General features: G+C 34.1%; 1 protein-coding gene across 1 annotated transcript; it reads left to right on the top strand.

Annotated features, from left to right (window-relative positions):
* Window positions 1-26228: 26228 nt before the first annotated feature.
* Window positions 26229-50683, top strand: RGS21 (regulator of G protein signaling 21). Its single transcript, XM_053607322.1, has 4 exons — window positions 26229-26239; window positions 30074-30150; window positions 34234-34400; window positions 50480-50683. The coding sequence occupies exons 1-4, from the start codon at window positions 26229-26231 to the stop codon at window positions 50681-50683; spliced, it is 459 nt and encodes a 152-aa protein (XP_053463297.1).
* The last annotated feature ends 21406 nt before the right edge of the window (window positions 50684-72089 follow it).

Genomic DNA, 72089 nt, shown 5'->3' with positions numbered 1-72089 from the left:
GAATCCATAGAATTTTAGAGCTAGGAAGAATGTAAAAAAATATTTCATCCTTTTCCTATATCTTTGTAGAAAAGCAACTAGAACAGTCATAAGAACACCTTACTCAAAACACACAGTTAGTAGGTGGTCAATTACCATACCCAAAAGTAATGAACTATATACATAAAGAAATTTTGAGAAAGCACACAAAAGCACATTTAATAAAAAATTACTCTTTTTATATATATATACTTGTATATAGTACAAATGACTTAAGCAGAACTTGAAAGAATAGAAGTACTACTTCTACAATGTTGAAACTTTTACAGGTATATTTAATTTTGTACTTTTACTATTCTTCGAATTTTGTTTTACAAATAATTGTTAAAATGCATCTTTATACCACCCTGATATCATTAACTATAAGTCCTATAGAATATTAAGCAATTTAGAAATGGTTTATATATTTTTAATTTGCAACTTAGTGAGATTTTGGTGGTCAGCATGTTCATTCCCTACTCAGGATGAAGTGCTATTATCTTATAAGTGTGTGTATATATATATATATAATATGTATGAATAAAATTACATATTCTGGTTTGTACCATGCCATAAAACTTATGACATCAAATGTTGATAATTCCCTTTCTAATATTTATTTTAGTTTAAAATATCAATAAATATTAATATTTCCATCATATAGTTGCCTTTTTAAGAAACCAATACTTTGTAATTTTTATACAATGTCAAATGATTGCATTATCTAACAAACCTAGTGATTAAACTTAGAAATGTCAAGTATGCCCGTGGGTTTGGAAAGGGGACATTACAATTTTCCATTTGATTTGAAAGTAAGTCAAGCAGCCAGAGCATTCTCAGAGTAGCACCATTAATTACTTCTGCTAATTGCCTCTGAGCAACCGGGAAGGAGCAAAGCAGTCTCTTCTGCCATGATTTGGATGGCACCACAGGATCTCAACCCACCAGCCTGCCTCTAACTTTCACAGGATCTCACCTCACCAGACTGCTTCTAACTTCCCCTTCTTTAAGGCTACACTCTGATGCTCCTAGAACAGCAAAATCTGTCAGAACTCCTACACCAATCTCAACTCTCTGTTCTGGCCTTTCTGCAAGGTGCTCCTCTACCCAGATTTATCTCCTAGCAGAAAAACAGGGAATATGGTGTATCTAAAGGAGATGCTCCTAAGTCAAACATCGTTTACTTCCCAATTTTGGCTTAGTCTGTTTTTATTGATGAGTTTTATTCTTCAGAAGCCATTCTAATACCTAAACTGCAGTAGATTGATCATCATACTTATCACTGCTCAAACTTAGAAGAGAAATTATCTATTGAAAAAATCAAAACATGTTTATTCAACAATTTTTTTAAAAAAGTAACCCTTCCAAAAACTATTGGAATAACAATAATAATAATCCTATGTCATAATCACCAGAACGACCTGCTGGACATTTTTACTGGAAGATAAATGAATGACAGAAATAATTCCATATAGCCATGATGTTTATCTGTAAACCAATAAATAAAAAGAAGGACAAAGTTCAAATTACTTTAAGAGTTACCTAAGCTTTTAGCATTAGAACTTCTTCTAACTTTGTTATCCATTTACTTTCAAAATGTTTGTTTTCTAGGAAAATCAATTCTTCAATTCATATATAATATATAAAACATACATTTTTATACTTTTGGTGCCATAGATTACTCAAAAATAAGCAAGCAAACAAGCATACGGAAATTGGTATTTGGGAAGAATTTTACATGCCCTTTGCTGAGGCTAACTAGGCATATAATTTTCCAACACAAGATAAATGTCTGAATAATCATGCCAGGCAACCTTCCTTTTTATTTTTTCAAAACAATACATTCATTAAAATGAAACATTGTGGTTTTGTAAGAAAAAGATGAGTTTTGAGGGAAGATCAATATTAAGGAAACTTCTGATTCTGCCAGTTAAGTTATGATTATTTAAGTTACTTTTCTGATTTGTTAAAAAGAAGCTATTTTAGCTACTTGATAGGTCACCGAGTGGATAAAGTTAATTATCAAACATAAAACTTCTGCTACAATGGGTGATACACAGTAGATGTTTAATAAGAGATAATTCCCTTTCCTCCATGTCCCTTATGATAAGACTAATAGAGTTTTGATTCCTGTATCAGCCACTGAATTATTCTGTTTAAACAATATACTAAGGTCAAAGTTGAGTCTAGTATGGTTCTGAATAAACCATTTGAAATACAATATAGAAGAGCAGTTGACTTCTCTGTTGCCTACTCCTTCAGAGTAACATACCGAAAGACTTAAGAATGCTGGTGGAATCTGGTAGTAGACAGCCAGGGTTCTAGGATTACTCAATTATTTATGCTTCAGTGTCCCTAACTAAAAATGGTGATAAAGGGAAGCTAATGAAGGACATTCCACTGAGTCATACCTTTGGTTGCAGAAGGTGAAAACATTTGGGTTAAGGGAAAATATGATGGATCCACACCATGAAATCTATCCCAGTAATTAGAACCAAAGAACACATAGCACCAGGAACGGGTCTTTTAAAAGACACAAGGCTGGACAGCGCCTGTGGCTCAGTCGGTGGGGCGCCAGCCCCATATGCCGAGGGTGGCGGGTTCAAACTCAGCCACGGCCAAACTGCAACCAAAAAATAGCCGGGCGCTGTGGCAGGCACCTGTAGTCCCACCTGCTCGGGAGGCTGAGGCAAGAGAATCGCTTAAGCCCAGGAGTTGGAGGTTGCTGTGAGCTGTGTGAAGCCATGGCACTCTACAGAGGGCCATAAAGTGAGACTCTGTCTCTACAAAAAAAAAAAAAAAAAAAAAAAAAGAACAAGGCTGGGTGAAGGACATTAAGAAGTAGAATAGAATATATAACACAATGACATTTATTTGAATTAAAATATAATGCACACACAATAGCAACACATATTTTGCAAGAAGATATGCACACAAGAGATCCCACATTACAAATGTTGGACGGGAGGTTGAGAATCAGAGGAACCCGTATTGCAGAAACTCAATAAACGCTAATTCTCCAGCACAGATGATGTAAAATGTAAAGGAAAATATGTGTGTGCGAGTGTGTGGTAATAAGTTCTCTATGCCTTTCTCATAAGAAAACACACAGTCCAAAGCAGGGCTACTAATAATGAGCTAAAACCTCATTTGAACATGATTTTGTGATTGTCTATGTCATTAATTTAATCTCCTATAGCTGCATCAGCAGTTTCGGGAAAAAAAAATAAGAATAAGAAATAACATAAAAGGAAACAAAGCAAATTTAGAATTAAGTACTAACATTAAAAATGTTGAAAAATTCTTTTTCAGCTTGGCTGACTTTAAATTAATCATTTGTATGCTTTTAAGTCTGGCCAACAAAAAATTCTAAAGGCTAATTATAATACGAAGGGATTTACAAAAATTGGAATCCCTAAGTCATTTATAAATCTTGCAATTAGTGTATTTTCAAAGGAGAGACTGTACTGCAGGTAATACGATCATGGTTTTCTGTCTTTAATTACTCTAATTGAATATCTGTTTTAAAACTGAAGTCTCAGCTTAATGAAGAAACATCCTAATATTTAAATTCTAAGGCTAAGGCTCCTTATCTTTAAAACATATATACATGAAAATTCAGTAATGAAATTAAGTCAACATTCATAACAAAATTATTTCATTCTTTTAGATTTAGATTTCTATTCAACCCCATTTTTCTACAAAGCACCTCTTCAGAAGATGAAAGAACAATACACCTTGATTTTGCAAAAGTAATAAACTCCCTAAAACTGTCCATCAAATAATGAAACTACCAATTTAATTACTTTTCACATTCTCAAGAATATAAAATGATCTAATTTATAATTAATGTTATGACAAGTGCCTAATAAACTCAAAATGATTTGACACAAAGGCTGAATTTTCACTGGAACTAGTGGAAAGTGTTATGACTTGAGGATTTTCTAAACCCCAGGTACATTGATGAAATCTAACTCTAATATAAAATCATCCTGACCCTGGCTGTTGTCTAATTATAACGTTAGGGACTAAACACTACAAAAATAAATAAGCAAAAAAATAAGTTATCAACACTTATAAAAGGAGCAATTTTTAAATGATTTTATTTTTATGCACTTTTTATTTTTATACAAATTATTTTAATATTCATCTACGTGTATAAGGATAAGTTAAAAGACGTATATACGCACAATTAGTAGAAATCAAATAATTTTCTTATGAATCCTAGATACTCAACTCTTTGATATAATAACAAGCACCCTGATCTTAAGATAATATGCTTTTTGAATACTGTTTTTATTTTCAATACTCGAATAAATCCTTCATTTAAAGTAGCTTCTTTTATTAGAATGGAAAATTTGACTAGAAAAAAACAGCCAAAAACACATACCCCCATAAATTCCCCCTACTATATACACACAGAGGGTATATATAGCAAATAAATCTTCCGTAAATCTCATTTTAAAAAAGGAACTTAATGCATGTTTTGCTTATGATGTCCTTGTAACCACACAATATGTTCCCAGGAAATTAAAAATGAATCAGCTAATCCAATATCCTGCCCCTTGCAGGGAACTACAGCTGATACTTTCAGGGAAGTTGACAAATACACAGTCTTTTTTTCCGCAGGTTCCTGTGTACCTGAAATATTTGCTGATTTTACCTGAGATGATTCATTTGAATATAAAAACCTGAAATTTAAATTCCTGAAGTTGATTATGCATTTTTTTTATTTTATTTTTTATTAAATCATAGCTGTGTACATTAATGTGATCATGGGGCACCATACACTGGTTTCATAGACCGTTTGACACATTTTCATCACACTGGTTCATGATAGACTTTTCTTTTGCTGATAAGAAATATATAGTCTAAGAAAATGATTATACATTTCTTATCAGCAAAAGCCTATCATGACAAAGAAGTAATCAAACTAATTGCTCCAAACCTCAGAACGTCTTTTCCTATTTCCAGACTAATACGCCACACAAAGCGTTTCATAGGAAGGACTTTGTAAACTCACAATTCTAGTCAATGGCACATATGCTTTCAATTTTTTTTTCTCCAATTATTTCCTATTCTGAGGTTGGACCCATGACTCAGTCATTTTCTATGTAATCAGGAAACATTATTTTCAAACATACTTATAACTGAAATGTTTGTTTTTAATGACCCATTCTGTGTTCTAATTTCCCTCACATTTTGCATCTCCTGATCAAGTCTCCTCAGGGTCTGACCGAGTTTCACAAGGTCTCCCCCCAATGCCAGATCCCTCCAGCCTAGGATCCTACCCTCAAACCTCACTAAGAAGTCTCTCCACACTTCCTTACCTATTGTCCTATTTGTTCATCCTTCTAAAAGGATGTCTTAGGCTAAATGATTAATAAGTGTAAGCAATTCATTTCTGTAAAAATGCGTTGCATAAATTCACTGTAGTGTCCTGGATTGAATCCTGGAGCAGAAGAAGGAAATCAGTGGAAAACCAAATGAAATCTTAATAAATTTTGAAGTTTAAATATTAGTAAAGTTACAACTGTTGGTTTCTCAGTTTTTACAAACACGATAATATAAAATGGGAAGGGGATCGGGGATGGATGAAGCATCTGTGTGAATTCTGTATTATTTTTGCAACTTGTGTAAAACTAAAACTATTCCCCATTAAATAGCTTATTTTAAAAATGCATTCTATTTTTACAAGCAGCATCCATTTATTAACACAAAATATGAAGAAGATGGAAAGTTCAGATACAAGATGGTGGTGCTGCAGAGAGAGGAAGAAACTGCCTTCACCCCTCACTTTACCTCACAGAGGCATCTGCCTCTTTCCGCCTTTGCAGAAAGGTTGGCTGGGAGGGAAATTGCATTCATTTGCATGGCATCTGGTCAGGCAACAACATAATCTCGGATTTGCTTTTTCAGAAAGATGAATCCTGTTGCATTCTGGAGTGTGGCCTTTAGAAAGGCAAAAGAGGATGCCAGGTGAGCAGTGAGCAAGAGCTATTGCAGGAATGTCAGGCAAAAGCTGAAGGAGGCTAGAGAGAGTAAAAAAAAAAAGGTGAAATGAAATAATCAGGAGATACGAAGACAGATAAAATGTGGTGAAAGAGAGATAAAGAGAGAGCAAAGTCATTTGCTCATATCACTGAATAATCGATAGAAAAACTGATTGGTAAAGAAGTCATAGAAGAAAGAGCCATGTGGAAAGAGGGGAAGACGATAAGCATTTAGATGCTGAGATGTCTGTGACAATTTAAGTAGTAATGTAAAGGACAAGAAGGGACAAATAGGAATCTAAAGGGCATCTGAGCTGCTGATGAAGACTGGACCAGTCATCAGCCTTCAGGTGCACAGGCTGAATTTACTGAGGATTACCCAAATAGTTATGGAGATAATCCAATTAGAATGCATAGTTTTCAGTAAATAAATAAAATTCCAGGTCATAAAAAGGCACAGTGCCTAGATTAGCAATCAGATGATTTACTAGAAAGATTCATTGCATTATGCTGGGGAACTTTTATTTTTAAAAGTTGCTTATAAAGAAAAAGCTAATTGTTAAAAACCAGTTTTGTGGTATGTAAATATTTATATCAAGTTCCATTATTCATCCCTATGAAATACCATAACTGATATAGAAAAGCAAATATATAGCTAAATACAGATAGAAATGGTGCCCATGCCTATAACCTAGCACTGTGGGAGCCAAAAGAGGGTGGATTGCTTGAGCTCATAAGTTCAAGACCAGCCTGAGCAAGAGTGAGACCCCATCTCTACTAAAAATAGAAAAATTAGCTGGGTGTTATGCTGGGTGCCTGTGTTCCCAGCTACCAGGGGGGATGAGGCAAGAGGATCGCTTGAGCCCAGGAATATGAGGTTGCTTGAGCTATGAGGCAGTTTTCATGGTACTCTAACAGAGTGAAATTCTGTCTCAATAAAAGGGGAGGGGGGTAAATGTAATATGTAATAATTACTGTTTCCACAGATATGTGTATTTCTTTATAGTCGTAATGTTCAAAAATAAGCATCGAGAGTCTTCTTAAAAGATGAATGGGCCTAATGAGCAACAATATTTAATTAAATTTGGGTTAAAATGAAGTTAGTAAACTATAGAATGATGACAAATTCTATGGGATGTTTAAATAATTATCTCATTATTGAAGTTTTTACTTCAGTTCGATTACTTGTCTACATTTGAGTATAATAGTTAGGTTTCATGACAGCTACCTATGTCCTATAATCTCAGAGTTTCCAGCAGCTACCTAGGGCCTCAGATTCTTGAGCTCTTGGTTGAAAAATGACCAGATGCTCCAAAGTAACACAAGTTTATCAAGAACCAGAAAGACAGGTTTACAAAGAAAAACCAAATAAGATGTAGGCCTACAGAGCCAGATATGTTTGCCATAGACAGCCATGTCTATGATTTTGCAACCCACCCCGTGATGTTGCAAGAAAGGCAAAGAGGCAAAAGTATGGCCAGTGGTTCTCTTCTATACCACCTGGGTGAGGCCTACCTCATGGTTCAGAGGTCACCTAGGAACCAAAACTACCTGCGGAACTCCCATGAGACTCTCTGAGAGCCCATTAGGGGTGTGGACCACAATGTAGATTTAAGCTAATGACATGTTAATTAGCACTAAGGCTGTTCTAGGTCACCATTAATACTGTATTGTAGAGGGAGGGGAGGGAGGAGGGAACGATTACACCTGCAGTGCATCTTACAAGGGTACATGAAACTTAGTAAATATAGAATATAAATGTCTTAACACAATAACTAAGAAAATGCCAGGAAGGCTATGTTAACCAGTGTGATGAAAATGTGTCAAACGGTCTATAAAACCAGTGTATGGTGCCCCATGATTGCATTAATGTACACAACTATGATTTAATAATAATAAAAAAAAATGAAATGGTAAAAAAAACAAAAACACTGTACTGTACTTGTGCTGGGCTAGAGAGTCTTTTATATACTTTCACAATTGGCATGTTAAGTTCTGATTGGTAGATCGGTAGATTGGTAGGGTGGTTCCTCCTCTCCAAGTGTGAGCATTGGCTTGGGACAAAACCAAAGTGGGAGGTGCCAAGATTGAGACCTACCCCCGCTTCCTTCCCCAGTTGAGCTGGGATTTCTAGCTACCTATCTAACATAATGATCTCCTTATTTAGGTTTCTCTGTGAAAGACATTATTTCATAGAAAGATAAGGTCTTAGTAGTTGCAGTGAGAAGTTTCATGGTGTACTAGTTGTGGAATTAAAGTAAAAGTCAAGAACATGACTTGTATTCCCTTAGGAATAGTATTTCACTCAATTTGACATCCACATTGGGAAAACTGAAATAATCATTACCTTGCACTTGGAAATCTGCATGTAAAAAACTAAAAGTATTCACAAATAAATATGTGTGCTTGTATACACACACACACATATATATATTTGTAAAATTTTGACCTTCAAAAATCTCCATTCATAGAAAAAAATTACACTGGCTTCAGGTATATATATTAAACAACACTTATCTTTTCTAATATTAATGTTAAAAAATGTTACATTGAATCTCACTAAAGGTAAGAGTACAGAATCCATCCCATGCCAACAAATGTCTTAAATAATCAGAAGCTGGAATGAACTAATAGCAAACTTGATGTCTCTGAGAGTACACTGGGAAGGTGAGACTTTCTAAGTATCACTGTTTGATAATAACAGAGACAAATTTTTGCCTCTTCTCTCTGTCTTTAATTTACATTAACCCTAAGAATGAGGGTTATTTGGCTTGACTATGTTATTATTCTAGTTTTAAATTATCTTGTAATACCTAGAGGACTTTTTCTTGATTAACTGGGGATAGATCTGACAGGAAGCATATGGATCTCCATAAGTTACTTTGTGGAAAAGGAATAATATTCAATAGGAAAGATTGTCATAATTATTTATATTATGAAAATAAAATAAGGATTTTTCTAAGAGTAGTAATTGGCACTCAAAAGCTATGCATCTTACAAATATTACAACTTGAATATGGAATGACTTGTCTGTATGGACTGGCAAATCTAGGTTGGTTTTGTGGTACTAAATTTGGAAAAAAAATACTAGACAGGACTTGAAAATAATGATGTTCATTTTTAATTTATATCACATGATGGAAAAAGCTTATCTTACAATACATTAAATAGTACTGTATCCAGCACTTTTCAACTGCATAGAGACAGAAAGAGGCCAAATTAGATTAAAGATTAAAGAAACAATTTTTAAAGAAACAAAGTTACAATTTTAACTCCATAGCTGCTTGTCTTATGACCTAAGAGAGTTGATTTCCACACCCAAAAAACATACTAAAATAAGAATACACCTTTAAGCTAAAGTTATTTTTAATTACTTTGAAATGACACAGAAGAAAAATATTTGTGTGAAAGTTTGTTATGCGTAAGTCATATTGTCAAATCAATATAAAAAGACAAGGTTTTGTTTGATGAGCAAAATCCAGGAAAATAGCAATGTGACTATGCCGTATGCAAAGTATAAAACGACTTTCTCAATTCTAGAAAATAAAAACACAATGATACAGTCCTGTCAAAATTAATGCTAATTTCATCTTCAAGATGTACTTATTTCATTTGTATTTGTAATATGCCCAACGATGTCTTTCAAACACACTATTCCTCCTAAACTTTAGAGTAGCATCCCAATATTTAAGTCAAGAAAATTGTACCAGCCACTTGCTCAAAGCACTTGAACAACATTAAAAAAATTAATGTTGGGGCGGCACCTGTGGCTCAGTCGGTAAGGCACTGGCCCCATATGCCAAGGGTGGTGGGTTCAAGCCCAGCCCAGCTGAACTGCAACCAAAAAATAGCTGGGCATTGTGGTGGGCTCCTGTAGTCCCAGCTACTTGGGAGGCTGAGGCAAGAGAATCGCTTAAGCCCAGGAGTTGGAGGTTGCTGTGAGCTGTGTGATGCCACCGCACTCTACCGAGGGCCATAAAGTGAAACTCTGTCTCTACAAAAAAAAAATTAATGTTTCTCTCTCGATAATTACAACAGGGTAAACCATGAAGTCAAAAGAGCTTTTTAAGAAGTTCTTGCAAACCCAAGTCCCTAGTCCTCTTTGGTCCTGTCACAGAGTACTGTCAAGGATGACTGAAGAACCAGATTTGTCTTCTGATTACATGATTTTACAATGATTTCTTCCAGAAGTCAACTATTTTCTAAAAAAAGGAAGAGAAAGGTCTAGGAACACTTTTCAGTGTGCATCACATAACACCAAAATCATGAAACTTTTAAAATTAACTAGCCTGAGAAGCTGTTAAGAGTCGGCTAGATAGGATGCAGCCTTAATAAGAAGGTGGATTATGGGTGTTTCAAGTGGCAAAGCGTAATGAGTAAAAAGAAAATAAAATGAGCGGAGTTCAGGAAAATGGCAGCATCCTCCTAGAAAAGGTTAAAAAGAGAAGTAGTGACAGCAAAACTAACAAGATAATATAATACACAGATCATATAAAGGCAAGAAAGCAGGAAATTGAAACAAATAAAGCTGAATCCTAAAGATGTATGAAATAAAAAATACTGTATTTTTAAAGGAATGAGAAAAATATTCTGAAAAGGATTTGCTTGTGCTCTGGAAAGCAAAGTCTTATTAAATAATTACCTAAGTCTTTGGCACATATGTTATGTTATCTGCATAAAATCATCATGTGAGGAGAAAGGAAAAGAAAATTTTTACCCGCGGAAAAACTGAGGCACTGACTTCAGCATCTGTAGCAATTAAGCATTTACAATTCTTTATGAGATGCTTCTAGATCAAAACCCATAAATGTATACATGAAAAAAAAAATGGAAACCAGGAACAGGAAGGTTGACCTTATTGAATAAAATTTTAAAAAATGGCAATGGCAACTATACCCCATATGCAAAACAAATAAAATAGTCTCAACTTTATAAAAGAAGGAAGAAACAAGGACCCAAATCTATTGAAAACAGTAATAATTACATAATCAGTACGTATTCACTTAATTTATAGGATCGGAGGTATAAGAATTGAAGATAAAAGTTAAATGCAAATGGTTATTATTTACCTAACATTAGCCAATTTTACTATTTGTAATTTAACTGTTTAGCAGTTGAACTCTCAGTTTTTTGTCTGTGGTTCATTGTGATTTTCTAAATCAAATATGTTTACAAATTTCAGATAAGAGTCTTCAACAAAACAGGCCATTACCTATGCATGTCATTAGGCATTAAAGTCATTTTATCATTTTCTTCAATCAGAATGCCAAAGATTAAAAAACTAATATTAAAGCACTGTTGGAAAAGTGTAAAGAAATGCTATTTGTGCAATAGCAAACTGGTAAAGCATTTCTAAGGGACAACACATATAATTTGATCTAGTAATCTCATTGCTAGTAATTTGCACTGATATAACTAGATACATATAAAATATTTGCACACAAGAATGTTCATCATAGTATTACTTATAATTAGTGGATAAGGGGAAACAACCCAATGTTTGATAGAGGATTGATTAAATAAACCATGTAATAGTTTGAGGATGTTAGCTATTATGCTCAAGAAATGTATTTATTAATATAGAAAGATTAAAGGTTGATATTAAGGCTATCTCATCCTTTCAGTCATAAATATGATTAAATTCAATTAATTTACCCTTGCAAAATGTTGAATAATTTGAAACTATTTTCAATAGATAAACTCACAATTCTGTGAACCATGCTTTTTTTTTTTTTCTTATTAAATGATAAGAAGAGATTCCGGGAAAGATAATCTCATGCAAAATGATATATATTATAAGTTGCTTGACTCAATAAACGACAAATTTAGTATCATAGTGCTTTGCATGGACATTTAGTAGCTTAAGTCTGTCAGATTTAACTGGTAATAAATTGCCAGTATTCATTTATTTCGGTGATCCTCAGTGTCTAAAATACACAGGACTGATCTCACTGTCTGAGCTTAAAAATCCAATTACCTACTCTCTTCATTCCTTGGATATATGTTATCTTCATTATGAGCGTAAGATGTACATCGCTCCATTGTTAATGTTGCTTCTCAAGGCCATTATCTTGAGATTAACTAGATCTCCTGCTTTCCAAAGTTATATTTTGACTATTTCTGAAAAGAGTGAAATGTAAAAGGGCCTTTTAACTTATCAGCTTGTTACTATTAGGAGAGAAAAGGCATCTGTGCAAACTGCAGCTTACATACGAAAAATTAAATTATATAACTACCTGTTATTCTGACTTAAAGGAATATTTGTAACAGAGGAATTAAAGTATTAAGGCAATTTCATAGATTCTGCAAAGGAGAGGGATGTTTCTCAAATGAGGTGTGTCATGCAATTACTGTAAAACTATAGCCAAATCCTGGAGCTATGATTTTATGGCCTGGGGCTGTAAGACAAATGAGAAAAAGAGGTCAGCATAGACAGGAAAGAGTAAAAACATTGAATCATTCCCCAAAGCCCCTAAATCTACACAATATATATGCTTTGCCCTTTTCCACATTATAAGCAAGATTGGGTATGGAAGTTTATTTATCAAAGCACAGTTATCCTAATTCCATGAAGAATTTCATCTTTTAGATATGTTCATGGCAAGTTAAAATCATGTCATTATGAAGAGCTTCCTAGCTGTCAATGGAGGAAGAAAAATAGAAACTTCTTTTTATTCAATCCTATTACATTGTATTTTGACCTCCAATATTTTGACCTCATAGAATAAGAAATCTAAAAGGAAAGACAAGACATAGTTGTATACTAAAAATACATAAGTTAGGGCGTGCTCAAGCATCCTACAGATGTTATGAAAGGTCAGAGAAACAAGAAATCAGTTCGAGTTCTGTGGATCACAGACAGGAAAGTGAGTATGCAAGCTGAACTTTGGTTCACAGGTAGAATTTAGAAAATTTAATTTGGTGAAGATAATTAAATTCCAGAGGGAGTTTAAAGCATGGAAAAGCATATTCAAAGGTACAGGGAAAAAATAGTTTTCCTGAACTAGCAGCTACTTTGAGAACATAAACCTTGGAAGAAAATCTAGAAAATTGGGTTGGAACCAGATTGTAGATGTTAAAGTTCACACAAAAGAGTAGCAGAAATATACAAGGTCTTAGGGCAAAAAAATAAAAAGTTCATATCTGTTTTCAGTGAGCCTCTTCTGAGATATGTAGGATGGATTAGAGTGAAAGAATCTGGAGACAGACAGCATAGGATAGACAGATGTTAGTCTCACTAAAAAGTGAGAACGTAAAGGAATGTTGGTAGATGACTGTGAGAGGAATAGAAATGAGACCCAACAATTGGCTGTCTACGGGTAAGGAAGCATTAATGTAACTCTGAAACTTCGCATCTGACCTACTATAGTGCAGTTTAACTGTACACAAAAAATGAGGAAGGAATGATGAAGAATTCAGTTTTAGACATGCTGAGTTTTAGGAGCTGAGGGTGGAAGAGCACAGTAGTTGGGGATGTGCCATGGAAACTTATTTTGCTGCTCCATGAGTTGAGTATGATCTAGTAGATCATACTGATCCCTCTGTATACAGTATTAGGTCACGCTTGTGGTCAAGGCATCTGGGTTGGCAGTGCCATCTAGACCGCTTTAAGACTATGATAACAGACCACATGAAGAAGCCCTGGGTAAACAGCATTCTGTATTCTTGTCTAAGGTTTGGCTGTATGCAGCAGTGCAAATTTTGCACAATTCACTTTCTTCCTTGCTCCTGGATCAAAAAAACTGTAAGTGATCTGACAAAATTTTCTATTTTAAATAAATGTGAATATGTATCACTTAAGTTTATTTTTAAACATACTGGTCAGAAAATATGATGCACTTAAAAACCTAATGAGTGGCACAGTGGACTAGAGAATAATTATTAAAAATAAGGTGTAAGTATTTTATAAAATACTATGAAATTTTTTTTCTTTTTTTTTTTTTTTTTTTGTAGAGACAGAGTTTCACTTTATTGCCCTCGGTAGAGTGCCGTGGCGTCACACGGCTCACAGCAACCTCCAACTCCTGGGCTTAGGTGATTCTCCTGCCTCAGCCTCCCGAGCAGCTGGGACTACAGGCGCCCACCACAACACCCAGCTATTTTTTGGTTGCAGTTTGGCCGGGGCTGGGTTTGAACCCGCCACCCTCGGTATATGGGGCCGGCGCCCTACTCACTGAGCCACAGGCACTATGAAATTTTTTAATCGTAGGGTAGAAAAATTATAAAAATATGAGAATTATTGTTTTTAAATATTTACTTTCTTAAAGAATTTTTCAAAATTTGGACACAAGACCTTCTACTTTTTGTAAAAAGTAACAGATGGAAAATATATTAGTCTCTTCTCCCTGGAGACTACTTTAAAATAATACTAAATGAATAAATATTGCATTTCCATAATAAAGATATTTTAGCAGGGTTTTCGATAAAAAAGAATACTTCTTAATTTAGGGAAAATTATTCAATGCCAAAAAATATACATCAGGGAAAATTAAGTAGAATCTTAGAGAGTGGTGGAAAATACCAAATACAGAAGTAAACTTCAGGATGTTCATAATCTAATTGATAAACTTAAGGAACAGAAATATAAAACAGAGCTAAAAAGAGGAAATTATTTGGGAGAAAAACTCTCAGGACCGACGAACATAAATCTCTATATTTAAAGACTAAACCACATATGTACACAGATCAATAAATGAAAAAAAAAAACAATAGGAGGAAAAGCATGAACATAATTCATAACGCCAGTGATAAAAATCCAAAGAAATGAAATAACCTGAGACCAATCACCAGCAGCATTGGATAGAGGCAGGCAACAGAGCAGTGCCATCAAAATTATAAAAACAAATGGTTTTCAGACTGGCCAAACTACCAATTGGACATCATAAGGCAAAAATAGGGAGCTTTGTTCTCAACCTCATACCCTCTATAAAAATTAATTCTAAATGAATCATAATTGAGATATAAAACATCAAAGCCTAAATATTTTTAGAATATAAGAGGAGAAAATATTTGGGGCTTAAGACTTGGGGAAGAGAGCTTACAAACTTGTAGACATAACATCAAAAGCTCAATTCATGAAAAAAATAAAGCAACAGCAATAAATTGGACTTCACCAAAATGAAAAACTAATGCTCTGCAAAGGATCCTGTTAAGAGAATGCAAAGACAAGCCACACACTCGAAAGTAACATTCGCAAGCTTCATATATCTGACGAAGGATTGGTATCTGCTACATATAAAAGAATTCTTAAAACTCAACAGGTTACAGAAACAAACAACTAACAATCTAACTAGAAAAGGGGCAAAAGAAAGGAAGATGCGCTTCATTGAAGAGACAGCAAATGGGCACATGAGGAAGGTGTTCAACATTACTAGCTGTAGGGGAATAAAATTAAGACCATGACGTGTTATCACTGCAGAACTGTTAGAACAGGCAACATTTTTTTAAATGGCAATGCAAAAAGCTGGTTAGGGTACAAAAACACTGGATATATTGCAGGTGTCACATAAAATAATAGTCTCGGGCGGCACCTGTGGCTCAAAGGAGTAGGGCACCGGCCCCACATATCAGAGGTGGCGGGTTCAAACCCAGCCCCTGGTAAAAAGTGCAAAAAAAAATACAATAATAATAAATAATAATAGTCTCTCTAGAAATAGTTTGGTAGTTTCTTAAAAAATACACACACACACACACAAATACGCACTTGGGTCCTATATCCACATTCTTCCTCATTTATTCCAGGTAAATAAAAACGTACCTCTGCACAAAAACTGCACATAATTATTCATAAAATCTTTATTTGGAATAGATCAAAAACTCTGAACAATTAAACTAGCCCTCCCTAGGTGAATAAACGAACGTGCTACATCCATGCTGTGGGATACCACCCAGAAATAAGAAGGAACATGTTATTTATGCACAAAACACTGTCGATACATCTCAAGAACATCATGCTGAGTGAAAATAGCCAATCTTAAAAGGTCACATTCTATATGATTCCATTTCTATTCCATTCTCAAAATGACAAAAGATAGAAAGATGAAAACAGATTAGTGGTTTCCAGGGCTCAGGAATGATGCAGACGGGGCAATGATAAAGGCATAGTGTGAGGAAAGTATTTGAAATGATGGAAAAGTTCTGTAACTTCGTTTCAAAAATCTACCAATGTGATAAAATGACAATGGATGAAAACACACACAACCGGTGTCTGTCTGCTGCTTTTACTACTATACTGTAGTTGTGTAAAATTCAAATCACTGAGAAAGACTGAGTGGAAGACTCTGCTCTATCTTTACATCTCCCTTTGAATCTGTAATTATGCCCAAAAGACTTTAAAAAATAAAATACCCTATATATGTGACTTAAATATAATTCAAACTTTTCATGTACCATTAATCATTTGGGAAAAGTTAGCTACTTTAATTTATGGCTCCCTAAACACATCATGGTTATAAAAAGATATACACAGAAGGTACCCAAAAAAGTATACTTATTTATGAGAAAGGGAAAAAAACCTGTATTAAAACTGTAATAATCAAAATACACCAAGAACATTCGTTACATTGTATTTTGTATCATATATCTCTTGTAATTACAAAAGGAAAACATGACTTGAGTATTACAATTTTGATACTTTTTTTCTTTTGCCGTGTACTCAGATCCTGCATATTTGTGTTTGCCTCACCTTTTACCTAATTCCTGATGGAAATTGTCAACACAAAATACAACTAATAACAGCTAGAGTGACACACTACATCTATTTCCTACTAACAACACAAAGAATAATACTCTCGGCAAAGTTTAGATCTATAAAATTTGGCCTGGGAAAACTGCAGAGAAATAGTGACATGAAAGAAATTCTATAACCGCAGAAGCTTTAAGTGACAACACAGCATTCTCTTTGGATCTGCAAGTCTGTGCTTCTCTAAGCTACACTTTTAGACAGTTAACTTCTAATAGAAGTGGCTCAGAAAGCACATTTAGGTGCAGAGAGACCTGGACTTCAATCCCACATCCGCTACTTATTTATGTAAGAAGTTTACTAGTTGTGTTACTGTAAGTAAAAGACCTTAATACCTTTTTTGAGGTTTGGGTTATCACCTCTAAAGAGGACATAATAAATGGTTAAGATTTAGTATTACTGTCAAGATCAAATACGATTTATGAAGTGATTTCTACCAATGTTCTTCCATTTTAATTTTAGAATTGAATTTGTCTCTATGGTGAGAACTTAAATTTCTTCAGAGGACAAAAACTATGGTCTACTTTTAAAGTTGTATCAGGAAATGTTTCACCTAATAGTTGCTTTTGAGTATTTCTAATTCAGAAACTACCAAATAAAGACGAGAGGACTTTAGGATTGTGATGTAATATATATTTACATATATAGTATAATATATAATATAATATAATATAATATAATCTATTTAGTAAAATGGAAAATCATAAAAGACAGGTGCTGAAGGGGGAAGAGACGTTGAAATAAAGAATGAGTTACAAAATTAACAGATGCCAGGAAATCATACATGGTACTGAGTGTGTATATTTAAAATACTAAGAAAATAATCTGACACAATAAAAAGCATCAAGTATGTGAAAATAGTGTCAAATTACTTTTTCTTTCTTTTTTTTTTTTTTTTTTGAGACGGAGTTTCACTTTCTTGCCCTCAGTAGAGTGCTGTGGCGTCACAGCTCACAGAAACCTTAAACTCTTGGGCTTAAGGGATTTTCTTGCCTCAGCGTCCCGAGTTGCTGGGACTACAGGTGCCCGCCACAACGCCTGGCTGTTTTTTAAAGACAGTGTCTCTCTCTTACTTAGGATGGTCTCAAACTCCTGAGCTCAGGCAATCCATCGACCTTAGCCTCCCAGAGTGCTGGGATTACAGATGTGAGCCACCACACCAGGCCTACAGTGTTAAATTAAAAAAACAAACAAACAAACAAACAAAAAACCACATATTTCTCTCTCTCTCTCTCTCTCTCCCCTCCTCCTCCACACACACAAACTCCTTTACCCTTCTCCCACCCAGATTGAGATATCACTAGAGCAACATTCTATTAAAATAAACAATAATCCACTCTCCACCTATGTCATTACAAAACACAAAAACCTGCCTAATGAGTCTACACAAACCCTCTATTTAACTTGTATTTCATATGTTCTTTCAATTAAATATTTATCACTATCTCTGGACCTACAAATGGCAGTATTAACGTGTGATCCCAGATTAACCCTCTTTATTATATTATTATCACAGAGCTAAGCGTCTCTAAAAAAATAATTACATGGGTCATCTAAATAATACTTTCACTTTTGTTCTTTTAAACTTGTAGTAAATATATTCACAGCAAAAGACTCAATAATTTGAAATTTTAAATTATATGCGAGGAAGGAACATGGCTTAGGGGACCAGTTAAACTCGTGTTTGAATCCTTGTTCCACCATTGAGACTCAGTGAACTTTGGGAAGAGAGGACTGCTTCTCTTATTTTCTGACATATATAATGATACTCTTAGAAATGTATAGAATAATAATATTAGACATCTTTTATAGAGTTCGTATGCAGTGTCTGGCACACAATAGAAATTTATTAATGATCACTATCATTAATGATTCTACTCATTAACCTCCTCCTTGTTATTTTTTGATATTTTAATCTTTCTAGTATGTTTTACATATTGTTTTTGGAATATATTTACTTCGTTTATTCTTTTAGTAAATGGTCCCTGGACATTCTCATAAGACATTATGCCATTTGCTGTGAGATGTACAAGACTGCATCTACCTCAAATGAGGAAAAAAAAAAAATAGAAACACAGAATGCTGAAGTAGGTGAAATAGGTGATCAGTAGCATCACAGGACTACCCAGATAGTAACTGATAGGATGGTTCTTTGGATAACACCAAAGGATTTTAAAAAGAGGCAACTTTCAAACCATGCCTTGGAAAAATTATAGAAAACAAAAAATGGGTAGAGAATTCCAAGTAGAAGAAATTGCATGAATGAGAACCGAGTTGTTATGAAACAGAGGCACGGGTAGAGAACACCAGGCAGCTAGTGTGTGTGAACGAGAAAACAAACCTGTGTTTTAGGGAAATAGTTTACATACTGTCATGCTGGGATTTGGGGTTACTGAATAAGCAGTGCAAAATCAGTGAAGATTCTTTTTTGTTGCTATTCAGACAAGTATTGTACATTCATTTAATCATATCTAGGTTAACAACCTGTTTAAAATCCTTCCTTGTAAAGCATATTGTCTAAAAATCAATTGATTAAAAATGAATGTATGTATGACATTTCTGAATTTCCTGTAGCTAGTCTATAAGTCAAGCCTAAGCACCACTAATCAGAAGATGAAAAGGCTCTAGTAGTCAAAGAATGATAAATTCAAGGGAAGACATTTTTACTGTCTCATTCCTTGCAGTGCACATACTTGATGACTTCCTCCCTCCTTTATAATGTTGAGAAGAGAGTTCTTTCAGCAATAATCTACAAATGAAGAGAAGCCCATTTAACCTGTCAAAAAATGAAGTGGTTAAATATCTCTAAGTAGCAAGCTGGATATTTTACTGGCACTCGCAACAAAGAGTGAATAGTTTTTAATTGCCTCTTTCCTTTCCCATTCTAGAAAAATGCATTTCAGAAGTTTGAAAGTTAAAAAAAAAAAAGATATGAAAACAAAACTATCATGCAAGGGTAGATGCTTGGTTATGAAGAAAATAAAAATAATCTTGTTACTTGTTGAGAATAACAGGTGATCGGATTTTTGAGAACTTTTCTTTTTTCCTTTTCCATTCAGAATAATTGATAAATAGGATAAGAAAAATTATCTGTAGCTGAAGGTTGGATTTTGTTAAAAAGACAGACTTAAATTTTAATTTACATCATGGCTTGGACAATAATTCTTATGATATATAACAAAAGAAATGGAACTATTCCTCTATAAAATAGTAAATGATCTCAGCTTGCATGCCATGCTTGAAATGCATTTGGATATTATAGTTGCCTATAGTCTGAATTTGTGTTTCTCCCTTTTAATTTACCAACTTCTCTGTATGTAGCACATAAAAATATGCTAGCATTTACAGAGAATCATTCAATATTTTAAAATTCCACTACCCAGACTATGCTATTTACCTGGTAGAATTATATTACCCAGACTATGGTATTCTTTTGAGCTACAAAAGTTAACAGAGCATTTTTGGCCAAAGATGTACATAGATTACAGTTGAAATACTCTTTTAAAAATTATACTACTTAGCTATATTTATATCTCTCATGACTGCTACCATGTCTTATATATTTTTGCATTGAATACTGAGCTCTTTACCAGATAAGAGGAAGGTCAACTCAGAGGAGAAGAGTCAAATAGATGCCAGGTATACAAAATGGCAATGTAGAAATTTGAAACATGGAGGAAATCATCAAATAAATGATTATTTATCTTTGTGTTGCTAAAATATTCAGCTACACAAGTCAATTAATAACAAGGGATCAATTAATAATAACTGTCATTAACGCTAGGCCTGACTATGAGATTATAAGGTAGAGTTAAACATTTTGACCCCCTTTAAAAGCTGATGTTTTGATTTATACAATACTTTTAGTTTGACTAATAGATATCATTCCATTTAAAATTAATTCTAATTGATTAGTTGAGGTATATGAATAAACTAAAATGTAAATGTTATTTACTTTTAAAGCACAAGAAAAATATTTTTCTACTTTAGAAATCTGATGAAGCTTCAAAATATTTCATTTTACTGAGGCTGATATTTATTTGACTATCGGTGGCTGCATGTAGTCTTAAGAAAACACAAAGAAAGTGCATTTAGGACATATAGTCCCAAGGTAAGACAAGCAAGTAATGTGCTGATTTTTCAACAACCATACTAAGAATTGTACATCCAAGGAGTGTTATTTTTCTAAACAGCCACTTTGGAAGATCAGACACATTTCATTGGTTCTGCCATTGCTCAAAACATTTCTAACTTCTCCTTTAGAATTGCTCTCAGAAATAATTTATGAGCCTTACAAAACTCAGGCTCATTGCATTATAAATTGCACCTCATTTGGCAGTAACTTGAGGCAAAGCAGAATCCAGAAAATATAATTTGCTCTTCTTTTGTGTTTATAAAAAGAAAATTAACGTTTAAATTATTTAGCCCTAAAATAAACTGCTTATCTTACCCTATCATATGAATCTAGGAAGATGGCTGTATAAAAATAATTAATCCTTTCTTGAAGAGAAACATAATAGGGACTAATATCAGTGCAATTTTACTGTTAACTATCTCGCCCGTCTAATCTCATTCTGGTTGGTCTCCTTTATTCTCGGAGCAACCACATAGGGAAAGTCTGTAGTATCTTATCATTGCTCACTCTGCTGAACCTCTCTTTGTCATCTGACCTCTTGATTATTCTTTCTTCTTTCCAAAAGACCGTGAACAATGTCCTTAAAGGAAATCCACCCTACTCCGTACCCTTCCTCTTTCCCTGGTTTATTGTGCTATGTCTTCCTCCCCACTTTGTTTCCCCTTTCCAATCCTAAAACGTGAGCCTCTACCTTCAACAGGAACCATGGTATTTAAATATATATGGAATACATGGTCTATTTTTCTGTGCCATTTCCCTGTTAAATGAAATCCAACAGGTTTATCCATCATCACCACTTAAATAGCACACCCCCTACTCAATGTTGCTCCATTCCCTGGCACTTTCTAGGTATGTAAGTCTATCTATACAAGTTATTTCACCTCTCTGAGTCTTAGTTACCTCGCAGGTAAAAAGGGAATAAAAATATTAGCCATCTTCTAGAATAATGATATATATGATCAAACTATTTTAACTATTATTAAATTGTTCAATTATTTTAACTAAAAAGATGGGGGTCTGTCACTCTGTTGCCCAGGCTGGAGTTCAGTGACACAATCACAGGTCACTGCAGCCTCAAACTCCCGGTGCCAAGTGAACCTCCCCCTTCTGTGTTAGGTGCAAACCACCATTCCCAACTAATTTTCAAAAATTGTTTTAGAAATGGGGTCTCATTATATTGCCCAGGCTGGTCTCAACTCTTGTCCTTAAAGGATCCTCATGCTTCAGTATTTTAGCTGTTATTTATTTTTTTCCAAATCTTTCATGACATTCTCACTTGGACGCCATTCAATCAATTTATGTGAATATTACCTAGCACTTACATCAAAGTAAACAATGGGCTATTGCTTAAATTATGCAGTTAGCAGAATTAAATTCTTATTAATTTTTCTCTTCTACCTTCAGTACTTAATTGTAAATAACAATCATTTTATAAGCTAATACAGAGGGCTCAGACATGAAAGCTCTATCTTATAAAAAGCTATAAAAATTCTGTGATCTGTCTGGCAGGAATGTTAGTCAAACTCTTTAAACATTTTTAAATGTTTAAAGCATATCTCTGAACTTTTTTTAACATATTAACATCCCTAACCCTGTGTGTTTGTCTGCTTGTTTGTTTGTTTTTGATGGTGTGATCATGAGCAGGGAACAACCTTCTTTCAGGCTGTCGGGTGTGAATCTGTCCCTTTGCTCCCCCAGCCTGCCCCAACCCCTCTACACAGGCACCACAACACTGACGCTCGCTGACCCATCCCTTGCCCAGTAATGTCCTCTCATGTTTGGACCATGGCACTATGTGGTTTATAACTATAATTTGTGTCATTTACTTAATCTCTAAACTGAAAATTGAAAAGTCTGCTATGATCTTGTCAACTCCTCTTTACCTATTAAATTAATTTTTTAATTGATAAATAAAAATTATATATAATTAGGAGTGCAACATGATCTTTAGCTCTCCCATCTGCCTTTATTCTAGCAGTCTTCCGATTCATTCCACAACACCCTCATTATGTTAATTACCCATTTCATAGTCTATGATTAAAGTTGCAAATACCTATACCACTTATCACGATTTCTTACACAATGCAAGCACTCAAAAGATTTGTGGAGTAAATGTCACACCCTTGTACAGACACCTCTACTCTTTGCATGATAGTGTTGTCCATAAGATCTTCCAGACTATGATCTGAACTATGGTTCTGTGAATGTCAAATAAGGGGAGAGAAAATAAAGCATACATATATGAATATGTGTATGTATGTGTACGTGTATATATGCATACATATATTAGGTAAGATGTGTGGTATTAGTGTATTTCCTTTTGGTTTCACACAACAACCTTATGAGATGGGTACTATCTCTATTTCAATAGCAAAGATGTCAGGGTAAGGTTATTATCCAACATGAAGAGTCCACATTCACATATGAACTCACTGCTTTGATCTCAAAATTTATGCCTATTTCATTTTTCATTACATTTCTATTTTTTCCTTTTTTTCCTTTTTTTTTGAGACAGTCTTAGTTGGTCACCATGGGTAGAGTGCCCTGGTGTCACAATTCACAGTAACATCAAACTCCTGGGTTTAAGTGATTCCCTTGCCTGAGCATCCCAAGTAGCTGGGACTATAGGCACCTGTACAATGCCTGGCTATTTTTAGAGAGAAGGTCTTGCTCTGGCTCAGGCTTGTCTCAAACTTGTGAGCTCAGGCAATCCATCGCCTCATCCTCCCAAGTGCTGGGATTATAGGCATGAGCCACTGTGCCTGGACCTACATTCCTATTTTCTTTTAAGCAGAGTTTATTTATTTATATTAAGTCACATATACATAGCTTATGAGTACATTTATGCCTTTGTGGGATTCAACATGTTGATTATTTGTACAAATTGGAGTGCTTACATCCTACTAATTAACATAGCTTTCATCTCATTTACTTAATCACAGTGTTAAGACATTTGTGTTCAATACTTGATAGATTTGACTTGTACCCTTGCAATATGCTCCATAGGTGTGGTCCCACCATTAACCCTCCCACTATTGAACCACCCCCCCCTTCTCACGCCCCTCCCCTTTCCTCCTTCATCCTGGGCTATAGTTGTGATTCATCTTTCATATGAAAGTGTGAGCAATTATAAATTGGTTTCATAGTAGTACTGAAAACATTGGATATTTTTTTTCCATTCCTGAGATACTTTACTAAGAAGAATATTTTTCAGATCCATCCATGTAAACATAAAAGGAGTAGTTCCCTGGATATATTAGTTTTCTATTGCTGCTATAACAAACTATCACAAACTTGCTTAAAACAATGCAAATTTATCATCTTAGGGCCCAGGGGACCAGAAGTCCAAAACCAGTCTCCTTGAGCTAAAATCAAGGTGTTGCCACAGCTGGTTGCTTCTGGAGGCTCTGAGAAGAGAATCTACTACCCTTTTTCAGCTTCAAGAGGCGACCTGCAGTCCTTGGTTCTTGCCCCACTCCCATGACTCTCCAACCTTTTCCTTTCATCCTTGTGTATTCTACTACTGATTGTAAAGCTTCTGCCTTCCTTTATAAAGTGCCCCAAGTAATTATACTGGCTCTACCAAGATAATCTAGGATAATCAGCATCCCTTTTGTCCTGTATGGTAACATATTCACATTTTCTAGGCATTGGGATATGAACATTTTTGAGGGGAGGGACATTATTCAGCCTACTCCATAAGGCATAAGCTCTGATAGTAGAGCCTGAACCCCATTGGACTAAAAGCCAGTGATATCTACAATATCTATACATGGCAATCTTTTTTCAAGGTGCACTGGACACTACACCTAAGAGCAAAGTCTAAAGAAATCAGAATAAAGACTAATTCACCTGCTCATTATATTATATTATAAGCCTTCAGTATAGCAAAAAAGTCCAGTTCTTACTTTTTCCTGAGCAGTAAAAAGCAGCATGACAGGAATGAAAAGTGCACATTAGACAAATAATAATTGTCATTTATGGCAAATTTTATGAGAAAAAGCATGTTTACAATGGCAATGAACTAAAAACAGCAGTTTCAATTTTTGTTCTAATGTAAAATAAGACTATTTCTGGTCCCTATGTCTTAAAGACTCTGCATGGTTTTCACCAAGAGGGTCTTTAAATTTTGACATTTTATTTTTCAAAATGTACTATTTTCAAACCCATAAAGTTTTTACTTTATTTCCTTCCCTCGGCAAAACAAAAAGTCAAAATATGTTTAATGATTCAGTTTTTGCATAGCAAGAACATTACTTAATGGTGCTTGAATTAACAAAATGAACTGAGCTAATTGATGATTTCCCTTCTTAATGATGCACTGACTTTTTAGGTCATCTTTCCTACTTCTTGGTTTCAATAGTCTAGGGTCACTTACATTCTCGTCATTTGTATAGACCAACAAAAAGGGAACACTTCAATGCTAAATCGGGGAGAGAAAGATTTGTGCTTTCTCTCACTCCTTTCTTTCTTATGCCATGAAAATTCTCAATCTTTCAAGACTGTTGAGTTGACACTGATAGTCATAAATGCTATATCCTGATAGAATTTTACTAGCAATGGACTCTGCTATATTGAGATAAAAGCTTAACAGAACATGGAATTAATGAAACATTTACTATGGTTAAAAATACAAATAAGTGGCCTTTATTTTGGTAAATATATTAGCATCATTAACTTAAACATCACACTTCCTAAAGAATATTGGCATAAAATGCCATAAGATTCATGATTAAAAGTACCAGGAAAATATATATTATTATATTATTAAGCCATAAAAATTGCATAAATTTCAAAGAAAAGTCTACCATTTTGCACTAGAATATTTTAGTCCATGAATGAAATTTTTTAAAAATTTAAACATATGTACTTGTTTAAGATAAGTGTATTAAATATAGACTCTTCTTTAGACTTTTTGAAAGTCAAAGAGCAGAAGAAATCAGAATGAACATTCAGGCAGAGTAAAGACCTAAAGGTGATTATTGAACAGGAATATTTTAAATACGCATGCCGTAGTGTACATATTGATTTAACCTCAATAGAAAATAAACTTTCAAATAGAATTTATCTCCTTTATGCCAGAGCATCAGAGAAATGTCACATTTATTCAGACAATTATTTGTTACCAAGAAGTGTACGTGTTTTGACCAATGAAAAGTTATCAACAAATGAAAAAAAAATCTGAGAATAGTGTGATTTAAAGAATGCCAAATTGTAACCCAGGGAATAGGTATTTGCATACTAATTGTAATGTTCCTGCTGTCACATTACCTTCAGCTTTGAAGATCAGTCAGAAAGCGAGATTCAGCCTCATCTGTGACAGGCAGACAGTGGACGAAAAATGCCAGTGAAGTGAGTTGCTGTTTAAAGCTATTTTTATCTCAGAAGATGTACAAATGAAACACTTGAGTCTTCATTAGTCGTTTCATTTCCTTCATTTATTATAAATATGCTAATTGTTGTCTTTCTTCTCGATTTATCTTTTCTCCTTTCATTATTGATTGCTTCTTGTGTAAAATATATCAACAGTTTGTGTCTTAACTTGTGTGATCAGTTCTTTGTGTGCTAATGAAAGGTTATAAACTGGAAAAAGACCACTGAGCTCTCTTTATGTGAAGTATTCCAAAGTTGGGAGTGAGTTTGAGACATAAGATCTATATGATCCTTGAAAAAATTATCATCCCAACATTTATTGAGAAATTTTCATACGGATATTAAATGCTGGGTAAGGAAGCAGCTGTCACTTCCTGGAGCACATGGAATCCTTGCTTGAATTTTCCATTCTCCAGCACACTGCTAATTGAGTGTGAACAGCTAAGTTGTTGGATTCCACATTTTTTAATGCAATACAACTGGTTCTAGCTGGCTCAATTAGCAAGATAACTGGTAGCTTTCACGCAGTTCCCATCTGGCCTGGCTCTTCTCCGGACATATAATATGGGTACCGCTGGCCTTGATGGCACCCAATTAATGAAGAAAACAGAAAGGAGATCAGCCAAAACCCCATGAAATGCTAACTGCGATGTTGGCTCCAAATTCACAGTGAATTTTCATGGCGAATCATATACACGCAGAAAGTTACTCTGATTATGCAGCACAATTTTACAGGAAATAAACATGAACACAAATGAGAAGAGCCAGTTAAATCCTTTCTGAAAGTTTTAACTAGGAGCCAAACTGAAGAAGAAAAAAGAAATAAAGGAGTAGCACACTGTCCCTTTATTACAGGTAACACATGACAAGTAAAAGACAACCCAGGTGGTATAGTTTTTAAGCAGTCATGCTTTTTCCCTAATATTTATTCAATAGATTACTTCCTTAATATCTGTATACTTGCATTTTCTAAATGAAAAACAACTATATTTCTAACTCACATCTAACATAAGAAATGCCCTATTATTAGTTGCAGAAAAATCACTTTACAAAGAGTTATTATATATGTTCCAAAATACAAATAAAGTACATGCATATATGTATTAACTCATCCATTTTAAGAAGTGTAAAAAGAATTGGGGTTACCAAAAGATACACCTGTGTTTCAATTCTAACTCTGCTCATTACATTCTATGGGATATTGCACTAGTTATTAGCATCTCTGAGCCTGTTTACTGCTTGATAATCTGTTAATAAAACAGAATGTTATTTTTAGTTGTAAATGAAGTAAACTGGGTGACATGTTCAGTATAATGTGGTATATAAAGTACACAATTCAGTACACTGTTGTACATTTTAGTGCTGTTACAAATACTTTCAGTTTTTCAATTGTTACAAATGCCTTTCAGTTTACTTATAAATACCGATAATTCACTCTTCCACAGAATTACAAATATAAAAGAAACTCATTTGTATCTTTTTACACATTTGAATGGCAACAAATAAGCATTATTCCTTACAATAGTTGCATTTCACTTAATTTCTGAAAAGTTAATGCTGCTCTACCTCCAACTCTTGAAGCAAACCAAACAGTTAAAATGGAACCTTCGGGGTAAGAAGTAGGTTAGAAAATAGTAGGCTGAGGGCATTGCAGGTATTATCACACACCAGCAGGGTGTCTCTTCAGAGAGTCGAAGGGCAACCTTTTTCTCTTCACAGCAATGTCAGCATTTTGTGAACCTTAATTAATACTAAAATATCCTAGTAGGTCTAATTCTATTATCCATAATAGTCCATATCTATATCTAAAAATGTCTGCAAATTTTTTCTATCTCTTTATAATTCAAAACATTAGAAATTTTTCTTTTGTCCTTGTTTCTACACAACCTCCCAAACTTTTCTTTCTTCTTTCTGTTACTGTTTTCCTACGCTGATGAGGATAAAAAGAAAAGCTACCACTTATTCGAACACTTCCATTCTATAAATACTCCTCTTCGACTGAAGAGCTCTTCATGGAATAGTCCTTTTGCTTTTGGCTAAATCAAAACCCATCTCTCCCTAGAGAACACGACCGGTCCTGATGCCTTCCAGGACGGATGCGGGCCATCCTCTCCAACCTCACATATGGGATCTGCAGTGTTTTCACAGCCTTTCTCCTCTTCCCTTGCCTAGAACACCTTAAGTCTTGGAAGCTAATACAATGTAGCTATCCTTTTCTATACTCTGGAGCATATGTTTCACAGGTATTAAGAAACTTTTAACTTGAATACCCTACTAACCATAAAATTTCAGTCTACAATTAGAAATATTTTTTAAACACAGGCATTTTACACTTCTATATGTTAATTTTAGAATTCCTAGAACATAAGCTTATTCAAGTAACAGGTTGTACCACACAAAAACTCTCCAGTGTAAAATTAAACCAAAATTAAACCTCAGATCGGCCACATCTTCCATTCATGAAAGTGAGAAACTAAACAATCCAAATCTTTGGAAATGTTCATTTGAAACACCACATTTCAAAATGGTTTCACTTTTAATCTGTATCCCTAAGATTTAATAAATTAAGGGAGAAAGGAAAGTGAGTTGCCCACAACTGGGAAAGGAAATGTAAGAAAGAAAACATATGTAACGTAAGATAGCAACATGAATTCCCAGTCCCATGATCCTCCATCCTCGTGTCCTCGAGGAGAACAACCATTATCACTAAGCATTATCATCTGAAGATACGGCGATGACAACCACAACCACCCAAGGAAGCACAATCAATCCAAAAACAAAATTTGAAAACTAAAGCAAACTACAGGAAGTCATAGAATATAAAACTATAGAGGTCACTTGACACTGATGTATTGAAGATTAGTCACTTTGATGCACAAATGGAAATTTTGTAAGAATACCTAGATACAACATTCTTTCTATTTATTACTGATCACTTAAATATAGCAACCTTCAACTGGACCATCTCTTTCCATAAGGAGGTCATTTGCACATCACAGTAACAGAATCTAACTTTTTATTTTCTGGGCAACAGACGCTTCCTATGGATAGGAGCTTTCTTTGTTAATTAAGAGGAATAATGCATGATATATTTGCATCTCAGAAAGGTTATATTTTACGTTTGATTTGTTATTTCTACATCACATCCGCAGAAGTATACCTTCTTCAGGAGACTTAACTCTATCCATTTTTTGACTGCTTTGGAAAAGATATTACTCTGTCTTGACAGATTCCTGGATTTAAATAAATCAGCTTAGCACCAGAAGTATATCAGTCTAAGGAGAAATAAAGGCTGCCTCAGAGTAGGGTAAAGACTTCACGAAATACTATGGACTAATGGTTTCAACATCATTACATGTTAGAAATCCTTCAAACTTTTAAAAACTTTTAAGTTGCAAAATTTTAAAATAGATTGTGGACATTTATAAAAAAGCATATTCACCACCACTGCTCTCATGATAACTTTTCAGGAATAGACTAGGGTAATGCTACATACATTGACAATTAATATATTCATAGATGAAAAGAAATTCACTGTTGTACCACAAAACTAATCTGTCTTGTTCTTATATTAGAATTTAAGAATTTGCAAGTATTAACACTGTCAGCCAGATTAATAAATAATTTGCCAATGTCAAACAACATCCTACTTCGTGTTGCCATAGCGATCATCGGTGGAATAGCATCTCACATTTTTTTGACCTTTTACTGTCTAACTAATGATACAAAGCTCACTTGAATGATGTAATTCACAACTCAACTATTACTATTGGTTACGAAAGAAAAAGATCACAATGCTATTGTCAAGGGTAGATGTTGTTTCTACAGGTCACCAGCCACAGACGCAATGGCCTGGTCTGAGAATATGGATACACTTTTAGCCAATGAAGGTAAGATCCAACTAATAATAGGTTCAAAATATAATAAAATGTGAATTATTAAATTCTGAAGGTCACTGACATAAAATATGAGTTTGATCAATGTTTGAATTATGAGATCCTAATAATCATAAACTTATAAAGGCCCAAAGTCTAAATGGAATTAGGTTGGGCCTAAAATACAATAAGTTTGTAGAAAATCCATGCATTAAAACAAAAGAAAAATTCCAAAAAGCCATTTCCTTGGTGAATTATAATTTGGTGTTTTTCATGACTGGATATGGTATAAATTGAAAGAAAACACAAACTGTTGAAAAAGTTAAGAATTTAAATAAATCACTTATTATATACGTCTTGTGGGCTAAAATAAAACATATTTTAAATTAATTATTTCAATTGAGTTATTTTCATCCTTAGTTCATATAAAGTGTACTTAAATGCATATGTGTGTATATTAATATGTAAATGTGTGACTATTTATATTTAATAGAATGGCTCGATAATGTAATTTTGGCCAATAACAAATAAAATATTCTAATCTGTGATACCAAAGAGTTATATATAACATAGCAATTTACAAAGGTATCTAGAACTGTGCTATGAATAATCTGCTTTTAGTAGTTTTATCTCATCCAAGGGTGGCAAAGTAGCACAGTATGGAAAAGTTTATAGAAAATGTTTACAATGTAGCATTATTTGTACGAATCAAACAGCATTTCCATTTTAAATTCTTCAAGTAAAATAACTTACTATTAGAATAATTAAAAACAGTGAAGCAGAATAAATTCTTCAAAACTACTTGTGTATAACACTTAATTGTATTAAACGAATATACTCTAAACTTATTATTCTTAAATGACTGATTTCTAAAGCATAAACAAAATAATACCCATAACTCCCAGAATTCAATTAAGCATATATATTAAAGGAATCAAGAGTATGGAATTGCATTTTTTAAGCATTGAATGGTGTGTTTCTTTTTTCTTGAAGTGTATCATCTGTAGAGCAGATCAGGTTTGCTAAGAGACTCATGTGCTGTTTCTGTTGGTTATAAATTGGGAGGCTCGCAGGGGGCCTCAAACTACGGCCCACGGGCCACATGCGGTGGTGTGATTGTATTTGTTGCCATTTTGTTTTTTTACTTCAAAATAAGATATGTGCAGTATGCATAGGAATTTGTTCATAGTTTTTTTTAAACTATAGTTTAAAACTGGCCCCCTGTTTAAAAAGTTCAAGGCACAATAGTACCACAGAAGAAAGACAGGGAGAGTGCTAAGATAAAGGTAAATTCTATCCAGTGCATAACCCCCTGGAGTTTTATACTTCATTTTATATTTGAAATATATTCATGCATTTTATATAAAATATTTTATATTTCATAAAATAGAAAAGTCATCAATTGATCTGAACAGCTGTTTGGTTTTGCTTTTTATAATTCCAGAGAGACAGCAATAGCATGCAATCTTTTTAATGCTTTAAATGGCTGAACAGCTCGCCAAATTACCTAATTGTTTTTGTCGCTTTGAGAATATACTTTGCATGTACTGAACATGGGCAGCATTAGTGTAGTTTTCAACCCCAGCTGCTAATGTATTCCATTTAACACCCCCTGCAGGGTCTATCCAGTAGCCTTTCCATCCTGTGGAGAGTGCCCTCAGACTCTAATTTTAATTGCATGTAGCATATTATTCCAAAATCATCTGGCATCTTTTCAACATTCAAATTGTATGTGTTTAATAGAAGAGGAGGTCAATGAAAGACTGTATGCAAGACAGAGATATTCAGCCCCAGTTTTAGTCGTTTAAGTTGTTTTATTTTGTCCAGTTGTACCCTGAACCAAACCACAAGAGGAGAAAAGAAAATGCAAATTGGCACTTGAGAGTAGCCCTTCTCTAAAACTGGAGGGCAGGGGAAGGCAGTAATCTTGATCTGTAACTTCTCCTCTCTCAAGGATGCATCTAGATATTCCTTATGGGCAGAAGCTTCACGTGCCTTGACCCACATATAATCTATTCCTAGTCATGAAACTCCAATACTCTTTCAGCATTACCGAAGTATGCTTTATTCTCTATATAAAACAAATTTTACAATAGATTCTGTTTAGACCTCTCAAATTCATCACTGGACTGAATTCAGGAAAAATTTCAATTGAATATTACTGAGAAGATTTTTATAGTCTAAATTTATGTCATGGAAGCTTCTTGGATATGTTTTTAAATGTAAGAAATGTGGAGTTAATTGAATTTTTATGTAGTGCTCACTTATTAATGACATCAACACTCTACAATATGTCTACCAAGAATTTTAATTGGTACCTGATAACCTTCTGCAATGCCTTGTTATTTTACCTTTATTTCCAATAACTTGAAAGAAAAATTGTGTAATCCACTTTTAGTCTATTGTTTTTAGATACTTTACTCCTGCTCCAGGAAGTCCTTTTCTATTTTCTCTCATTGAAGTCCACTTTTCCTTTCTACTTACACCAACCTATAAAGAATTGACTTATACCCCTTTTCATGGACATTTCGCTTGTATTTTCTTTTTTCTCTACTCAATTTTTCCTATCCCCTGATTCTTCAAAGTAGGGGATATTTTTGGAATCTGGAGGATTTAATTTCTCACTGTCAGGAAGGGAGGGACTGCTTTAAACAAATGCAAAGGGGGCCTTTGAGGCAGGTGGAGGAAAATGCCACCAATGCTTTGGAAGGCAAATTCCTCCCAGTAGCAAAAGCACTGATAGTTTCCTCCTGAGAGAGAAACACTATCTTACTTACAGATACTGCCATCAGAAGGGTGCCAACTATGAAACTAAATAATGTGACCTTAGCATACCAGTTTCATTTGGTCCACAGAAGGAATCTGATAATGATTGTTCTAGCCTAATATCTAACTGGAGGCACACTCTCAACTGTACTTAGCCCTCAAATATTTAGCAAGAATTGGTTTTTTGTTCGTTTGTTTGTTTTGAGACAGAGCCTCAATATGTTGCCCTCGGTAGAGTGCTATATCATCACAGCTCACAGCAACCTCCAACTCTTGGGCTTAAGGGATTCTCTTGCCTCAGCCTCCAGGAATTGCTTTTCAAATGACCTCTGGGAATATCAAAGAAAAATATTTCAGAACACATTTTGATGAAGAAAAGTAGAGGAAGAGTCTAAACAGGTTGTCACAAACTCAAATATCCATAGGAGAAATAACAGTGTAAATTTGATTGAAAGTGAGGTAAGAGGAAGAGGTAAGAGTTTGGGAAGCATAGATGGCAAGCTCTTCCTGTGGTTATTAAATTTGAAAGACTACACATTATAGTCAAGCCAAAGTAAATGAGCGTGCAAATAAGTGGGTCCTTTTGCAGACCCTGTCTAAAGTTTCTAAAGAAATCCATGCTCAGGAGAACATGTGGGAGCAAAAGGAAAATGAGGGGCATCAGTATTCTGCTTAAAGCAACATTAGGGAAAATCCCACTTAATTACCTATGGAATTAAATTTCTGGGCAACACCTAAAAGGGAGAAGTAGTCACACCAGATAGCTTTTCAGTTGCTTTCTTGGCTTAGAGATTAGAGTTGGCCCATACATTCACCCAAAACTCTTATAATAAACACTAGTACTTCTTCTGTTACTTTAAGCCCAAACCAATACCTTTAAAATCAAATTTTGTTTCCTCAACAACTCATAGCAACAAAGATATTTTTACTCTGAAGTTAGGGTAACATGATTAACTTGACCTGAACTCAGTGCAATAGGTCTAAAGAGCGAAGTCTGTGAAGTTTCTTATGAATTAACTACCATCAAGTCTTCTCCTGAACATAACTCCAAGATTTCTGAGATTTCAGGAAGAACAAAGGACAGGGTCTTTAGTTAATGGAGCTAATTGTAGTAATGTAGAGATAAGTATTTTAAATTTACGATTACTGAATCCAAAATAAGGTTTATTAAAATTAGAAACTGAAACATACAAATGTTATCTTTAGGAGATGATAAATACTGTATTTGTCACTGAATACTCAATAAATACTCATACTGTATAATGTATTCATTTTGGAAGCAGTATTGCTCTGCATGATACAATACTAAAGTTGTTCTTACATATTTTGCAGCGGGTTTAGATGCTTTTCGAAAATTTCTACAATCTGAGTTTAGTGAAGAAAATGTCGAGTTCTGGCTTGCCTGTGAGGACTTCAAGAAAACAGAAAATGCAGAAAAGATTGCTTCTAAAGCCAAGATGATTTACACAGAATTCATTGAAGCAGATGCACCTAAAGAGGTGAGTGAACTACTTCAGAGTGGTGAATATTCATCGCCAACAGCTCCACTCCCAGTTAGAAGACAAGACGTTCATCTCAAGGAAATGAAATCATCATTATCTGTTCAAATAGAAAAGTCAGTAGGTTCAAATAGATCCTGAAAATGGTCCTGTCTTTCACTGATTCAGAAAACTATTTTTTATAAAATATTTTTCCAAGACACGATTGTAATAGGGTCTTTACCTAACAGTCCAATCAGTGTAAACTGGTTTCTTGTACCCTCAACGAATCCCCAACAATAAATTTAAATATATGTATATATATATATATATATTTTTTTTTTTAACACCTACTCTGGGATAGGTAAGACTAATATTTTTGTCTCCATGACATAAATTCAGGATCTTGAAAAATAGTGTCTAACATCTCATGTCATCCTGACAAAAATTTTCCTTAGAAAATGCTGCTGGATTTCCAGTGCAGTTTCTTTTTTTTTTTCCTTTCTAAACCGTGAAGGTTAATGGGGGATAGAATTCCTGATTATTAAAAACAATAATACGTGTGGAGGAAAAAACCCTGCTAACCGCTAGTATAAACTTTTCATTTTTAATTTTAGAGTCCTACCTTATGGCATATAATAATGTCATACTTTCCAAAAGGGGGTTATCTTTCCTTTATTTCTTTGATGGTGAAAATGAGCCAAAGACATGAAAGATTGTACTTCTGCTTTAAAATCAGGGAACTAGACAGGGCCTAAGGGGAAAAGCTACAATGACTCTGATAATAGCCCCCCAAAGTGTTTCACTTATGGAACATTTCATCTGTACTTGGTTTAATTTCCAGGACTAAAACCATGATCATTTTCACATACTCTTAATTTTCACTGTAAAGTTTAAGCAAAGTACATTTTAAAACTGCTTTGGATTCCTTGCTGACTATATCACATACTCAATGAGTTTTAATGAATAAGTAGCAAGGAAACAGGAAGCTCCATTAAACTGCTAGTCCCAAAAATGAACTACTAGCACCGGTCATTTTTCCTGCAGAGGTGAGACACCACAACCCTTGTAAGTGACAGTTCCCATATGTTCTTATCCAAAACATGGATTCATGGAATGAGAAGGATAGTTGTACTAACAGGGACAAAGGATAGACTAGATAAAATGCAAACACCTTCAGAAAAGCGAGAATGTAAGTTACCATATGCATAGTTGAGGTTTAGATGGTCATTAATTACTGCAGCATATATTAGTCTAGTATTAACAGTTACATAAGCCATGGAAGCATGGCCTGGGATTCATAGTAGGGGAAAAAAGAATTTTAACTCTGGAGATATTTCCACATTTATTTCCCAGTTACCATATAAAAATCAATAAGTGATTCTGGAAAATTGAAAATGTAGTATATAATTTTATCAAGTTGATTAATATGCCATTCCCTAAAATACTTTCAAATTAACTCTAAAAATATTCTATTGATAATATTGGTTTATTATACTTTAAAACTGCCAAATTTTTGGTTTAAAAGCCAATTTTTTTCCCCTTCTTTAGGTATCCAACTAATTAATAGTGGTTGCTTTAGGATAACATTCTCATTGTTTATGAAAATTCTTCTAATAAGGGATGTAATGTTTTGATGATAGCTAAATTCAAAGTTATACAATAAATTGTAATAAAATTTATAATAAATTATAAATTTTTATTATAATTTATAAATTTTTATTATTATAAAAATTAATTTATAGTTTGTAAATAATTATTAATTTATATTATAAATTGTTATAAACTTTTAATAAATTAGAAGTTTTGACAAAATAGTCTTACTTAATTTTCTAAACTTTCCTTCTAAAATAAATGTATATAGTAAAAATTTGACTACATAATATAGTTACTAGTTTAGGATACCAATATTGACCACTGTTTATAATTTGTCCATCTAATTAATTTTGACTCTAGATAATAAAATTAAATATATGGTTGATTTGCAAGTAATAAATCATACTATCCTTTACAGCATCTAAAAATCAGAAATGACAAAATTAATTAAAAACAAGAAGTACAAATATCATACTCTGTATATATATTTGAAATAATCATTTTCTTTCCTATAAAATCATTAATTGTTTCCAGTTTAAATTATTAAAGGGCATTTGCCTATTGTATTTTCTACCACTTAAGGTCTTTAAGGTATTTCTCTAAAGTTCATCAGTTAAATATAATACTGCTGTTGGCATGTTTATTAATTAAACCAATTGTTTGTCTATCCCCACAGGAAAGTCACCAAGTGGAAGGAGGGATTGGCATGTAATATAATAAAACCAGTCAAATACAAGATAGGTGATATGTTAATAAAACCACTTTCAAATTTCTTTATCAGCACAATGGAAAAGAATGATTCAGTCTACTTGGAAAATTAAGGGTTTGATTTTGCATGTGAAAAAACTAGGCTGTGAAAAACAAGTCATATTTTATGAAGAGAGCAAATGAAGAGAGAATATTTCAGGGTGAGAGCACATGGATATACCACTGATGTATAAAGTTGCCTAGCACTTTCCAGAAATGCAAGCATTTTGATATTGCTAATGTGAGCAGAGGAGAGGGGGATGAGGTTGAATAGGTAGGCAGCAATGGAGATAAAGAAATTATGGGAAGTATTCTAGATTTATCTAGAATAGATAGGCAGACTTGACAAGACGAGGTGATGTATTTGATATGTAGGTTGAAAAATATAATGATTTTCATAAGTAAAAAACTAATACAAGAATGAGATTCTTATGAGAATATTCTCTGCTTTTGTATATTCCTTTATAGCTATATAACTGACTCTTATAAAGAGTCTAAATTATAACAAGTTTCCAATATAGGAAAATCCTAAAATAAAAAACAATGACAAGGTCATATTATCCGGATGTCTATTAAATCTCACTTACTTTCTTTTCAATTTCTTGTATCTTTCTCATGTATAAAATTTTTAGCATTATTTAATTATTTTTAATTGATGCAATTAGACAATTTATAATTAGACTATATTAAACTTCCAAAAAGATCACTGTCTATAAATGGACAATACTAATAGTTGTCGATGTCCTATCCTAATAGGCAAAGACACAAAAATTGAACTTTCAGTTCTCTATGAGAAATGATGGTAATTTCAGCCATACTGTATGTCCTCTCCTTTATAGTATTATTACCTTATATCTGGTTCCTAAATTAGTAAATAGTATGATATAGCAGAAAATCTAAAGTTTGGAGATTCCTAGACATGGATTCAAATCCTGGCCCCTAACTTGTATAATCTTATTTTAACATATTTCATCTCTCTGTGCCTCAGTTTCTTTATCTAAAAAAGCAAATAGCACATCTACCTAGGACAGATGAGAATGATAAATGAGATTTTATGTCTAGGGTTTCTTAAAAACGACAGAACAGTTTTCAAGAAATTTTCATTCCTTTTTTTAAATGAGTTACTATAAATGCTAATGAATCTGCCTAAAAACAACCATTAGCCAACTTTTAAGCAGATTTGACACCAATCAACTTTAAAATACTTAATAAAAGTATAAATGTGAGCACGTATAAAAATGTACTAACAAATTACCAGGTTCAGATAAAAAGGACTACTACTCTTTAGAGTTGTACCTAGATGGGTTCAGGAGAAAATACTGCAGAAAAAAAAATAATAACATGATCCAGGTATTTTGAGCAAGTGATTTGAAAATGAGAAAATTACTAGACAAAGCTATATATTCTTTAATTTGAACCATTCATAATATTTGATAAGTTTAAATAAAAGAAGATTTCTTAGCTTTGAGAAAATGTTTACCTTAGAAAATTGTTAAATAATATTTATTCAGCTAGGAGTTTGGCATATTTTATCAAAAATATTTTTAATATAATTATATCATCATTCTCTTAATATTACAAAGAGAGTTGGTCATAAGAGGATGCAAAACATATCATAAAAGAGAAATTTTTTATGTTGATTTTCATCTTTGAAATAGGAAAACAGTTTCAAATCATACCACAAAGTAATGTTTAAAAATTACACAAATTCAATTTACATTATCACCAATTGGAACAAATATACTGGTTGTTTCCCAAGCCAAAAAGCAATTCAAAATGTTTAATTCTTAAATTTATTTCTTAAATTTGAGGATACCATAACTCATAAAACAAAGATGAAATCATAATCTGAAAGGAGAATATATTTTAATAAGTCTGTGCAGGACACTTGTTAATATTTGTTTTTGGTTTCTTTTATTTTTAATGTAATACAATGTTATTAATGGATTCATACTTAATTTCACATCAGTAAATGGTTTTTTGTGCCTACTGTTTACTTCCTTATAAGATAAAATTCCTGTATAGAAAGGAAGCTTACTGTAGACAGGAAGACAGACAATAAGCTCATAAGTATAACACAATATGGTGATGTAGTAATACGAGGCTGTCTCAATAAGAAAATGTTAAGAAATAAAATACAGGGCAGCGCCTGTGGCTCAAGGAGTAGGGCGCCAGTCCCATATGCCGGAGGTGGTGGGTTCAAACCCAGCCCCAGCCAAAAACCACAAAAAAAAAAAAAAAAAAAAAGAAAGAAAGAAAATATAAAGAAACCATGATGTGATTCAAAAGAACTTTTCATTCCAATTAGGTTAAATATAAAATTTATATAAAATGGAAATCAACAAACGATTAAATGAAAAAAAAAAAAAAGGATGAAATTGTATTATACCTGGAAGGATATAGTGATTGAACATTAGTAGTGAGAAAGCATATTGAAATAAGGTCTTTATTTTAAATAAGGTGTGTTTTAAACTGAGTCTTGAGGGAAGAAATAGATATATGAATTGTTGGTAGAAAAAAACTCCATAAAAATAGGCATCTAGAGTCATTTTCTGCTATTACTGTACGGCCAATTTGTATTCTCCATTTTATATTCACAATTTTTTTTTTTTACATCTCTAAATGGCACTTTCTCAGTGTTGGTATTATTTTGAGTCACTACTGCTGGCCAATAGTGCCCCCAACTAAAGAATCATCTTTGGATAGAATAAGTTTGCTTATTTATTCATTTTCTAAGTTTTGGATTATTAATCATTACTTTAATATATACTATCTACTAAGCATTATGTTCTCACAGATAAGAAAAAAAAGGGTCATGACTCCTGAATAGCTAAAGCTGGCTATCTTGTTGGGAAAACTCCAGTTACAAAAATAACTATAATAAACTTTGACGAGTGTCATGATAAGAAAATAAAAGGTGAGGAGGTAGCAAGCAACAGAAAAATCCAGGTGAGGAGGATCTGGGTATGTATCTCACAAGAAGTAATTAATAAGCTTTGACCAGAAATTTGAGCACAGAGAGAGGAAGAGGGAAGGATGCGAGAGGAAACGGATGAAGAGCCCAGCCAAGGACCGGCCAGGGCCTAGAAAACCAGCCCAGCATGGAAGGCAACCTGGTACCGTGTGCCTTAGAGCATAAATTGATGCAACTACGCTTTCTTGAACCCAGAACTTTCATTCTAGAACTTTGATTTCCACATTTTTATTTATTCCATCTTAAAGAGATCTCTTTTCTTAAAAAATGAAAGAGAGAGAACATAGAAAGAGGGAGGGAGGGAAAGAGAGAAGAAAAAGCCAGTTAAAGGAACTGTAATACCTACACAGAGCTTTTCCTGCCCTATCTCATTTGACCATCAAGCTTACCATCTTAGGGAGGTATGGCAATCACCCCCATTTTCCAGATGAAAAATGAACTGAGCTTCATGGATAAAATGATGAGCCCTGTAGTCACCAAAATCTATAGGGAGGGAGGTCTTTGGCCTATGTATTGAGGTTTCAGATTTCTTTCTCAAGACCTACTACTTATTTTAAGTGTTTATGGTATAGCCTGGGAAACTTGATGTTTATGCTAATGGCAGAAGCATAAAATTATCTAGTCAGATACCATCTATCTTTCTATCAAAAGCTTTATTTTTCCTCTTATATTCTTTCTAATTTGGGTAACTTCTTAAACAATGAAGCCCAGATTCAAATATGGCATTAGGAAGATAAAGGTGTCAGGAGTATTTCTTCTAATAACATGCAATATCATTCTGTCCTTCAAAAAATAATTTCTGCATTTCAACTCAAAGGCAAAAAGCTTAGGTATTCCTTTAACTTTCTTATGACCCTTTATTTTTGGACTAGCTTGTTACAATTGGTGAAGGAAACCAGTCAGATTTCCATTCAGCATCTCCAGCTACAGTGTCCGTACATCTATTATTAGGAAACTGCACATGTTACGATTTTATGTGTGTAATCTTTTTAATCAGCACAGAAATTGGAGAGGCGTCTTGTTTCTATTTAATTCTGCCTTTGCTTTGACTACTTGTCTAATTAATCAAGTTGGTTTTAAATTCTACTTCTTTCATTTGTTTTGCCCAGTTTAAGCTACCTCCCAAATTGTGTCATCTGTATCCAGAGCTAATGACAACAAAAGAATATAGTCTCGTTCAGGGATGGATTCCTACTAATTGTAACAAACACCTTTTCTCAACTTTAACAGCCACCTTTGCAGATGTATTTTAGGAAATTCATTCCCCTATAATGATGCCAAAAATGAAGTCATACTTTAAGTGTTGGTGGTGACTAAACAGAATTATGTAACCAAAAACATGATTATAGATGGCTTTAATTTGAATAGTAATTTTTAAGCTCTGTTGTGAATGAGGTCTAAAATGCTCCCTGCTCCATTTTTTTGTAAAGCTTTTTACTTATGCATGCACACACCCTTTGCATAATGAGAGTCTGTGGCTACACTATACATTCTAAATGAGGAAAGGCCATCTACTTTGAATGTGAGAGCACAGTTGAAAACTTTCCATTCAAATTATGTAAAAATGTATAAAGCACAGTTTAAGGTCACAAGAGAGCCAACAGGTACACTTTAAAATGTATTCTTCATGCTAAAATAAATTGTTGAAAACCAAAAGAATTTACAACTACTGACATAGGAAAAAAAAACGGAATTTGGCTTGTGTTACTTTCAGTTAACAAAATCAAATGAATATTATAATATCCTGGATCTTTATAATAAAACAGTTTTGAAACAACTACTAAAAACATCATTCAGAAAATTGTCATTTAGATGGTTGTCAATTTCAGTTGTGTCAAGGCCTTTAGAGCATTTAAAAGCCTCTAAACAGTTGTGATGACATCTCAGCTGTCATTTCATAAGAATCACAATCCTGTGTCTCATCTTCTGAAATAGGCAATACAGTGGTGTCAGATAGCGTATGTAATTTATGGCTTTTTGAAAAAAATAACCAAATAAAGCATAATGTTTCTCAAAGTCTTTCAAATTAGAGAATCGATACAGTCAAAATATATAACTCTGTTTATTTCATGAATTGTTATAACATTCAACCCATGCTCTAGACCTAATAGTTTAAGATGCTGAGCGAACTCAAAATTTCTCTGTAGCCCCTGGAGAACTCAGGAATGCCTCAGATCAGGCCATCAGACAGTCTTTGTTTCCAGAGGTTCACCTCCTGACAGGTTTCCACCTTCAGTAGACTTCAAGCTCAATATCTCATCTGTGTAATTGTTAAGATAGAAATTTATCCAAATATCTCCTTATAGAATATAACCAAAAATCACTACCCTTACAAAAAAGATACTTTGATCACTCAGTATCTCACATATTATTTAAATAAATAGGTCACCATAAAAAAAAAAAAAAGAATACAACCAATAACCAAAAATGACTCTGTGATGAGTGCACAGTTGGGGGTGCAGTTCATAGACATGACTCCAGGAGTGACTCTATTATTTATATGTGCTATTTATTAATCTATTAAAGTAATTTATATGTGCATATATACATATTACTATTTCTGTAATTTCAAGGGAGTCAAGAAGAATAGGTAAATCATTCTTGGTAGCCCATTTGCATGTCACCAGAATTGACTTCTAAGGAGTTTTTAACAAAATTTTTCACTCCCTCTGAATGGAAACATCTTCGACTGGGTTCTAGGACTGGATTTCCTTCTCCCTTATTGACCGCTCTTTAAGAATTTCCTTTGCTGTTCCCACTGATGCATAAGTGAGGGGAGACACTCCTCACTTGTTAGCTGCTTATTATACTCAATCTCCTCATGGTCTCTTCCAATGCTTTACAGGAGCATTTCGGACTTACTAATTCAAATCTGAGTCCTGAATATTTTTGCTCAAAACTTTCTTCTTCCAAAGTCCTATCTCAGTGACAGCACTGCTTTTCCATTTTTTCTAGCTAAATAATTTGTAGTCACCCTTGATTCTTCTATTTCTTTTATATGTTATACCCCATATCCCATCCATCAACACTTTCTGTCACACTTAACTTTAGAATATTTCTAAAATCTAGCCATTCTTAAATATTTTCCCCCTGGCCCCAGATCGTATTTAGTCACAAGTTCCATCTATTCAACTTTCTAAATCACTTTAATATCTTTGCACTTTCCTTTATTCCCTGTGACGTTATCCAACCCAAGACACAATCTCTTGTCCACCCGACCTTCTGGAATGGTTTCCTCATTTTTCTTCCCTTTATCCATATCTAGTTATTACACCATACAGGAACCAGTAACAGATTTGTTTTCCAATAGGTATTCATATTAGTCCTTTACTTAAAATTCTTACTTCCCTCAGAATAAATAAAAAATTCCTTAACAAGACCCATAGCATCCTATATGATCTGGCCCTTCATCCCTCCCCCAATTTGCCTTTCAAATTCGTCTCAAACTTACTGCACTTCTTTCAGTTTATCCTGTCATGTGCAAATCCCCTCTTTAATATTTTACATTCAAAATAAAACTTCAAAAATGATATTTATATATTTTATCTTTCATAGTTTTTTTTCAAGATTCATATTTTTCCTTTGGGTTTCATTACAAATTCTGTCTTCCTGATTGACTTGAACGTCATCATCTTTATATCTTCAATATTAGCATAGTTTCTAACTATATACTCAATAAATATTTCAAATAAATAATTCAAAGTTACTATAAATAAAATAGTTTTTTACATTTATGCTAGCCTTTTTCCCCAAAATGATATTAAGCAACTGATAGCCATGTAGATGTGTGATGTTTGGCATAAAGTAACCATAAAATGACATCTGTTGGGTGATGCTTGTGGCTCAAGGAGTAGGGCGCCGGCCCCCTGTACCAGGGTGGTGGGTTCAAGCCCGGCTCCTGCCAAAACTGCAAAAAAAAAAAAAAAAGACATCTGTAGTATAATCAATAAAAAAACAACATTTTTTACAGTCAAAATGATCACTTTCAAATATCCTTGTGATTATTGTGGAGTTGGTGCTATTGCTCAAAATATTTACCATAGGAAAAGCCAGAGTCACCAAGAAAAAAAGCCTGAAAAGAAAGTCTGTCTTGGGCATTTTTCCATGTTTATTGGCCATTAGTCTATTTTGGAAAAGTTTCTGCTCATGTCTTTTGCCCACTTTTTTAGGTTTTTTTTTTTTCTTGTTCGTGTTCATGAGTTCTTCAAAGATTCTTGTTATCAGCCCTTTATGAGATGTATGGAATGCAAATGTTTTCTCCTATTCTCTAGTTTGTCTCTTCACTCTGTTGACTATTTCCTTGGCTGTGCAGAAGCTTTTGAATTTAATCATGTCTCATTTGTTAATTTTGTTGTTGCTGTGAGTACATCTGTGGTCTTCTTTATAAATTCTTTGCCAAGGCACATGTCTACAAGTTTTTCCAACATTTTCTTTTAAAATGTTTATAGCTTCATACCTTAGGTTGAAGATTTTTATCCATCATGAAGTAATTGTTTTGAGTGGTGAGAGGTGTGTGTCCTCTGTCAATCTTCTACATGTGGCCATCCAATTTTCCCAGTACCATTTATTGAAAAGGAATTATTTTCCTCATTATATATTATTATCTGCTTTGTCCAAGATGAAACGCTGTATTTGGATGGTTTTATATCTGGGTTTTCTGTTCTTATCAATTGGTCTATGTCTCTTCTTGTGCCAGTACTATGCTGTATTGGTTTCTATCGCCTTATAGTACAGTTTAAGTCTGATAAATAGATGCCTCCTGATTTGCCCTTTTTGTTAAGGTTGGTTCAGCTACTTGGGCTCTTTTCTAATTCCATATAAAGCATGATTTTTTTTCCCTAGAGCTGCAAAAAATGACAGTAGTATTTTAATGGGGATTGAAGTGAATCTATAGACCACTTTGGGTAGTATGGACATTTTAACAATATTGATTCTGCTGATCCATGAGTATAATATACTTTTGTTTACATCCTCTGAAATTTCCTTTCTCAGAGACTTGTAGTTCTCCCCATAGTGTTTTTTTTTTTTTTTTTTCTTACCTTCATGGTTAAATATATTCCTAGATGCTTTCTTTCCTTTGTTACTATTGTGAAAGGGATCGAGTGTTTGATTTGATTCTTAGCTTGACAGTTGTTGGCGTACATGAATGCTACTGATTTGTATAAACTGATTTTCTAACCTGAGACTTGACTAAATTTATTTATCAACTCCAAGAGTCTCTTAACAGAATTATAATCTTTGGAGTTTTCTGGATATAAGATCATATTATCAACAAAATAAATGATAGTTTGACCTCTTCTGTTCCTATTTGGATACCCTTAATTTCCTTCTTTTGCCTGATTGCTCTAAGACTTCTCTTGAACAGAAGTGGTTAACAGTGGGCAACCTTGCCTAATTTTAGATTTAAATGGGAATGCTTTCAATTTTTTCCCATTCAGTATAAAATTCTCAGTGTCTCTAACCATCACTGAAATGTGAATCAAAACCACAGTAAGGTATCACCTAACACCAGTGAGAATACCTTTTATCAAAAAATCCCAAAACAACAAATGCTGGTGTGGATGTGGTAAAAAAAAAAAAAAAAAAAGACACTTATATGCTTTTGGTGGGACTACAAACTAGTACAACCTTTATGGAAAAACTAAAAGTAGACCTACCATGTAATCCAAGAATCCCCCTATTGGGTATATACCCAAAGGAATAAAAGTCATTTTATCAAAGAGACACATGCATGCAAACAGTTGTTGCATTACAGTTCACAATTGCAAAGATGTGGAACTAACCCAAGTACCCATCAATCCATGAGTGAGGTAAGAAAATGTGGTACCTGTATATCATGGAGTACTACTCAGCCATAAAAAGGTGAACTGATACGTTTTGCAACAACCTAGATGGAATTGGAGTCCATTCCTCTAAATGAAGTTTTACAAGAATGGAAAGAGAAATACCCTATGTACTCACTGTTAAATTGGTACCAATCAATCTATATCCATGTGCACATTTGGTAGTAAACTCAATGGAAAGCAAGCAGGAGGGAGAGTTAAAGAAGGAGGAAAAATTCACACCTAATAGGTTCAAGGCCTACTATCTGGGTGAGGGGCACACTTACAGCTTTGACTCACACTGGACAAAAGTAATTCATGCAACCAAATATTTGTATCCCTGTAATAATCTTGGGGGGGGGGGGTGGAAAATGGCTTGGGACAGAATTTGGAGAGTGCATATCTTTTGTGCTCATTTCTGAGGGACCTGTGAAGAATAAGGAAATCAGAAAAAGAAATAGGAAAAAGATAGGAAATAAAAGACAGGTTAATTCCACATCATGAACTATTGAACTACCTGTAGAGTGTGACAAATCCTCTTTCTCTAATAATCAGATTAAATACTGAACAGAAACATTTGTATCCAAATATGTTTAAGTAAGAAAAATGTTTAAATCAAAATTGGATATGTAGTATAATCACAAGGAAATTATAATGACATTCCTTTGAGCTCAAAGAAGGCTTCTCAGAGGATATTAAGGTAAATCATAAGGGAGGAGAAAGTCTATACCGGATAAAAACAAAAACAATTACCCTTGGGGGCAGGAGTGATTTTAGATGGTGAAACAATAAAGATAACTTCAGGTGAAAAATTCACTTTGGGAACAAAAATAAACCAGCTTTATGGATATCACTAAAGATAAGTAGAGGACGTTTTTAAAACAACATATTAAAATCAGAAGTATGAATCTCAAATGTCAGGGTAAGATGTTTAAATTTTGTTGTAGAAAATAATCTGTTTTCAGCTGAATATTCATGTGATAAAAATGATACTTTGGTGAAATCGATACAGTAATACTATTCACCGTATTTAGAAGGGAAAGAAAGATGTTTTAAGAAGAGGTTTCAGGTAAGTGGTAAATTTAATAGCTTATGGTAGAGGTTATTTATAAAAGCCTATGCCAGGGAAATCAGAGTGAGATTGAAAGACCATTGTAAAATTACAAAATGAAAGGAATAATTAAACATATATACATACACACACATACACTAGACACAAGATTAGAGAAAAATGGATGTCAAAGATGATCCCTATGTTTCTAGCTTGAACAACTTGGAGAAAAGTGACATTTATATAAACACGTGGGTGTGATGTTTTGTCACTGACATTAAGCTGAGTTGCCAAGACACATCTTCATAAGCCTGCTGATTATTTCCTGAGAATGGCATATCTGCTCATCACTTAGCTATCAGTAGCTGATGCTGTCAATTCTCTGGTAGGAAAAGAGGTAAATCAGAAAAATGAAGAGTATGTTAGAAGGACAAGCTTCATATATTTCAATAATAACAATATCCATATATATAGTTCTTTCTAAAATTTAAACATGATTCTGAACAAATATAAAATCATTTTCCACTTGATTTATATGACGTGTCTATTGAGTCCTTTAAGTGTGCAAGGCTTAGTGAAGGATGGATAAAATGTAAATATCATATAATCAACAAAATCCTTTGCAAGGCCAGAAACAAACAGACAAAAAAAATCCATCCAGAAATTGTGTGTGTTACATTTTATTTGAATTTAGGCTTAAGGACAAAAAGATTGGTGAACTACTTAGGTGAAAAAACATGACTTTCAGTTAGACTGGGACATTATGAGAAATGTTCACAACTGAGAAATACAAATAATTTGAGAAGAATTGTCTAGCTTGACGGAAACACAGGGCACAGGTGGAAGAGAGGAAATGTATAAGCTGACCCCACATAGTGCAAGTCTATGAGTGCCAAAATCTGGGCTTTGGATTGTTTTTCTTTTTAACTTAAATTATTAGAGGTGCATAATAGTTGAACCTCTTGAATAGGAAATGGAGAGCTATTACAGGCATTCAATTCTGATAATAATAATATTAAACCGATGGTGTGCAGCAGGCACACATTGGCTGTACTATCAGTAAAATCTCCCCTGATGAGTGCAGAAAGACATTAAGTTACCATCGGGGGGATTAAAGTTAAATCATAGAAGTTGCTGTTAAAAAATACGCAATATAGTTAAATGCAGAAACCAGCAATATATGTTTTTAGATCCACAATGCAAGGTATATTTATGAAACAGGCTATCGTAGGAATTTAACAACCACTACAAGACCTTCATAACAGCCACTATTCATCCATTCCCACTATGAGACGGACACTCTACTAGTTTCATTATATAAGTTACCATGCCACTTCCCTGCTCAAAACCCTCCTCTATCTTCCTATTGCTTTTAGCAGAAAGAAACAAGAACTCCTGACCACAGCACACAGCTCTATAAGACATCATCACAAGACCTCCTTGTTCATACCGTACACTCCCACCTTCCAAGTATTAAAAATCTTCTTCTTGCACCATGAACTTACATTAGTTGATTATTCTGCAAAAATGTTTATCCCTAGATTCCTAGGGAACTGGCTTCCTCTTTTCCTTCAACTTTAAATCTAAAATAATATTATTTATTGAGTTGCTAGTTGTCTTTGCCCATATATTGACAACATTTGGCACATAACAAATTCATAAATTTTTGTGAAATGATAAATGTAATGATTATCTCACTTTAATTATTATTTAATTTTTTAATTCTGAGTTAAATACTAGTAACAGCTGAAAGATAAAGAATTGGAAGCTCAGAAACATTAAGGTATCTCACCCTAGGTTACCAAAGTCATAAGTGTTAGAGCACAGACTGAAAAATGATCCCAAAGTCTTTCCACTGCCCTGCACCATCTTCCTATACTTTTAAAAGGCAATAAATCCCAGGTTTTGAGGCCTTTGAGGAAGCGTTGGCTGTTTTATCTAGAACTGATGAGGAACCTAAGAAGGTAATCACGGGAATAAACATGCAAACATACTCTGGAATTAATGAGTAGCTGAAATCTCTAAAGAAAGAAACTTTCAAGGCTGGGCACAGTGGTTCACATCTGTAATCCCAGCACTGTTGGAGGCCTAGGTGGGTGGTTGGCCTGAGCTCATGAGTTCAAGACCAGCCTAAGCTAGAGTAAGACTCCCCCTCTAAAAATAGCCTTGTGTTGTGGTGGGCACCTACAGTCCCAGCTACTTGGGAGGCTGATGCAAGAGAATTGCTTGAGCGCAGGAGAGCATTCCACTAGGAGCAACAAAGTGAGAGTCTGTTTCAAAAAAAAGAAAAGAAAAGAAACTTTCTATGAACAAATAATGGCCTTTTAATGATTCCTTTCACATTAATTTTTTCTTTATTTTCTTCTTAGAATAATATTAAAGTATTTGATATTTCTTATTTAGTCCTTAAGATATATTAAGATATGTGCTATTACTGTTCTCTTTTAAGCCATAGAGATTGAAGATAAAAGGAAATTATAGAAACTGCTTCATTCATACAAACAGCAAGTATGTAGGAGGAAGCATATGATTGCTGACCTGTCTCCCTATTTTTCAACCTCATTTTAATGCTGAATAAATTGTTGAGTATAGTCTAACTGACTCCAAAATTCTAACATTTTTTAATTTCCTATATTACCCTGTTTCCCTGAAAATAAGACATCCTCTGTAAATAAGACCTACTTACAGGAAAGATAAGACGTCCCCTGAAAATAAGACCTAGTGCATCTTTGGGAGCACACCTTAAAATAAGACACTGTCTTATTTTCGGGGAAACAGGGTATGTCAAAAGATGCTTTAATTCAATTCAATAAATACTTGATTGCCTATGATATCATAGGTATTCTACCAAGTGGTGGGATCCCAGTATGGCAGGTATTCTGGCCAAGTGCCGGAAAATAGAAGGATGACTAAGACAGACACAGCTCCTGCCTTTGGTGAACTTCTAATTTTAGGACACACATATCTTTTGTATTTTGTGAATATTTTAAATTTAAATTAGATATCTTGGTTATAAAATTTTCTGCTTCATAGAGTATATTCTGGAATATGTGTAAGAGTTGGGCAAATATCTCCACAAGAAGGTTTTGGAAATTTTACATGTTTGCAAGTAAGTGGTTTGTTCCAGCGCAGTAGATCTCAATTAGACCTTGCTAGGGACACCTGTGTGGGGTAGTAGTAAGGAAACAAGGAGATTTTATATGGAAACACAGTCTGTGTTAAAGATGGGGATTCGTTACTGGGGTATTATATTGTTCATTTTATCAAACAAAAAGAAATTCCAATGAGAAAGTGATGTTGTAAGGAACAAGGGAAAATATAAAAAATGGGAATAGGTTAGTGGCACATTCCAACCTAGCAAATTCTTGTTTACTAGGTTATGAAAACTACTATTTTATAGGTTCTGCCTATTTTAAGTATTTAAATACAGTTGTTTTATTCAAAACCTCACTTCTGTAAAAAGACAAATCTGAACCAAAGCACAATCTTTCATTTGGTGTATTCACCTGTTTCTTTTCAAATATTTCTTTTCAAATATTTTTAATAATGTAGTGATTGTCCGAGCTGCTATGCCTCTCAAATTAATTAAAAAGAAAAATGGTAGTAATTTTTCCTAGTAAAAACTAGGTTAAAAAGGAGAAGGTGTGAAAAGAAATTTAAAGTCATAGACTCACTTGTTTTGGACTACCTGTTTAGACGAACTGTTTCCTAGTCCATGCCCCCACCCCTGTCAAGCTAGAAAAAATTAAATCATTCATGTGTTCTGTATTCCAGAAAACAAGTGCATGATTCTTCTGCTATTTTGCATCAGATTGGCTTCATGTTTGGAAAAAGAATTCAAATAATATCTATATCTACCATTCTTATAAACCATGTCTTCTTTGATAACATGCGATCTTATTCTCCACAGATTAACATTGACTTCAGTACCAGGGACCTCATCTCAAAGAACATTGCTGAACCAACTCTCAAATGCTTTGATGAGGCTCAGAAATTAATCTACAGTCTGATGGCCAAGGATTCTTATCCTCGATTTCTAAAGTCAGAGATGTATAAAAAATTGGTAAATAGCCAACAGGTTACAAATCATAAAAAATGGCTCCCTTTTTTGTGAAGAAGGTAAATGATTAATTTATCATTTATCATTAATTAACTACTATACTTCAAAGCTAAAATATTTTAAATTGAAAACACAATTTTTAAGGTATAGAAAACATTTTTTACTCCAACAGAAGAATAATTTTTTTATATATCAAGACTGAATTTCTAAGTCATTTGTTTAGAATTTATTCACTTTATAAGGTACTTAAAATCTCCTGCTGGAGGAGTACAAAGGAAATTTATAAAGATATAATGCAGTGGGCGCCTGTAGTCCCAGCTACTTGGGAGGCTGAGGCAAGAGAATCGCTTAAGCCCAGGAGTTGGAAGTTGCTGTGAGCTGTGTGAGGCCATGGCACTCTACCGAGGGCCATAAAGTGAAACTCTGTCTCTAAAAAAAAAAAAAAAAAAAAAAAAGATATAATGCACTTTTAAACCATAAGTAGATATTCTTATAACATTATAAATTTAAGGAACTATATATCTTCAAGTTTCAGGATGAAAGACTGTAGCATTATATACATAATTTTAAATACAATTGTTTTATTCAAAACCTCACTTCTGTAAAAAGACAAATCCTGAACAAAAGCACAATCCTTCATTTGGTGTATTCAACTATTTCTTTTCGAATGTTTGTTTTCAAATATTTCTTTTCAAATATTTTTAATAATGTAGTAATTGTCTGAACTGCTATGCCTCTCAGATTAATTAAAAAGAAAAATTGCAGTAATGTATGCACATTTATATGTATTTCTGATGATACCATGGACCAAAACTTTTCAAAATAAATCACTTGCTTCAATTCAATGGCCTCACATAGACTTACGTATAAAAAGGGGCTTCAGGGTGGAGAATATTGATTGTCTTACATTAGCAGTAATATAAAGGAAGAGAAAGATTAAAGAACATGAATAAGTCCTTATAGGTTCAACTTGATAGCAGTGACTGTCCCATAAAATAAAAATGTTGCAACATTACCTACTCAATTGTGAAGTATCTATTTACTCTTCAGCCCTGGAACTTATTTATAAAAACACATAAATTTTATAAATGCATTATTTTCAAATTCCTAAAATGGTTTCTTTCTATCCAGTATATAAATGTTCTGTGGTAAGTATGAATAACTTCATGTCAATTTGAGAAGCTATAAAGATTCAATAGATCTTCCATGTTTTCATTTTATTTGCACAGATTTATTTATCTATATTGACTTTTTTTGAGATTGTTTGAACATTAAAAAATGAAGGAAAAATAGCACAGCTTATTTTACATTTCTACAAACTACTCATTTGGTAGACAAAGTTTTGGCTCCTTTTTGTCAAAAAGAAACATTTAAACATATGCAAATGGAATATTCCCTGTACATTTGCAAATCTTTAAAGGAAAGGCATAAATACAAATTGGTTGTGAAGTATTCAGCATGCTTTAAGGTGTACTTAGTGGAAAATAGCTATATACCTTTCAACATTTATTCTGGAGGTCCAACCTTAATTTACTCTCTATTTTAATGGAAAATTTAAAAATTATCCCAAGCGATGAAATAGACTTTTGAGGATAATAGGAAACTTAGAATTTTAAATCACATACCCCTTTTAGACCTGGAAAAAATAAAATTTCAGTTATTTCCTAATCATACAACTGGAAGTGGCTGAGCTGGTCTCTGTTCCACCATGGCCAAACAGTTCCCTCCCCAGTTTACAACTGGAATCTAAATTCCTACTAACCTTCCAATAATCAGCAGAATCCCTGTTACTGGGGATTTGAATTCCCTCTTCAGAGTCAGTTGGCAACTTCTTGTTTTTACCCTAAAGCAAGACTTCATGTTTAATGATTGCCTGTCAAGTTTTCTCTAATAATATGAAGGAAGCCACAAACCAAACCTTCACCACCTAGAACGAGGTGCTAAACAGTACCTAGAAAATACAGTAGGTGTCAAAATAGTGGGTTGAAAATTGCATGTGAAATGAATGCCAACCCAAGAGTTTCACTAGTATAATATTACCTACGTCCTAAACTCATTCCCCATTCAAAGTGATTATTCCAGGTTTTCTGATTTAATGAGACAGAAAAGGAAACAATTGCAGGTTTATGGAATAATTGGTAGTGAGGATTTTCAGGAAAATATCACACATGGTTCTATTTATGTCTCTTTCACTCCATATTTTATTTTATTTTGTGAATTATTGATGAATGATTTGGTAGATGAAAATTTGTAATCAAAAAGATCAAATTGCAAAAAATAAAGACATTAACATGTCTGATAACGTATTTAAATATTCAATACTTGTATAATGTCCTTTTCTAAAATTGTTTCCATTGGCTTTTAGAAATGAATTGTTTACTTTAAAAACTAAGAAGTAAAACGTTAATAAAATTATAAGACATTCAGCGGTGCCCATAGCTCAGTGGGTAGAGCGCTGGACACATACACCCAGCAAGGCTGGTGACCTGCTAAACAACAATGACAACTGCAACAAAAAAACAGCTGGCCATTGTGGCAGGCACCTATAATCCCAGCTACTTGGGAAGCTGAGGCAAGAGAATCGCTTAACCCCAAGAGTTTGAGGTTGCTGTGAGCTGTGACACCAGAGCACTCTACCAAGGGCGACATAATGACACTATATCCAAAAAAAAAAAAAAAAAAATTATAAGACATTTAAGTAGAAATAACTTTCAAACTATAAAAAGAATTTTTACAAGCACAATGTTTTCCATTTTCTGACATATGATTTAATGTAATTATGTTTGCCTTCCTCTAGGTCAGACCGAAGGAAGTAAAATGATGTATTTCAAAAACAATCTTAGCTTCATTAACAGACTATTATGGAGCTATAATCCATGAATTTATCTAAATTGTTTTTTTAATTTATTTGACTGTATTTCAAATATTAAAAATTTTACCAACTAATTATTCTTTTAAATTTATATAATCTTGACCTTTTATTGTTTATTTATTTATGTATTTATTTATTTTTGAGACATAATCTCCCTCTGTCACCTGGGATACGGTACAGTGGCATAATCATAGTTGATTGCAATCTCATAGTCCAGGCCTCAAGCAATCCTTCTGGCTCACCCTCACAATCCTGTGTAGTTGGGACTATAAGTGCACATCACCAAGTCTGACTAATTATTATTATTATTATTGTATATTATTATTTTCTTTTTTTGGAGAGACAAGGTCTCCCTATGTTTGCATTGCTGAGGCTGGTCTCAAACTCCTGGCCTCAATAGGTTCTCCCACTTTAGCTTCCCAAAGAAAGTCACTTCACCCATCCTCATCTTGGTCATTCAAATGATAGTAGCATTCTGGGCCATAACTTCAGAAAATAATCCAAATTTCTTTCCTGAAATTTCAAGAAAAGTTTAAATCCATTATCATGAACTAAATTTAGATCGAATTTTCCTTGTTTGTGTCTCTGTTGAGGGTAATCAGCCAATATGTTCAATCATACAGGCCACATTCTAGCAGAAATAATCAATATGAATTATTTTTGGAAAACTACAGAGATTTATTATGAAAAAAAGAAAGTTTTCTTTAAAAACAAAACAGACAATTTGGTTTCAGTATTAGTAGTCTTTATACATTTATTTCCTGTGAAACAAAATCCCAACTCCAGCTTTCACTCACATGATTCCTATGTAAAAGTTTCACCCCAATTATATCAGATGTGGGCCTGATTTGCTTCCCAACCACACACTGGTATAATTTATTTTATGGTGATGCCAATTAATTCAATGTGAACTCTTTTCACAACTATATGAAAAAGGTGGGATGTTGTGTCAAGGCAGTAATCAATTACTATATGAATAAAGAGTCTTGCAGGCTATGTTTCTCCAATTGTTTTGTCAGATTTCCCATTGCGTTTTAATGAGGATCCATCAGTAATGAATATTAAGTGATAACTTATTTACTTTAGCTGTGTCATTTTGGAGAATTTTTATATGTTCTATATAATTACTACTTACAGAGTATATTTAAATATATATAATACAGTATAATTATTACCAATAAACATAATAGATACTAATACATGATACATAATAATACTAATAGATATTAGTGTGTTTCTTAGTATAACAGGTAGAAAAGTAATATTTTTTAACACCTTATTTTTTAAGACATGAAATCTTTATTTTATTTAAGGTAACAAAAACTAGATGTCTAGTAAAGAAAAAATAAACAATAAAGTTTATTGAGACCATTGGTTATTCATTTAATATTTATATTTTACATTATATCTATGTTGAAGTCAGCTATGAATGTTTTGAAAAATAAAGTGTTTACTTAAATATACTTTTCTGTCCTTGAGTGATGGTTATTTAATTATTCCCGAATGTCTAACATAAAATATCATTTCATTTATTTATATTTTCACAAATAAGAATTTAGAAGCAGGGTGGTGCTTATGGCTCAAAGCAGTAGGGCGCTGGCCCCATATGCCACTGCTGGCGGGTTCAAACCCAGCCCCGGCCAAAAACTGCAAAAAAAAAAAAAAAAAGAGAGAGAGAATTTAGAAGCAGTTAATTTCATACAAATATGGTGTGGGTCCTCTGTTCTAATACTTTTATTTCTTTTGTTCATTTAGTAAAATTAGATATAATATTTGGATCACTAATGATGTGAATGGTAGTTTATAGATAAAACATAATTAGCTGGTATTTTTAAAAACTGATAGAAAAAAGTTAAATGCATCATAAATATATTGAATAGTCTTTCATTTATTTTTTAAATTTTTAATTAATATATTTTATTTTGAATAAAATATTAAAAATATTTAATATGAGCAGATGAATCTACTAGGATTCAATATTGTATTATTGCACTATGGTTTATAATCCAAATTTTATAAAGAATAAATTATAATGTTTTAAGAGTTTAAGATAATATTTAGCACTAATCAAATATATACAAGTTATTTAACTTTTAAAATATAATCATATTTGGCCAGGCACAGTGGTTTACACTGCTAATCCTAGCACTCTAGGAGGCCGAGGCAGGACAATTGCTTAAGGTTAGGAGTTTGAGACAAGCCTTAGCAAGAAAGCAAGAGCAAGACCCCCATTTCCACTAAAAATAGAAAAATTAGCCAGGTATTATGGCAGGTGCCTGAGTCATAGCTATTTGGGAGAGTGAAGCTGGAAACTCCTGGTTGATAGCTTCAACTCAGGAGTTTGATGTTGCTGTGAGCTCAGTTAACACCCCAGCACTCTAGCCTGGGCAACAGAGGGACTCTATCGTGAAAAAAAAAAAAAAAAAAAAAGTAATCATATTTGAATTGCAAAAAATAGAGTTTTATTAAGCAAGAGTACATAACATTTCAGCCACCTGCCTTGGGAAACGTGATTTCTTGGAGACATGAGCTATAGGAAAATAATTGAAAAACTTTATGGTAGAAAGTATGTGAAAGTGTGTAAATGTTGTACATCGTTAAAAAAACACAGCACCAAGAGTGAGCCCTAATGCCAGTTATGGATTATGGATGATAATGACACGTCAAATGTAGGCTCATCAATTATAACAAACAATTGATGGGGAGTGGATATTGGTAATGGGAAAAGCTATACGTGTGTGAAGGCAGGAGGTATATGGGAAATCTTTGTACTTTCTTCTTAATTTTGCTGTAAAACTAAAGCTGTTCTAAAAATATAAAAATCTTTTTAAAAGTAGAGAAAATGGAATAGCCCAGAGAAGTCCCTAATCAGAGTACTATTAAGAGAATATTTAGGCTGCCTTTCAACAATAGCAAATAAATTCCTACCTACTTGTCCAACACCATGTCGTGCTGATATCCTGAAATAACTGAAAACTAAATAGAAAAAAAGGAGGGTTGCCCATTTATTGTCAAATCTTAATTTCAAAGAGTTAAAAATATAATTCAGATGCAAATATAAAATAAATCTATGTCAATAAAAGTAGTTTATTTATTAATGAAGAAATTAACAAGATAGCAAAATGTTTTCAAAAGATAGTATTTACAGCCAATTTAAAATATGCTGGCATATAATTACAAAGTGATATATGAAACTGGATATTGTCTTGACTTAGAGAGTAATACAAGTACAATAACTACAGCCTTTAGGGTGAGCTCTGTTGCCCCAGTTAGAGTGTAGTTGCATCATCATAACTCATATTTTCATCTTTTGCTTCTATTTCTTCTGCTTTTTCCCACTTTTTTTAAACAATGTAAAATCCATTCTTAGCTCCAGCATGAACAAACAGGCCTTGGGCTGGATTTCACCTGTGGGTCAATATTTTGCCAAACCTCTGCCTTAGATAGCAAAATAATCTTTGAATGAGCCTGCAGCACAGTGCTCTTGTGACAGTGAAAAAACTTGCAATCTTCCTTTGTCTGATGCCCAAGTTTTGGGTAAATTTTCAACCATACTACTGAGGAAGCAGAGGCAGAAAAAATTAACTAACTTGAAGTCTCAAAGCTCAGACTTGAGTGTGACCTTAAATGGTCTCTTATTTCTTTTGATCTCCTTTATGCCCAAAGACATGCAAGCACACACATATACAAACCTACACAGTTTTCATTAACTATTTTTAAGAGTTTATTTCACTTATTCCTTATATATTATGATAGACAAGATGTTTAATAAAGCATTCAGCTGATATTGTATTTTATGTTGCTAAGTTTGAGTAGTTAAAATCAGAGGCAGTCCTTGAACAGGAGTTAATGTCCATTAAAGAATAAAAAGCTAAAAGAATATAGAAGAAAATAGTAGAAAAAAGTAAAAGAAAATGAAAATAGTAAAGCAAATATGAAAAGACTAGCAGAAACAAAAACCAAAAAGGAATCAAGAGAGAAAAAAAGCAGAGGGTACAATAAAGCGTAGTGATTCTTGAGAGCAAGCTTTCATTTCTACACAATTAAAGTTGCTAGTCCATGATAAACCACCCAAATTAATCCATGAAAGGCAAGGCATTAAAAAAAGAAAAGAAAAGCCATGAAATATACATAACTCATTAATCTCAAACATATCTATCACTATTAACATTATAATTATCAGACACTATCTATTATAAATTAACATTAAACTCTGCGAAATTTGCATAATGAAGAACACTATTATATCTCATTGCATTTGCATTTTTCAGGTAATTCAAAGTCCTGAATATAACAACAGAATGATTATGCTAAATTATTTTTATTAAATCCGCAGTATAAAATAAAATATATTTAAATCCCTACATAAATGTTGAATGAAATTTTTTTATTTTATGAAATGTAGACACTATGAAATTATATTTGGGTTATTTAAAAATGTTCAAATTAGGCTTTGTAACAATTTTAAGAGAATAATTCCAAATTAATAATCAAATACATTTTAATGTTTTGTGAATTGAAAATAATATTTAGCACTAATTAAATATGTACAAGATACCTAACTTCTAACATATAACCATAATTGAATTGAACGAACATATAAAGAGTTTTAAGCTAGTGTATTTCAGACACATACCTTAGGAAACATGGTTTCTTGAGGACATAAACTATAAGAAAATAATTGATAAACTTTATGGCGGAAAGTATCTCAAAGCTTTTAAATGCAAAACTCTCATAATTTAAGACTGTTTTTCTCTCATGATTAAAATGTTAAAAATATAGCAACTTTTTGACAAAAAGATGCAGTGCACTGGCTTTCAAGAGCTATCTAATTCATTATGTAAATGTAATTTTACTCTTGCTGTAACACTGAATAAATGCACATCCTGGATCATAATGAAGAATTTCTTCTTAGTAGATTTCTAAAATTACCACTTAACAGTTCAGTCATCAGTAAACAGTTAACATGAGTTACTAGTGCATGGTAAAACCAAAGCATTAATGCCACATCCCAGTGCTTCACATATTTTATATATGACTTCACTTTCTGTGAAGGATATGAGATATTTCTCTATTTTCAAGCTAACAAGATAGCCTATTACAATTTCATGGATTCTGAAAGAGGACAGTTTCCTGGATCTGAGACAAAAGACGTTCTAACTCATAGAAGGAGTAATGTGTGTTAAAACTAGCAATATGTATTACTAGTAGCAGTAGCCATAGTATTAGTATCCTCCACGCCCAATTTTCTCAAGGTAATGGGCAGAAGACCAGGTGATAACTGCATACGTTAGTGGTTTGTATTTCAGAAGAGAAAGCTAAGCTTAAGGAACCTGAATCTTTTATAATGGGCAGTAAACATGCCTATCCTCTGCTCTGGGGAAAGATATTGTAACTTCCAAGGATGTTTGTGTAGCAAATATCCTTAAAAAATTATACCAGAATAAAACCAGTCCTTGCCTCTGCTTGCAACATGGACAAGTGTGTGAGAGACCATAGAGAAGTGTCTCCCAACAACCACCCAAAGGGTAAAAAGTCACTAGTCTTATTTCAAGGAACACGGAAAGAATGCTCAGACACTTTTCTGTATGGATCGTGAATACAGAGCTGCCCTGGACCTTGCAGAAAGCCATTCCCTGAACTCCGAAGGTGTATGTTAAAGTATATTATTTTGCATGAGATGAGATTTTTCTCTTTGGATTCTCTTCAACAAGCTACTTACAAATGAAGAAGAGAAATGCCCTGAAAAAGAGGAACATCTTTTCGAAAGATGGTAATACTTTGGGTAAAACAGATTGCATTTAAAATAAGTGTCACAAGTGAGATGACTCAAGGGCAACTTTACTGCACCTAAATCCATTGTTTGCTGTCTCCTAACAAGAAGTCATCATTTTAAATCCTAAATTTACCATACAAAGTTTTAGTTGTGTCACACCACTTGATGTTCCATATTTTAGTTATGTAATATTGCCATTGAACAGGGTTGTCTACTTGAAAGTCAGCTTCATTAACTGCACTGCTGTGTTCCTGAAAGTCTATCATGTAAGACATCAAAGCCATTACTTCATTTTTGTTTGTACAAATCAGTTTGTGTACATTAAGGATAATATAAAATTCTGCTATTACATAAATCTCAAGAATAAACACATTTTTCACCACACATGGCATAGAACAAGATCTGATCAAGCCACTAATTCATGAGGCACACAGGTGTACTTATGCACATTCTGAATGTATTTACAGTAAGAAGTTTTAAGGGAAACCATATGAAAACAATGCATTAAAGTTACTGTTGTTTATTGTTGTTGTATATTGCATTTTTAGAATTTATGTTATCTATATTCCAACTGTAATGAAAATCTCCACAAAACAGGGAAATTTCTTAAGTAAATTGATATGTTATTTATAGAGTATTTATAATAATTTTTATAAATTTTATTTTGCTTATTATTTTGCTATTATTTCCTTTTTGTAGAAGTTTCACTTTGATCTACTTCATCTTTTGTTGGCACACAAAAATAATCCAAGTTGACAAGATAATGGAAAAAGGAAATTACTCCTCTAATCTATACATGTATCCATCTATCCATCCATTTATTCAGCCATCTAAATGATCCTTAATCATTAATTAATCCAGCAAATAACTAATGGGTTATTTCATAACTTTGATAGAAAAGTGAACTATAAGTAGGGATTTCTTTCAATGAGTTAATGAATGTTACATTTATGAATCAAATCTATAGGGAAATTAGTATAAGAATACAAGACAGAAGGTTCTGTGAATTATGTATCAGATGGAATAAGGCAAAGGGATGTTTAAGAGAGAGAGATTGTGTGTTTGTGTACATGCTCACAGGTGTGTATGGAAAAGGAAGTGTTAGGTAGATAGTATTCTGACTCTCCTAGGGAGAAAGGACAAAGGTAGGCCCTCAGTCCCACCCCACATCTTTGTGCTATTGTACCTTAATCCTGTCCCAAGTCACTGCCCACACCTGGGAGGGAGGAACACCCCACAATCTATCAACCAGAATTTAGTATGCTAACCGCAAAAGAATGCAGAGGACTCTCTAGCCCAAGGGCCAAGCAGCAAAGATACAATAGAGACTAGAAGGTGACCTAGAAGCTGAAGGCTAATTATCATGTCATTAGCCGAAATCCACATTGTGCTTCACCCCTCCCCAACAATGGGCTTTTAGATGCTTATGAACCAAGAAGTAAGCCTTATCCAGTCAGCATAAAAAAGGACTCGAGATCATACCCAAAGCCCTTTTGCTAAGAAAAGGCCATCTATGGCCAACGTATCTTGCTCTTACCTGTAAACCTGTCTTTCTCTTCCACAGTAAACTTTGCTTCATGCTTGCCTTGCTTTGGTGGGTCTGCTCATTCCCTGGCCAAGAACACACTAAGAAGCAAGAATGCCAACAGTTGTCTTAACGCCAGGCAGGAGGACAGCAGAAGACATCTGAGGAAAAAGTAAAAGCTTAAACTGATTCTAAAAACCTATGAGATCGGGTGACAGGGTGTGAAAAAGTGTGAGGGAAAAAGAAAAGGAGAGATCACTGTGAATTTAGGGAACGTCAGTGAATGGTTCACATTTGAGTGAATGGTTCAGGTGTAGTATTCACTGGTCTCCTCATTACTGTAGGTGAATCTTAAATGTGGAGACATATTGGTGTCTGTAGAAATTCCACCACTCCCCCAAGATTGTAGGGGTGCACATAAAGAAATAGAACTCCTTTTGGTTTTGCTCTGTGTCTGCTGATGTGCTACCAGTTAGAGGTATTACTATTCCCACATTCAAGTCCCACATTCCCACTTTATTGAATACTTGTTATGAGCCATGCAATGAACTAGTTTCTAGAGATACAAAACTGAATAGGATGGATAGGGTCTCTGCCTCACTGGAAAGTACAGTTTAGCAATGAAAATTAAATAAGCCCAAGAAATATTTCTTATTAAAAGAAAAGAGCATGGCTCAAAAAGAAGAAATCAAAATTTGTGCAGAAAGGAAAGTTCAGATAAAGATTTTTTTATGAGAAAAATATAAATTTATTTTAGAATAAAGTTATTAAATTCTATAACAAGTTGTAGGTAAATTTCAAAATTTATAAATTTGGGGAAAATACTTAATACAATAAAATACGATTATGCTTAGACACGAAGACAACTATAGGATTTTAAGATTAAGATAACAATTACATGATACTGAGGTTGCAGAAATTACAGAAGGTAAAACCTAAAGAGCAAGTTAATTTCTTAAAACAGGGAATGGCAGGGAGAAAAAAACAAAACTAAAAAAGAATTTCTAAAAACAAATATAGGAACCTAAACTTACCACCTTAAAAGGTTCAGTTAATTTAAACCATCATTCATTAATATCAATGAAGATGTCGTCACGTATCATGTAGCCTCTGTACACTTGCAAGAATGAGGGAAGCAGGTAAACATCTTGCTCCTATGAAAATCGTTTTGACCTTGAAGACCTCCTGCACTTAGTTAAAAGGGATACAGCCATAACCAAGCACTGTCCTTCCATCAAGGAGCAACCTAGCAGAAGAAGATAAAATTTTTTTTTAAATGTGTTAAGTGCCCTGGGAGGCACCTGTAGCTCAAAGGAGTAGGGCGTCAGCCCCATATGCCGGAGGTGGCGGGTTCAAACCCAGCCCTAGCCAAAAACTGCAAAAAAAAAAAAAAAAAAAATGTAAGAGCCCTTTGGCACATTAATAGATTAATAAACTGTGGTATATCTATGTATATCATGGCATAGTCTTCAGCCATAAGAAAAAAATGGAGATTTTGTAGCCTTTGTTACAACTTGGATGGATTTGGAGAACAGTCTCCCAAAAAAAAGTATCACAAGAATGGAAAGACAAGCATCATGGGTACTCAATACTATTTCAGAACTTGTAGATTAAAACAATGTGCTCACAGGAGAGAAAAACTCAACTGAAACCGACAAAGGGGGGTGGGGTGAGGGGTTGGTGGATTCCTTCCCAGTGGGAACAATATGGGGGCATGCGGCACACTTCCTGTGTGAGGGACAGAGCTACAACTTAGACTTTGCCTTATAAATGCAAATAAATGTGGCCTTATTTCATGTACCCTCATATTATTCAGAAAAAAAGAATACCATGCAAAATAAAGAAGTAGTATGTTTATTATAAGGTGAACTCTCCTGCAATATCTTCTCTCCATCCAGGTCATGAAATAGAACTTACCCCGCTATCTTCGGAGCCCCACCAAATCCTCCAAAATTCCAATCACAACTTCCTACCTCTCTCCAGTAATAATCTTTATGCTGACTTTTATAATAATCACTTCCTTGTGTTTCTTTATAGTTTTATCACTCAAATATGCATCCCCAGAACAGTTTAGTATTGACCAATAAAATTTTGAAAAAATGAAAAAAAAATCTAAGATTCCATGTGCTGGGGTAAGAAGCAAGCTATGAAAAAATTTAAGCAACAGAGTAAGAAAATCAAAATTTCCTTTTACATAGTAGAAATGCAAAAGCATTTGCAAAAGCAAAATGTTTAAAGTGTTGAAATGCCTTGAAGATGAACAAAACTTTTGCTTCCAGCTACTAAATAAAATATATATGTATAAACTGGTAAATATTTGCATGTTTACCCAAATGCTGTATTGCTCTGACCTTGTTTCTACTTACGAGTGATAAGTGTCTCCAGAGTAGCAAGTCTCCTTTCACTGAGCAGTGTAACAATGCTTCATACACAGCAAACACATTTTAAATACTCTGGCAGTATCTAACCCAGAACCAGAAAATACAACATACTTAAGCTAGACATATCTGTTTACTCCCTGCAAACTATTATATACACAAGTTGACCACAAACCCTAAAAGTGTTTACAAATATGGTTGATGCTATTAAGAACACCTTGCTTTTATAATCCTTTCATGTGCCGTATGCTGTTAAATTTTAAAAATAGGTCAAAATTTGACTAGAGTTCTGTACCTAGTAGTTTAAAAATATTAACTAGCCTCTCTCTTGCCTGTTCCCTCAGCCCTGTAATCTAAGAGGTTGGGTCAGGGCTGAGAAAACAACTAACACAACCACTTTTCACAGACGGAACTCTGGCATGAATCTCTCAGCTCACCTCCAGATGAGATTCCCAGTGGGATGCACATATGTGTTTTAGAACAAAAGCAAATGCTTTTATTGTGGACAGAGTCACCTCCTACCTGATCATTCTACATCAAAATTCATACCATGAGGGGGAAAATTCACTCTACACTTTCATCCTGTTCAAAGTCTTATTATGGGAGGAAGTGAAAGAACACCCTGGTGGAAAATCAAACGCTGGCTACTAATTAGGCTCCTCCACAATCCCCCACAGAAGGCCAGCAAGCCAATTAAGCTTAATTGCTGAGCACCAGGGCCTTGGGGTCTGGCCCCAGCAGAACTCAAAAGAGAAGATGCAGGGACTTCTTTGCCCAGAGCAGGTTTCAACCCCATGCTTCTCAAACTAAGCCAGTGACACTTCACCCTAATACACTCAAGCTGAGAGAAGATCTATTCTACCTTTAGAATGATGCCATATTGTTTAGGATTGATTTCCAATTAATTTTCCTTTCTGAATTTCAATATATTCCCTCGCCTTTACTACTTATTTAAGTTTATGATAATCAAGAGAAGTGCCAAAGAAAAATATCCCTCTGGGGAAAGATGAACATAAAATTATCATTATATAATCCAAGATGCGTGATTTAATAAAAATCAGCACATGTTAGATATACATTTTTAATGTCACACTTAAAAAATTATTCCTGTCTCTACTTTAGAAAATATTCCAGAAATTGTCATAGAAATCTCAATAACCTGCAGATGGACATATTTTACATCTTCACCTTCGTAAAACTATGGTTTTCTGTTCTACGATGCTTCCTCTAATACTTTTTCAGGATCCTGATGACTAAGATGTTTTAGGATATATTCTCCACTTAACATTGAGAGGAGTAAAATTGCAAACCGGTGCCTGATCATCCTTCAGATTTATTTTTATAAATAAATTGCTATGCCTTCTAGTCACCACAACAGCTTTCTGCAATCCCTGAAAACAGGCCCTTCCACACTGACACTCTTATCAGACTCAGATTCTATTATTTGCATTTAAAATGAAGTAATGCTGAATTTTATTCTCATTCAAGGCCTTCCATAAATGGGTTTGCATCCAGTTTGCTGCTGGAGTGTGAAAAATTTCCATACTGCATTCATTAGTCATAGAAAGAAACAAATATGATTTATAGGCAATGATTGAGTCTGGAGGCTCATTTTCTTCTTTCTGGTGGTATTATTGATTTCTTCACAACTTTCCATTTTTCTTTAGTTTGAAAAACGCAAATGATAGGCAAGAAGTTTGCTAAGATGTATTTAAATATCATCTTTAAGAAAAAAAATGTATGTGAATTGGAACAGAAAGACTATATTTACCTGAGAGAAATACAGAAAATACAAAAGACAAGCTTCTATGCCTTGACAAGAAAGTAGGAAAAAAGGAAGAGGCTAAAAAAGAGAAAGACACATCTCAAGTAGTAAACTGTCATGATTATAAAAATGCAATACATTTCACTTTGCATTCTTTTGGCACCAATGTCAACTTTGTAATAAAAGCCATACTAGCAGGAAGAGGTGATATCTCATTGTGGTTTTAACTTTCATTTCCCTGATGGGTAGAGATGTTGACAATTTTTTCATACATTTATTGGCCAGTCATCTATCTTTTTTTGAAACAAAGCCTCAAGCTATCACCCTGGGTAAAGTGCTGTGGCATCACAGCTCACATCAACCTCCAACTCCTGGGCTTAAGCAGTTCTCTTGCCCCAGCTTCCCAAGTAACTGGGACTACAGTCGCCCATCACAACGCCCAGCTATTTTTTGGTTGTAGTTGTCATTGTTGTTCAGCAAGCCCGGGCTGGATTTGAACCCACAGCTCTGGTGTATGTGGCTGGAAACTTATCCACTTGAGCTACAGGGGCTGAGCCTATCTATCTTCTTTTGAAACACTTCTGTTCATGTCTTTTGCCTGCTTTTTAATTAGGGTGTTAGTTTTTTGCTGATTTGTTTGAGTTCTTTGTAGATTGTACTTATTATCCCTTTATGGGACGTGTAGATTGTGAGTAATTTCTGCCATTTCTATAGGTTCTCTCTTTTCTCTGTTGATTATTTCCCTAGCTTAGCAGAAGCGGCACAATTCACAATTGCAATGATGTGGAATCAGTACAAGTGCCCATCAGTTCATGAGTGGATTAACAAAATGTGCTATACGTATACCATGGAGTATTACCCAGGCATAACAAGGATATATCAGTGCCTTTTACAGAAATTTAGAAGAAACTGAAGATTATTATCCTAAGTAAACTATCAGAAGAATGGAAAAACAAATACCATAGTACTCTCTAATACATTGGAACTAACCAAGGAGCTCACAATTACACAGAGGAAAAATAATAATCACTGAAAATCAAGCGGGAAGGAAGGGAAAAACAAACACCCACCTACCAGGCACAATGGACACTACTCAGGTGCTGGGCACTCTCACAGCCCTTATCCAGCCACGTATGAAAAACATCTGTACTCCCTTAATATATTGAAAGAAAATAATAATGAGAATGTTGTTAAAACAATAGATGCTGGCATGGACGCAGAGAGAAAAGAATGCTTATGCACTGTTGGCGGGACTACAAATTAGTACGGCCTCTACGGAAAACAGTACAGAGATTCCTCAGTGAAATAAAAGTAGACTCACCATTTGATCCAGTAACCCTACTGCTGAGCCAATTCCTCTAGTAAACCGTTTCTCTGTATTTCTCTCTACCTATATCCTATTGGTGCTGTCTCCCTGGAGAACCCTAGCTAAAATATCTTTTTCCTCCTCCTGCCAGCACCACCCTGGCAACTGCCATTCTACTTTCTAAGAGTTTGACTATTTCAGATACCTCAGGTGAGTATAATTATGAAAACAGAATCATACCTTACATAATGATACTTTGAGAAACAACAGAACACATGTATGTAAAATCTATCTGAAGGAAAACATGTTATTTTATAAAGACACCTGACCTCAAATGTTTATTTCAATAGAATTTACAATTGCAAAGATGTGGAACCAAACTATGTTTCCACCAATTTGTGAAGGGTTAAAGAAAATGTGGTGTATGGGTTGCGCCTGTGGCTCAAAGAAGTAGGGCGCCAGCCCTATCTGCTGGAGGTGGCGGGTTCAAACCCAGCCCTGGCCAAAAACTGCAAAAAAGAAAAGAAAAGAAAAGGGAAAAGAAAGGAAGGGAAGGGAAGGGGAAAGGGAAAGGAAAGGAAAGGAAAGGAATTGTGGTCTACACACACACACCCCACAGAATATTACTCAACCATAAAAATGAATGAAATAATGTTGTTTGCAGAAACTTGGATAAGATTGGAGAACATCATCCTAAAGAAGTATGAGAGGAACACATTACCTGGTGTTCTCAGTGAGGAGTGACAACTAAACTAGGGACACACCCAGACACAAAGAGATGTAAAGGACATTGGAAACCAAGAAGGTGGGGAGGAAGATGGGAGGAGAGATTTTGGATACTTCACAATTGGGTACAGTGGACACTGTTCTGATGACAGACACACTTTGGCGTAAGCATTATACCAGGTGTACATATAACAGAAACATTTATACATCTTAATATCTTGAAATAAAAATTTAAAATTAAAGTTAAAAAGTTGTACACTGTATATGAGTGAAGCTTGCAGGACTAGAAGTTGTTCTGGGGGAGTCAGGGATGAGCAGCCGGTGAATGTGAAGAAGACCTAGGACAATACTGTATGTTACTCAGACTTTTTAAGCACCGTGTACACTCTGGCTACACTAAATTTGTTAAAGAAGTAATTCTATGTTTAATAATAAATTAACCTTAGTGCAGTGTAACTTTTTCACTTTATAAACATTTTAACCTTTTTATTCTTTTATATAAAACACAAATGCATCGTACAATTATCCAAAATACTGTCTTTGTGTATATTCTTATTTTATAAGCTCTTTTCTGTTCTTATAATTTATTTTTTACTTTTTAAACTAGACACAAACACATGCATGAGCCAAGACCCACACAGGGTCAAGATCACGAGTTTCACTGTCTTCTACCTCCACATTTTGTTTCGCTGGCAGGTCTTCAGGGGCAATAACACGTGTGGAGCTGTCATCTCCCATGGTCACAACACCTTCTTCTAGAATACCTCCTGAAGCAGCTGCCTGAGGATATTTCATGGTTAACTTTTTAAAATACAAGTGAAAGGAATACACTCTACAGTAATAAGACATGTAGCATAGTAAATACATAAACATATTTATTACCATTATCAGGAATTATATACTGTAAATAATCAGCAACCTGTAGGTTTATTTACACCAGCATTACCACAAATATGTGACTACCACATCACTCGGTGACAGGAAATTTTTCAGCTTCATTATAATCTTACAGGACACACATGGTCTGTTGTTTATCAAAATATCACTATGCGAGGTATAATTCTGTTTCACAAGTATACTCACATGAGGTATCTGAAATAGTCAAACTCTTAGAAACAGAAAGTAGAATGGCAGTTGCCCGGGTGGTGCTGGCAGGAGGAGGAAAAAGAGATATTTTAGCAAGGATTCTCCAGAGAGACAGCACCAATAGGATATAGGTAGAGAGAAATACGGAGAAGTGGTTAATTAGGGGAATTGGCTCACTGACTTAAAGAGACAGAGAAGTACTGGGCTGAGCTGTCTTCAATCTAAAAAACGAACAAAGTCAATGCTATGGCTCAGTTCAAGTCTGAAGGCCATTAGAACCGGAGAAGCTGATGGTGCAACTCTCACTCTGAGGCTGAAGGCCTGAGAGCCTGGAAATTTTACTTGTGACAGTGAAATGCAAAAACCAGAGTGTTGGGAGTTCCGCGACCCAAGACCAAGAGAAGAAGTGCATTCTGATTCTGGAAGAGAAGAAGGATGCACCCTTCCTTTTTATTCCATCCTGGTCCCCAGCCAATCAAATGGTGCCCGCCCATACCGAGGACAGGCTCACTCAGTGCATGGACACAAAGGCCAATCCCTTCCAGAAACACCCTCACAGACATACCCGAAGCAGCTCACTAGTCTAACCAAAATCACTTCGGAATGGAGTGGGCTCAGTGCCTAACGAACCACTGATAATAATTAATGCCTTACCAACCATCCGGGGGTCCCTGTGACCAGTCACGTTGATGCTCTAGTTCAACTACACAGGGTTTATTCAATGGACATAGAATTTCAGTTTTTCAAGATGAAGAAGTTCAAGAGATGTGTTTCATAATAATGTGCATATTATTAACAGTACCATACAGCATACTTAAAAATCTTTAAGATGGCAAATTTTATGTTAAGTATTTTTGCCCAAAATAAATAACAACAACAAAAAAAAAAAAACTATGGGCCCTAAAAGGCCTAATTCTATTCAGTTACGAAATGATCATTCAGATAATTCAAATATACTTACATATTTTCAGGTAATTTTGTAAATAAAATTTTAAAACATAAAAATGTTATCATAAAGAGTCAGAGTCCTTTTCAGAATATTTCTGGAACACAGAGAGAGGAAGGAGAGAGGTGTGAAAGAGGTAGATAGGGCCTTCATACCGCAATTTGAGAAATCCATTGTATATGATTAATCCATACCTCATGTATGAAAAATTAAAGCTTTTAACACTGCTGAATTGTCCTTTCAAACTCCGCATCTCTAGGAAGAAGCAAAAGATAGGTGCCTGCTTCCATAAATAACCCTAAGCCCGACCTTAACCTTAGCTTCTGCAAATTCTTATGTATTTTTAATAGAACGTAAGAAGTTTTATTTTTAAATGCTAACCTTGAAGTACAAGGGAGCTACAAAGAATAAAGTCACTTCTAATACCAAGAAATTTGACTGTTTTTAGATTAAATCTTCGCTATAATCTAAACTTTCTGAAAATCAAACAACTTGGTAATAGTTTCTATGTTTTATTTTCTTTTGTTGCCACTTATCTTTGAAATATACTGAGGGCCAATACACTTACTTCATACTTTTTATAAATTTTAATTAAGTAAAAAGTAAAAAATAGTATTTTTTGTTACTGACAATGCCTTTGTTTCATACAGTTGTGATAAGTTCCGTGCACTACTATTTTGTCACCAAACTCGGTGCAGAGCAGACACTGTTCATTCTCTTTATGTATGTTTTATGAAGTTCCTGGCTCCATTCTTTTTCTGTAGCTGCTACCGTAGAGAAGGGTAATATCAATTGCAACCTCTTGTGCTGAGGATACTTGATCAATCAGTTCAACAACACAAGAATCATTCCTTCATGTCAGATGTTCACTACCTATGAGAATGGAACATTATACCTCAAACTCTAATTCAATAATGGAACAAAATAGGGATCACAATCTTGGAAATAAGTGAACGTTAAAGAAAAAAAATTAACAGCCATCTGAAAGGGGAACTTCTTTATTGCACACTTGACAGGTAAGTTAAAACAATAATGTCCCCAATTTAATGCCCAGATACCATTATTATTAGCACATTGATGCTTGCAAAGATGGCTAGGATAAAATATTAGAAAAAATCATTGTGAGTATACATCATCAAGCATTGGTATACTTGACTCTAGCCATTGTATACTTGATCCCACCAATTAGATTTTCTGTGCTTTGTAATGTACTTGGCTAAGATTGTAGCCATTGCTAAGTTATCAGTTTGCCATGTGCAAATTAAAATACAGTCCCGCAAATTTCTATAGATTAATATTACTAACCGATTTTGTGAGAAAGTCAAAAATAATATAAACCTGAAATAATTTTATGTTTCAGTTAATAATGAAAAAATGGCAGATTAGATAGGCCAAATAAATTATGAAGTCTCCTTCACTGGAGGCCTCTCGTGGAGGCAGTAGTTTTGCCAATACACAGAAATGTCTACTTCCAAACTATCACAGCATTTTCTGTTGCAAATCATTTATACACATAGGAACATCTACAGATTATTTTGTTTACCCCTGTGCTAGTATTTTAACATAAAATGGCAGAAATCATTTTTATAAATTCTAATACTGTCATACAAGCATTCTTCAGGTGGTAGTGAGCTGGGAAAATGTATAAAATTAATATCTTTGAAATGCCAATGAATGTGAAAAAAGCACTGTGATGATTGTCAAAGAGCCACTGTGCTGTTAATTGGGTAAAGCGTATTCTCTGCTATTTTAGAAATAAGAAAATAAATACACCATTAGGCCAGGCGCACGTGTAAGCCAGTGAAAATCCTCATAAATCAGCAAGAAATGTGGGGAAAATTGCAAGCAAATGATTGCCAACATGGTTCATGATGAACCTCTCTTTATAAAATTTTGGTTGGTCCTAAGAGAAATTAGTTTTATGTTTGGTGACCTAAATATTCTCCTCAGCTTTACTTAGACCTTAAGCCCCTGACCTTTCTCTTCTTAGAGCATTTACCTGAAAAAAAAAAAAAACCTATTAATGCTTTCTCTGCCTCTTTGAGAAGTTAATGTTTTTAAAAAGCCTCTAGAAGCTTGACAACCCAGGAAACTTTCTCAAAGACCTGGGAGCCATCCTTTTGAAATGTAATCATCAAAGAAGATAGCACTTTTCCCTCCCAGTCTCTAAGGGAAGATAGGAGCCTAAATTCTGTGGGCTCTAAGTTGTAAAACTAAATGGTGGGATAAAGTTTATTTTCTATTTGGGAATGTCAGATGGCAAACCTATGTCCCTTCACCCCAGCTCTTCCGAACACTCCACCCTTGCGTCAGTAGATCTGAGCCTGCATCCTCTCCCATGTTGCTAGCAACCGTTCCAGAATAAAATCGCCTTCTCTCTGTCGCCTTGCTCAGCGTGATTTTTCCCGTGGCAGGTGAAGTTTTAAGGAATGTGGAGACAGGGGATGTGGCGTCTCTATAGTATAGTGATGGGAACAGAACAAATATACAAAGAAGGGGTCAGCAACGGGTTCTGAAAGACAGTAGAATGTCTCTGCTTTCTGACTCCAGGGGCCTTAATTCTTGGTTTTTAATTGTTTTTAAGAAAATGAAGACAGATTGTGGCTGAAACGTTTCAATACCATAACTCCCATCTACACACTCCACAGTGGAAGAGGCACATACTAAGGAAAATAAAGATTTTAATGTCAAGAGGGAAGGAAAAGCACAGAAGAGAAGGGGAACAGAATCTCATGTTTGGGGAGGTTAAACTCTCTTAGCATCAGGTGGAGGCAGAAAGCAGTTTGGATAGAGCAAGAAGGACCTCCATGCAGACTCCTCAAATGGTATCTCTTCAACTTTATTAAGGGTGGAAGAGTAAGAAGATTTCTTTTTCTCATTCGCAAATATTGGGCACTTCTCAATTTCTGTTCAATACAAAGAATTAATAACATGAGATTATCTGAATCAGCTGTTCTTAGAAGTCAAAGGGTTGAAATTTAGAGAATAAAATAAGTTTAGGGAATAAAATGTTGGTTTCAGGTAGACAGCACTCCTCATACAGTTTCAGGCTTTCAGTCCATTTCCACTATCACATTCAG

The sequence above is a fragment of the Nycticebus coucang genome, chromosome 10 (assembly GCF_027406575.1).
Source record: "Nycticebus coucang isolate mNycCou1 chromosome 10, mNycCou1.pri, whole genome shotgun sequence".
Taxonomy (NCBI): Eukaryota; Metazoa; Chordata; class Mammalia; order Primates; family Lorisidae; genus Nycticebus; species Nycticebus coucang.
The sequence above is the reverse complement of the archived record's forward strand: the minus strand, read 5'-3'. Positions and strand labels throughout refer to the sequence as shown.

Excerpts from the sequence above, each read along its gene's own strand:
- RGS21 (XM_053607322.1), top strand. Across the intron at positions 30,151-34,233 it reads TACACTTTTAGCCAATGAAG|CGGGTTTAGATGCTTTTCGA; the intron begins GTAAGATCCAAC and ends CATATTTTGCAG. Across the intron at positions 34,401-50,479 it reads AAGCAGATGCACCTAAAGAG|ATTAACATTGACTTCAGTAC; the intron begins GTGAGTGAACTA and ends TATTCTCCACAG.